Genomic DNA, 69754 nt, shown 5'->3' on the forward strand with positions numbered 1-69754 from the left:
AACTCTTATCTGAAGTCTGTGCTATTAGCCAGGCTACCATAGCTCAAGGCTGAACGCCCAGGCCCTGGAAGTGGACAGACATGAGTCTGAATCCCAATCCTATCACCTATTTGGCATACAGCCTTTTCTTGGTGTCTCCATCTGGAACAGAAAACCATACTTCCTATCTCTTAGGATTGTAGGAAAAGATGACACAATGTACAACATAGCTGTTAGCATGATTTATGATGACAAGGCATTTGTTAAGTGTTTATTGAATGCCTAATATGTGCCAGACAATATCCTAGAAGCTAAGGTTACAGGAGAAACAAAACAGACACCATTGTCTTTAAGTCTATGAAGATGACAATGGTGATGGTGGCAATGACAACGAGGATGAAGATGATGCTGATGGTGATGGTGATAATGGTGATGGTGACAGTGATGATGATGATGATAGTGATGATGGTGATGGTGATGATGACGATGATGGTGATGATGGTGATGATGGTGATGACGGTGATGGTGATGGTGGTGATGGTGATTATGGTGAATGGTGATGACAATGAGGATGATGATGGTGACTATGGTGATGGTGATGATGATGGTGAAGGTGATTATGGTGATGGTGATAATGGTGATGGTGATGATGGCAATGATAATGATGATGGTGATGGTGACGATAAAGGTGAAATCAAGACTTCTCTCTAGACCACAAGATCCTCCTGAACAGGAACCGTATCTCACATTTTCTGTCCCCTTCAGCATCTAGCACGGTGCTAGGACATGGGAGGTACTCAAGAAATATGTGTTGATGGACTTATTCTTCTCCAGGTTGCTTTAAGCAAAGGAGAACCCCCTCCCAAGAGTAGCTCAAGCTGGCCTGCAATGCAAATTTCTTTGAATTTGTGTATTTTAAGATTGACTTGAGCTTTTTATTTCATTCCACTGTATATCCATGTTTGCTTTACTTATAAACAACAAGAACTTTTTTCCAAAACTTTGAGAGAAAATGATACCCCAGGAAAACATGGCTTGTTTATATCCGTGGCTTTTGAGACACTAACCACCCCCAGACACTCACTGACCCTCCCACCCCAAACCCCTCGGGCTACCACCGCATATGTCTGGAGGTCCATAGAGCCCGGGGTCGGATGCACAGAGCCAGGCTGCTAAGCCGCTCTGGAAAAAACACTTCTGTCTCCCAGTGGTGTTGGGGTGGGCGAGCCTTTGAAGACAGGGGTCTCTTCTGCCAACTCGAGTGTCTCTGTGATCTGAATAGACAAGGAGACTAGGCCTGCATGCAACCACTGTATTCTTAGAGCCAAAAGGATATCAAAATAAGAAGGCCCTGAAAAGGTCTCTGGAAACTTTGTTTTCCCTTTAAAACCGGGTATTTCCAGCATAGGGGCCACATAATGGGGCTGCACAGCCCCTGGATGACTTGGATGCAGCAGTGTGGGTTCCAGTATCCCCTCTGCCGGACAGTCCACGAGAAGCCAGCGACTTAGTGAGCCAGCACTATATACAGCCAGCACAATGGGATCTGCTCTCAAATCCTCACGAGTCCCTGCTGCCAGGAGTTCTATGACTAGGCCCCTTCCCGATGGTAAAAGCAAGCAGGGAGCAGGCAGGGCCCTCACCCAGGATGCGGTGCAGCCCAGAGTTCCATCCAGAGCTGGGTCCCACCACGGCTCCCCCACCGCTTGCCCCACAGTACCTGGCCTCTCTGCCGCCTCCCCTGAGTTTCTATTTCCCGGTTCCTAAAGTGAGGCCTTTCCTCGGCTGCCCATATGTGTTCGGCTCTGTTACACAGGCTCATCTTCAGAAGAATGGGAGTGGAAAGTGCCACACAGATAATTTGATAACAACACGTGCTCAGAAGTAAATTGAAATGTATTGAGCAGATGAGAATGCCCTGGCTTGGCCCTGAGGATGGACGCCCTGTCTTCCCCTAGCAGAACTGTGGCAAAGAGGAGGAAACGGGTGTGGGGAGAGCCCACCCATCTCATTTTCTCCCTCTTAGGTCAGGAGGGAGACCTACACCCCAACCGCGGGGACTGCACTTCTCACACCAGGGAGGCTCCATTCGCCTCTGAGGGTGCGCAGGGCCAAGGAGCCCATAAAAGCAGGTGCATCTTTGGGAGATGTAACTTGTGGAATTTATGGAAATGCTTCTGTGTTAAACACAGCAGTGTACCATGGAGCAAAATGGGAAATTCCCATGGATTTGCGAGATCAAGCACAAGACTTTTAAAGGAACTCGACCTGCGTGGCACGACAATCGGGTCACTGCCCCGTAATCCAGAGGGCGCAGGCTCCCTCTCCAACTTCTCAGCAGATGGTTTCAGAAGAGCGATTAATCGGGGGAAGCGGAGCAGCCGCTGGGGCTCGAGGACAAGCACGGGGCCCTGGTGCCACCTGGTGTTCACGTGGGATATGACCGCCAGCTTCAAATGCCGGCAGGTGGGTACAGTCCTGGGGGAGGGGTTGCTGTGTGGAGGGCAACCTTGCATTGTGGACCTCCCCCCAACCCCCACCAGCCTTCTTCAGAAGAAGCTGGGTCCCCACCCCTTTGTGAACGGGTTCCTTTGGCCTCAAGATGCTCACCTGTAGGCCTGTTAAGCTCAGGTCTGTTCCCCCGGAGATTCTGATTCAGTAGCTCTGGGTTGGCGCCAAGAGATCTGTTTTCAACGAGTTTCCCAGGTGACTTTGATGATCAGGCAACGCGGGATGCATGCAGTGGCTTGAACCTGCATTAGAATCACCTGAGGGGAACTTGAAACTAGCTGCATCTGGGGTGGGCGCCTTGAAACAGTTGCCCAGGTGATTCTAATGTGCAGCCTTCACTGAGACACACTGCAATGAAGGCTTTGGGCCAACATGGTGTTTTGTTTTGTGACAAGGTCTCTCTCTGTTGCCCAGGCTGGAGTGCAGCGGTGTGATCTCGAATCACTGCAACGTCGCCTCTGGGGTTCAAACGATTCTCCTGCCTCAGCCTGTAACTGGGATTACAGGCGCTCACCACTATGCCTGGCTAATGTTTTTATTTTTATAGAGACGGGGTTTCACCACGTTGGCCAGGCTGGTCTCAAACTCCTGACCTTGTGATCCACCCGCCTCAGCCTCCTAAAGTGTGGGATTACAGGCATGAGCCACCACGCCCAGCCTGGGAATGGGGTTCTTAACATCCATCCCAAAACGAGGTGCTGCCCACAGCACAGGTCTCGGAGTGCCTTGGGGGGTAATTGGTTAGTTGGAGACCAGTGGACGTCTGAGTTACCTGCTTTCATTGTTGACCTTTGATTAGGTTTGGAGTGGTGGCAAAGGGACAAAAGGTGAGGACGTTTTTTGAAAAGACCCTTAGAGGTTGACCCATGCCGAGGGTTTGCACGTGTTCATTGATTCAGTAAACACCATGTGCTAGGTGCTCACAAGGTACTCCACCGGATTGGACTGACGGAATTCTGGGGTAAGCTGATACAAATTCAAATCCCAGCTCCAGCGTTATTGGCTGTCTGACCTTGTGAAAGTCACTTAACCTCTCTGTGCTTCTGACTCTTAACTTGTAAACTGGGGATTAAAAACTCCATGGGCTATAGTAAGGATATAATGCATGCGAGGCAGTGGGCCAGGGCTCACATCCAGGTCTGTGGAGCCAGCGACCCTGCGCTTACCCCTGTGCCAGGCTACTTCAAGAAGAAAGCCCTTGTGCACTGTGAGTTAGGGTAGAGCAATGCCAGATGCTGCGTGCAGCTGAAGCAGGGAAAAGGCACACTTTCCCAGCATCGTAAGCCTGCCGCAGACCCTTATAAACAGTGTGCTTGCTTTCAGGGGCTGTGCCAAGTCAGAGTCTGTGCAAAGAATTCTTGGTGGTGAAATTATGTTTCCAGCCTGCAGAGCTGTGACCTGCTGCAAGACGTTCGTGCTGGCAAGGACGCTGTAGAAGGCAAAGCCCAGCAGCTAGAGGAGACAGAATCACAGCAGCCGCCTGGTGAGTGATGGGTTTGGCCAGAGCCATCCTGCAAGTCCCCTGCCTGTGGGCAAAGTGCCACTGCAAGAAGAGATGTGGCCAGGCACGGTGGCTCACGCCTGTAATCCCAGCACTTTGGGAGGCCGAGGCATGAGAATCTCTTTAGGTCAGGAGTTTGAGACCGGCCTGGCCAACACGGTGAAACCCTGTCTCTACTAAAAATACATAAGTTAGCTGGGTGTGGTGGCGGGGACCTGTAATTTCAGCTACTTGGGAAGCTGAGGCAGGAGAATTGCTTGAACCTAGGAGGCAGAGGTTGCAGTGAGCCGAGATTGTGTCACTGCACTCCAGCCTGGGCAACAGAATGAGACTCTGTCTCAAAAAAAAAAAAAGAAAAGAAAGAGAGAGAGGGTGGGAGGGAGGGAGACAGAGAGAGAGAGAGAGATGCGTGAAGGGGAGGGTGTGTCCCTCCCTTGCCCTCTGAGCTGGAAGAAGCTCCAAAGAGAAAGAAGCTCACTGAGCCGTGGGACCAGTTTGTGGACGTCCCCGCTCTACAAACAGGATGGGTTGTGTCCCAGAGCGCCCTCTGCTGTCCAGAGCTGAGAATGCAGCCCACAGAAATGCAAGTCTAACTCCAAGATGCAGGTCCCCGTGCCTCCCATCGCTGCGGTGTGAGACGCCTGCAAGCTGGAAACAACACTTTAAAAGGCATCTGAGCCCCGGCTCTGGGGAAGGAACTGGGAATCACGGGTGATAAAGGTCACAAACACAAATGAACCTCCCGTGGTGACACTCCTTTTCAGAGAGCAGTGTGTGACTCTTCGTGAGGCCCAGGCATCTCTTAGGCTCAGAGCCCCACCTGACACCTGACAGCCACAAAACTGCACTCAAGGTCACCAGGACGCTCCTCAGCATCCTAGGCCTTGCTGCAGGCTGCTCTCCACCCGTGCTGGGACTTCTCAAAGAAACGGGAACCACACCAGCTTGATGGTGGGAACGTAAAATGGTGTAGAACACTTTGGTAAATAGTTCGGAAGTTTCTCCAAAAAAACAAATGACATATAAAGCTGCTATATGGGCTGGGCACAGTGGCTCACGCCTGTAATCCCAGCACTTTGAGAGGCTGAGGTGGGTGGATCACCTGAGGTCAGGAGTTCAAGACCAGCGGGGCCAACATAGTGAAACCCCGTCTCTACTAAAAATACAAAAAAACTAGCCCGGCATGATGGCAGTCACCTGTAATCCCAGCTACTTGGGAGGCTGAGGAAGGAGAATCGCTTGAACCCAAGAGGCAGAGGTTGCAGTAAGCCGAGATCGCGCCACTGCACTCCAGCCTGGGCGACAGAGCAAGACTCTGACTCAAAAAAAAAATGCAAAAAGATACACTATGAAAATAATAACCAAAATATTAGGCAAAATAGACTTTAAGACTAAAGTATTATTGGAAATAAAGATAATCACTTCATAATGTCAGAATTTCAACTTTCAGGACATTATAACCAATTTTAATTTGTAAATGCCTAATGATATAGTCTTAAGTATATGAGGCAAAAATTTACCAAAACTACAAGGAAATAGACAAAAATGTGTCTCAGAAATAGAACAAGCAAACAAAAACATCAGAAAGAAATAGAATGAGCAATAGAAAATATCAGTAAGAGATGACGTATGCAGTGATTCACGCCTGTAATCCCAGCACTTTGGGAGGCCGGGGCAGGCAGATCACATGAGGTTGGAAGTTCAAAACCAGCCTGGCCAACATGGCGAAACTCTGTCTCTGCTAAAAATACAAAAATTAGCCAGGCGTGATGGCACGCGCCTGTAGTCCCAGCTACTTGGGAGGCTGAGGCAGGAGAATCACTTGAACCTGGGAGGCAGAGGTTGTAGTGAGCCAAGATTATACCCCGCACTCCGGCCTAGGCAACAGAGTGAGACTGTCTCAAAAAAAAAAAAAAAAAAAGACGATATGAACAACACAGTTAACAAACATGGGCCCATCGGACACACAGAAAGGACACTGCCCAGGGCAGCTGAGGACCAAGTGTCATGTTCCAGCACACGTAGAATGGTAGCCAAAATGTCCAGGTGTAAAGCCTTAAAACAGGTATCAACAAAATCTAAAGGATTGAAATCACACAGAGCATATTCTCTGATCATAATGCAATTACACTTGAAGTTAACAGCAACAAGTTAACTGAAAATTCCTAGATGGTTGGAAATAACATGGGTCAGAAAAGAAATCCTAATGGAAATTAGAAAGTATTCATATATTTCGCTGAACAAGAATGAAAATTCTACAGATCATAACTTGTGGGCTGCAACTGAAGCAGTATCAAAATGTGTGGGAAAAGGCTGAAAATTAGTAAGGCTAATTGTAAAAATACAAATCAAGAAGTTAGAAAAATAACAAATTAGCCTGAAAAAAGAACAAATAAAGAGCACAAATTAATGAAACAGAAAGAAAACAACAGAGATTATCAGCAATGACAAAACTGTGAGAAAGACTAATAAAATTGAGAGCCACTGATGAGAGAAAGAAAGGGAGAGTGACACTGACTTCATGAAGTAAGCTTGTGAAAATGTGATGAGTAACCCCTAAACCAATAAAAAACCAGAATGCATAACGTCTCTGTCAGTTAGGATATAGTTGTGCAAAACCACTCCAGGAATTTTATGCTGAAAGGGACTGAATACAGATAACCGGGTGCTGAAAGGGACTGAATACAGATAACCGGGTGCTTACAAAACCACAGGCGAGGCTGGAAAACGGAGCCGTAGCCTGGGCCTTCAGAGGAATTTTAGGAAACAGAGCTGACTCACTGGAGGAGCTCTGTCTTCCACACAACTTGTAGGGTGGCAGACCCAGGCTGATGCTAGGACCACTTCAAGAACTGCCATCAGGCCAGGAGTGGTGGCTCACAAATATAATCCCAGCACTTTGGGAGGCCGAGGTAGGAAGATCACCTGAGGCCAAGAGTGTGAGACTGGCCTGGGTTACATAACAAGACCCCATCTCTACAAAAAATTAAAACATTAGCTGGGCATAGTGGTGCACATCTATAGTCATAGCTACTCGGGAGGCTGAGTCAGGGGGATTGCTTGAGCCCAAGAGGTCAAGACTTCAGTGAGACATGATCACACCACTGATTTTCCAGCCTGGGCAACAGAGTGAGTCTCTGCCTCAAATTAAAAAAAAAACAAAAAACAAAAAAAAACCTGCCATTGTTATCAGTGAGGGTCAGACTGACACCCACCAAGGTTAGCAACAGGTCCTCCGATGCTGCTGCAGAAAACTCAGTGTGACTATGTTTCCTGGCAGAAAATGCAATCTTCCTAGCAAGAGGGCCACTGCTTCACTCCTGCCTTTCCAGTCTCCTCCAAGTGCATCTAATTCATACAATTTGCATCCAAAACTTGAGCTGAAAAGGAGATTGGGAGATGTAGCCTGTCTCTGCATTACAGGAAAGCTGTATCAGTCAGGGTCCAGTTAGGAGACAGAAACCATAATGACTGTTTGAACAGAGAGAACTGAATATGCAGAATGTTTAACCAGGTTACTGTTAACTAGGTCATTCAAAGGGTAAAAAGAAAGTATCATGGAAGCAGCAGCTCAAGAAGTGACCACCATTCCTAAGACTAAAAGATAAAGGGAAGAGGTTGAAACTATTAAAAATCTAGAAATTTGGGGAGGGACCATGTAGAGCTGAAACTCAGATCTGGAAGAGGGGGTGCCATTTGATTGGTGCTAGTGTCTCTGAGAGGCATGATGGGCTGACACCTGCAAGTGTGGGAAAAACTGAAAACTGGACTCAGTTACTACTACAAAAGGAATTGCTACTGCCAGGGTGAAGCAGCATGCTGTGGGGACGCTCACAGGAAGTAAAAAGAAGCAGACAGAAAGCTCATAGGAAATAGGAAGCAGACAGGAAATAGAAAGGCAGTCAGGAAGCTCACAGGAAATAGGAAGCAGACAGGAAGAGCAAGTTTCTTCCTTCCTCCCTCAGCATTCCAGGCTCCCAAGTGCCCCTATTGGCAGAGGCCAAGCCAGCTGGCCAAGCAAAACTGCAGTTTGTAGCACCCCAGCCCCCGCATCCATCAGCCGAGTATAGAAGGTGGGTTTAGAGCTGTGAGACAATGACTTGCCTGGTGTGGTCATCTCTTTACCTACCATACATGTTCCTCCGCACATTATGAACTTCCATACGATATCAAAACAACTCTAAGTCCCCAGCAAACAGATGCAAATAGTCTTCATACAAAGGAAGATATTCGCATCCTCACCCCAAAATGAAGATTTGCTGAGTTCCAATAGTCATTGTACAGATCTCTCAGCTATGCAAATTACCACTCAGATTCAGTCACACTCCCATCTGAATATTCCGAATATTACCTAAAGGCTACGTTGTAAAATTAACCTCCAACAAACTTGTATGAAACAGTTAAGGAAAGGAAGATAGAGAAGAAAAAATAGTTAATAGACACATGTGCATGCACACTCAACCAGCAAGGAAAAATATATGCATAGGTGCTAGAGTCCTTATTTCTGAAACTGGTCATGAAACCGTCACTCGTATTCACAGCTTCCTTCTTCCACTCTCCATCCCATATTTCCTTTGCCCTTATCCAGGTGTCAGCTGGTTGGGGTTCTTCACATCATGGGTTAACCCAAATCTTCATTTATGTAGGATCCAAATCCTCAGTGGTTCTGCCTTACTGTGATTTTTATAAAACTTCTGTTTATGTAGCTTTACATTAACTTTTACGATTGGACTGCAAAGTTCTAAGAGGCACCCGAGAGAATCCCCTGGGTTCTAGACATAGACTTCCCTGTCCCCATTTGTGTAGCACAAACCCATTTTCCCCTTGATTAGCAGGATCCCTCACTCCAGACAGTAGGAGAGGAAGTCCCCCTTCTTTTCCTGATGGTTCAGTGGCAGGAAGAGCCCCAAACAGTTGTGGCAATCTCAATTCCTAGTTCGTTAGAGCTATTGTTCTGTCTCCTGGTAGAATTATTCATTCCCTTGGGAATCAAGACCTCCAAACCAGCAGATAAAATGTTTAGAAATGGTAAACAGAAACCCTGCAAACGTGAGCTACGATTGTGCCACTGCCATTCCAGCCTGGGCAACAGAGACTCTGTGTCTGAAAACACAATAGGTGGCCAGGCACAGTGGCTCACACCTGTAGTCCCAGCACTTTGGGGGGCCAGGGCAGGAGGATCACTTGAGGCCAGGAGTTCAAGACCAGCCTGGCCAACACAGTGAAATCCCATCTCTACTAAAAATATAAACATTAGCCAGCTGTGATGGTACATGCCTGTAATTCCAGCTACTTGGGAGGCTGCGACAGGAGAATCACTTGAACCAGGAGGCAGAGGTTGCAGTGAGCCAAGATGGTGCCATTGCACTCCAGCCTGAGTGACAGAGCAAGACTCCATCTCAAAAAAAAAAAAAAAAAAAAAAAATTCCTGCAAGTGTGAGCTACAATTGCACCACTGCTACTCCAGCCTGGGCAACAGAGACCCTGTCTCTAAAAAAATAATAGGCAGCCAGGCACAATGGCTCACATCTATCATCCCAGTACTTTGGGGAGCCAAGGCAAGAGGATCACTTGAGCCCAGGAGTTTGAGATCAGCCTGGGTAACATAGTGAAACCCTGTCTCTACTAAAAAATAGGCGGGGCACAGTGGCTCACAACTGTAATCCCAGCACTTTGGGAGGCCAAGGCAGGCGGATCACGAGGTCAGGAGATCGAGACCATCCTGGTTAACACGGTGAAACCCCGTCTCTACTAAAAATACAAAAAAAAATTAGCCAGGCGAGGTCGCGGGCACCTGTAGTCACAGCTACTCGGGAAGTTGAGGCAGGAGAATGGCATGAACCCGGGAGGTGGAACTGCAGTGAGGCAGAATCGCCACTGCACTCCAGCCTGGGTAACAGAGAACAAAGACTTCGTCTCAAAAAGAAATAAAACCCCGGTAGCAGTGGCTCCGCCTATAATCCTACTTGGGAGAGCCTTGAGGTGGGGCGGATCGCGAGTCAGGAGATCAGAACCATCCTGGCTAGCTGCAGTGAAACCCGATCTCTACTAAAACACAAAAAAAAAAAATTAGCCCGAGGCCCGGTGGCGGGCGCCCTGCTGATCCAGCTACTTGGGAGGCTGGGAGCAGGAGAATGGCCTTGAGACCGGGAGGCTGAGCTTGCGAGCGAGATCGCCCACTGCACTCCAGCCTGGGCTGACAGAGTGAAGACTCCGCCTCAAAAAAAAAAAAAAAAAAAAAAAAAGAAAACAAAAGGTTAAAATGGGAAATTCTATTTTATGTATATTCTGCCACAATTTTAAAAATTGGTATTTTTTTTTACAAAATAATGTACTGTCGGTAGGGATAAGCCCGTCTCAGTGGGTTAAGCAGCTCTCACACTGGCCTGTCGCGGAGTGTCGGGATGACCACTTCAACTGGGCGGCTGCTTCCGGTGAGGGCAACGGGGAGGCCAGTGGCGTCCTCACCACTGAAGCATGAGCCCTAACCCTTTACTCTCTGGCTGTGAAGTGAGTTTCTTGATTAGAGTGACGTGTGGGATGCCCAGGCAGCAAATGACGCATGCACGGTGCTGTGCAGGGAAGGCAACTCCATTTCCTGAATATGGGCTTATTCTTGGAGGACAAATCTCGGCCCCTCTCCTGGAGGAGGGGGTCTAGTGTCACCCACCTGCCACTGAGTGGCTGCCTGGTGCTCCCTCATGCAGCTGCCACCTCAGGGCATCTCAACAGCAGTGCCTGCAGGCAACCTGGGGGAGAGGAAGCGGTAGGGAGGCTCTGTTGCATGGCAAGAGTGATGCCATCTTGAAGCAAAACTGTCATGATGCCCAATTCTGGACTCCTGCGCACCAAGCTGTTCTGCAGGAAAGTCTTTAAACAGCACCTTTGGCGTTCATAACCCCTCCGAAAGATGCTTATCTAACCTCCCCAGTGGTAACGAGTTTTGGCAAGAAAGTCTGAGGTGTGATCAGCCGCCCATGTCTTTACCCTAAACGCTTGCTGTATAAAGATGGCTTTCTGGAAGGCAGGGATGGGGAGCCACTATCTGTTCGTAAGTCCCTGTTGCTGTTCCTAAGTTCCTATTATTTCTGGCCAGGTGCAGTGGCTCACACCTGTACTCTCAACACCTTGAGAGGCCCAGGTGGGAGGATCGCTTAAAGCCGGGAGCTCAAGACCAGCCTGAGCAACACAGCCAGATGCCATCTGCACATGTAAATTTTAGATTAGCTGAGTCTGGTGACATATGCCTGTAGTCCCAGCTACTCAGCTACCTGAGGCAGGAGCATCACCTGAGCCCAGGAGGTCGAGGCTGCAGTTAGCAATGATTGCACCACTGCACTCCAACCTGGGGGACAGACGGAGATCCTGTATCTTAAAAAAAAAAAAAATTAATTAACTAATTAATTATTTCAGAGAAACTGAATTTGTCAGCCTCTTTCTTCAGCCTCTGGGCTCCCTCAGCCTTTGGGGGTGGGGTCTGCACAGACCTGCTCACCGAGGAATAGAAACCCACGTGGCCCGGGCCATGCCATGTCTCCGTCCCTGTGCCATGGTTCCTTCTCCACAGCCCCAGCTCATGTCCCCTGCTCTCGTTCTGAGCCCTGCCCATGCTCTCCTGCTGCTTTGCCTGTCTCTCTACCCAGGGATTTCAATCCATTACAGCGCAGATTCTTCATTACAGCCCAAACTCACTTTCCTGCACTTGTGGAAGGAGGCGGGGCTGAGGAAAACTTTTCTACTCACAAGAGCTCCCTGCTGGGGTTGTTTGCTTTTGAGGTTCAAAAGCATGGACCTGGCCTCTGGGATTTCGGGCTCTACACTTTCCCCACGGGAATCTGGATCTTGCCTCTGCTTTCTTTGCCTGTCCTGGTGAGTCCCCTTCCACTCCCAGCAGTTTCTCTGCAGTGTGGGTCCCTGCCCGGGGACGGTAGCCTGGGAGGGTGGGTGTAGACAGCGCTCCAGCCCCTTTGGGACCCACTGAGAAGCCTCACAATCACCTGCTTCTGCAGGGGGGCGGCCTCTCAGCTTCACGGGAGGGTCGCCGTGCTTCCCAGCGAGTGTCCCGCTGCTGTGTCCCAGGTCCACCTGCTGTCCCCTTGCTTCCCTCCGCATCCTACCGCACCCAAGTTGATGCTGTGCCGGACTGTGGCGCAAGTGACTTGTCCCCACCCATTTGTATTCTGCAGATCATGAGGGGTTTGTGGGACTATCTCCTCACCTAGTATTGTCCACTGGGTTTATGGTTTTGCTATCTGGTTATTCTGTCTTTACATGGGGATTCAGGGAAATTCAAACACTCTACCACCATCTTCCTGGAACCCCCTCCCCTCTTTGCTTTTTTTGGTTTTTTGTTTGTTTGTTTGTTTTTTGAGATGGAGTCTTGCTCTGTCACCCAGGCTGGAGTGCAGTGGCACGATCTCGGCTCACTGCAAGCTGCGCCTCCCGGGTTCACGCCATTCTCCTGCCTCAGCCTCCTGAGTAGCTGGGACTACAGGCGCCCGCCACCACACCCAGCTAATTTTTTTTGTACTTTTTAGTAGAGACCGAGTTTCACCGTGTTAGCCAGGATGGTCTCGATCTCCTGACCTCGTGATCCGCCCACCTTGGCCTCCCAAAGTGCTGGGCTTACAGGCATGAGCCACCACGCCTGGCTTTTTCTTTTTTTTTTGTAAGAGACAGGTTCTTGCTATGTTGCCCAGGCTGGTCTCAAAACTGCAGCCCTCAGCTGGGCATGGTGGCTCACGCCTGTAATCCCAGCACTTTGGGAGGCTGAGGCAGGTGGATCACCTTAGGTCAGGAGTTCGAGACCAGCCTGGCCAACATGGCAAAACCCCACCTCTACTAAAAATACAAAAATTAGCCAGGTGTGGTGGTGTGCGCCTGTAATCCCAGCTACTCGGGAGGCTGAACCAGAAGAACTGCTTGAACCCAGGAGGCAGAGGCTGCAGTGAGCTGAGATCACACCACTGCACTCCAAACTGGGCAACAGAGTGAGACTCCGTCTCAAAAAACAAACAAACAAACAAAAAACAACAACAACAACAACAAAAAAAACTGCTGGCCTCAAGCAATCCTCCCACCTGAGCCTCACAAGTAGCTGGGATTGCAGGCTCAAGCCACCATGCCTGTCCGGGAATTTTTAAATTCTGGAGAGTAGAAAACTGCCAGCTGGGAGGAAGATGAGCACAGAAGGAAGAAGAGTAACACAGAGGGACGGAGTATCTTAAATTTCAAGGAGTTTCAAGGTTAGGCTGAAGGGCGAGGTCTCTGTGATGGCCCCACATGGAGATGCAGGCCCTGGATGGGTCAGGAGCCTCCTATCTGAGGCATCTTCCCTTGAGGCCCGGGCCTGGGGAGACAGGGCCCCCTCTTGCCTCCAGTGAGCTAAGCCGGGTTGTTCCAAGGGCTCACCTTGCTCAGAGTCCTCCTGCTCCAATTTCATGCCTCAATAAGGAGCCTCAATATTTTCCCTGAGCACCCTGGGAGGGACAGTCTAGGGGTGAAATGAGACCACACACACACTCAGAAAGAGCTCCGTCCTCCTCTTCCTGCGGGCTGCGGCCCACGTGCCCTGGCATCTGAGGACCCCTGCCGCGCCCCCACCCTGCCTCCTCCCACAGTGCTTCTGCCTGGCGGCCGTCTTGCTGTCCTTTGAACACACCAAGGCCCATTCTGCCTCCAGCGTCGTGCCTCTGTGCATGCTTGGTGCTGTGTCCACCTGCCAGTCCGACCTCCCCTCAGGCTTCGCATGAGTGGCTCATCTCATCTTCAAGTCTCAGCCAAAATGTCACCTCTTCAGTGACAGCTGCCCAACCAACCCCCACCCATAAGCTTTTCTCCCTGTGCCCCCTCCCTCCACCCTGCTGGATCCTCTCCTTCTCTGTGTATTTGTTTTGCTTGCTGTCTCCTGTGAGCCTGGGAAAGTGAGCACCTGGAGTCAGGTCAGCATCACGTCCCCATGGCCCGTGGGTGACCAATGAAGGATCGTGGGCTGAATCCAGCCATGAACCCCTGCGGCCTCCCAAATTCCCACTAAAATGGCAGTAAAGAGATTTTCATTTTTTTTGAGCGTGAGGACAAAATCAGGTTGGACAGCCATGTTTTGGAATCTGAATCTGATGGACAAGGCAATTCTCTTAGCAAGGTCAAGAGCACAGCTTCCTAAGCAGTAGGAGGGAAAGGCCAGGAAGAGCCTGACTATTCTCAAGAGGACTCACTCAGAGCTACTCCAGGTTAAAAGCAGAGGGCTTGTACAGCAGGCTCGATTCCACAGGCAGACATCTCTGCCTCCATCTGGGGTGACAGCTCCTTCCTCCTGGCCTCTCCTGAGGGAGATGCGGGTGGTGATGAGCCTGACCTGCTGCCTGGCCCTGGGCAGGTGACTCCACCAGAGCCAGGCAGGGACCAGGATCAGGGACCAGTGGGGCCAGGGTCAACCACTTCAGCTTCCCCCACCACCCCCAGGAGCCCACCCTTGGACAAGGAACTGAAAATGGCATCCCCCACAGGGCGGTGTGGGCTTTTGTAGTTAAGCCATCAAGGGGTCCGCACTAGTTCTCATGGCAAGACTCCACAAGGCCCTGTAGCCCCCCACATCCCACTCTCCCAGGGGGCTCAGCTGGTCCTTGGAGAACAAGGGATCAAGGGCGTTTCTACAGCACTGGAAGACACTCGATTGGGGTGTATTTGACCTGCTCTTGATTTTGAACTTAGCCCAAACCTTCCAGCCAGCCAAGGTCCTTGTCCCATGCACTTCCTCTGGGCAAGCTCTAAGGGGCCCCTTTCCCTTCCTGGCTACAGCTGTGCTTCTCTGGGGCCACTCTCTCCCCTTGCCTCATTCCTACCCACCAGTGCTGGCAGGAGACCCCTCTCTGCCAGCCATCTCTGCTACTCTCAGCACACAGGCTGCATTTAAAGATGTGTTCTCTTCTCCAGACAGGGTCTGCAGTTTGGGAACTGGTCTTGGGTGGGACAGGTAACAGGGTAAGTCCTGGAGACAGCTTGCCAGGGGCCAGGATGATGCTCTAAGACCACCGCTTTGACATTGGCCTTGTGACTACTTTTTAGATAAAAGAGCTGTGAGTAGCCAGGGAGCTCAGCAGGCCACAAGCAGTCCAAGGGAGACGGGGCCAGCACCCACACCTCAGTCAGAGCTCAGAGTGGGGCTGTCCTCCCTGAGCTGGTGGCCCTCACCCTAGCCAATGTGACAACTGCAGGGAGGGAGGTACAGCCCCAGAAGAAAAGTGGTTCATAGGCCGGGCGCGGTGGCTGACACCTGTAATCCCAGCACTTTGGGAGACCAAGGCGGGCAGATCATCTGAGGTCAGGCATTCAAGACCAGCCTGGCCAACATGGTGATACCCCGTCTCTACTAAAAAATACTAAAATTAGCCGGTCATGGTGGTGGGCACCTGTAATCCCAGCTACTCGGGAGGCTGAGGCAGGAGAATCGCTTAAACCGGGGAAGTGGAGGTTGCAGTGAGCCAAGATCGCGCTGTTGCACTCCAACCTGGGCGACAAGAGCAAGACTCTGTCTCCCAAAAAAAAAAAAAAAAAAGGGTTGTGGTAACTCCTGCCGGTGTGCCTACAGGAGTGTGAGATTTTACTTACATAACGATCTCTTGCCAAAAACCTCAAATTTCCTACATCAAGGGATTCTACATTTTCAGTCTTTATATAATGTCCCCTTACACAATTTAAGATACTAGATTTTTGCCATTTCATTTGCACCCAAAATATATTAACTCCAGACCCTTGGGAGAAACCTATTGTTTTAATTAGCTTTCATTTAGGTATCATTAAAGAACTGATCACAAAGGGTTTCAGGTAAACTGGTCATTTTATTAGCAGTAGTACTGTTTGGCATAACAGGTTTCCAGTAAATAGGCATGGAGTTGCATGGAGGTGACAGAGGCAGGCGCAGGCCAGCTTCACTCACTTCTTCCACTCGTTCTTTTCGTAGTCCCACTTGGAGGCTAAGCCCTGGATGGGGTTCACCTTCATGTCCAGCATCCTCTTGGTCTGCATGGCCACCCACTCTTTGTCAAAGGTTTGCGGGAGGGGGCCGTACACTACGGTGGGAGACAGGTTATGGGCAAGGTGTCAACAGGTTGTTTCTACGCCAAACCCTTACACACATTAAATCCTCCCAACATACCAGCCACTAGATCAGCAGAGCCACCTACCACTCAACACCCGCTCAAACACACGGTTTCTGACAACTGGCAACCATTGACATTTTTAAATTATCCCTTTGTTTGTAAAAAGGTAGCAACAAAACAAGCTAAAAGCAGAAGGTCCTCTCTAAAGGCGATGGATAACAAGATCTAACAAACAGAGCCCGAGGTGACCTGGAAGATCAAATCGATTCGGGTCTGTTATTAACCCACATCCACATTCAAACCAAAAGTACGAGAATATACCTATTCAGAATGCAAAAATGCCTGTTCTGCCTGGACAGAGAGAACCTCGGGGAAGAGCTGCTACCACGAGCAAGCAACTCAGCAATGTCCACACCCCAGCGGTCAGGTCGGGACCCCCAGATGCCGGCTGCTGAGATGCGGTCCTCACAGCAGTCGAGACAGTCATTAAAGGAGTCCCCTTCTCCGTGCTCGAACCTTCACGAGGTCATCTTTTGCTAAGTGACTGGTGAGCACATAAACCGCTACTGAAAACATGGTGCGCTGTCCAAAGTAGTCAAGGTATTTCACCACCCAACACGCATAGTCAACTCTGAATAATCAGATGCTGGCTTATAAACTAACCTCCCACCACTTCAGTTCTCCAGGTCACCAAGGCCTGGAGAACAATCCTGAGATGCACTCTGGAATGGAGTCCCTATCTCATGGCCTCAAGGTGTGGAGGTCCCCCACAGCCCACCACTGGGCACTGCAGGCTGGAGCCCCAGTCCAGGCGCCCATGCCTTCCTCCCTCTCTACTCACCATAGCGCTTCTCCCACATGATAATGAGCGCGGTGATGCCGAAGAAGAACATGGCAGTGCCCACAACCGTCTTCCACTCATTCGAGCGCCTGTTCATCTCAGCAAAGCTCTCCTTGAACTTAATGCGATACACTGGGGGCAGAGAGGACAGCCGTTTACAGGCACAAAGGTCAGCAGCTCCCTCCTCTGCAATGTTCAACCACTTCTCCCCAAAACCACACTTGTGAGGGAGGAAACACAGAGCTGAAGGATACACCAACCCGGGCCACATCTTGGGCATGCACATACGTGCGCACACGTGCCCAGGCAGGCATGTGACGGGGAAAGGAAGGAAGAAAATATATGGAGTTTGCTTTAGGTGGAAATTAAAACTGCAAAATTGTTTCTTACTTGAATTACAGTGTTAGGGTCTATTTAATCTCATTATTTTAATGCCCCTTTCACACCAAACAGTATGCATTTTGCTGAGTTTCTTTCAATAATTTACAGTAAACAATGTCTTACCCAGCAGATATGCTGAGAGGCTACCTCCACTCAGCACAGAGAAGGGGGCCTAGCAAAAGATCCCATCAGCTGGCAGAGCACAAAAACTGGGGCCCTGGGACAGTGACCCCGAAACCGAGCAGAGCAGCCCTCCTGTGCAAGACTGTTCTCTAGACAGTAGGCCCAGAAGTGAGCAGAGGCTCTCACACACACACTTCCCAGAGCTGCTGGGCGCGCCTGTGAGTTCCCTCAATACCCACACTCGACTTTCTCATCCATGGAGAGGCTGCTCCAGGACGCCTTCTCCTTCTCCTTCAAGGCCTTCTGGCTGGCAGACAGGTGCTTGACATGGGCCACGTCCGGCAAGGGATAGTCACGCCGATCCACATAAGCTGGGAGCGTAAAGTCTTCGCTCTTCACAACACTTTCTGAAAAACACATTGAATACATCTTTGAAAATCCATGTAGGTTGAGAGTCACGCACAAGGTGATACTTCTAAAAACCGAAACACACACACGTGTGCACACCTTGAAACCCTGGGTCATCTCAGGGGGTCACAGCCACTGTTTAAACAGCTGCAGGAGTGTGGTGGAGGCAGAACAGAAGCACTTTTCATCACAGCCAACAAAAACCCACCGGGGCAACTACTAATGAATCCTGGGACCAAGGTGCCCAGAGGCAGCACTTCCTATATTAACAGTTACCTACAGGGCCAGGCGCGGTGGCTCATGCCTGTAATCCTAGCACTTTGGGAGGCCGAGGCTGGCGGATCATGAGGTCAGGAGATCAAGACCATCCTGGCTAATATGGTGAAACCCTGTCTCTACTAAAAATACAAAAAATTAGCCGGGCGTGGTGGCACACACCTATAGTCCCAGCTACTCGGAAGGCTGAGGCAGAAGAATTGCTTGAACCCAGGAGGCAGAGGTTGCAGTGAGCTGAGATCGCACCGCTGCACTCCAGCCTGGCGACAGAGCGAGACTTCATTTCAAAATAAAAAATAAAAAATAATAATAAAAACAAAAAACAGCTACCTGCAGACGTGGGCCAAGGCCTTCAGGGCTCCCTGAACAGGAGACTGGACAAAATGAAAGCCTATCTGCAAGGGACTCAAACTAATGAGGAAGAACAAAAACAATAAAACACTGAAAGCGTTTCAAGTTCAAAAACAAAGACACGTGAAATGATAACCACGACAGCACCGTTCCAGGGAACCTGTGTCCAACCAGGACTGAGTGAGAAATCGTGCTAGCTCTTAGGAATGAGAATCATGCAGCCATTCATTCAAAACATATTTACCAAGCACCCTCTACAGGCAAGGCAGGGTTCTAGAGATGTGGGATCATCAGTGAACAAATCATTCCTGCCTAGTGGCACTTACAGTTCTAAAAGTGGAGAACAAACAATAAACATAACAAATGTGCAAATCACATGTTTGGAAAAAGTACTCTGGAGAAAGAGTAGAGCAGGAGGTCATCAGGAATGTGTGGATGGCAGGAAACAAGGGGCAACGTCCACAGGATGAGGCCGACCTAGGAGCCCGAATGCAGAGGGAGCGTGCACTCAGGAGTCACAGAGCACGGGCAATATCGTGCGCTTCTCCTTTCTGGAAATCATGTGCACATACTCACATACACGCAATGAAACACACAAAACTAACAAGGCAAGCCACAAACTATTACACGTAGGAGGCAGGAAGATCTGAGTGAGGATTTCTGCTCTATCTGCTTCTGATATTTTAGTGCCTTCAAAGCAACAGGTATCATGAGGGAAAAAGTTCAGAAATCAGAAAGGTAAGGAATAGCTTGGTTGTATTGAGAGTCATCCCACTGTTAGAAGCTGTTTCTCCAATTCTGTCCTACATCTGCAAGAACTCTTTGTGTTACACACTAGTCTGGAGGTACAATGCCCACAACAATGCTTTAACTCCATTAGCTCAGTCCCAGGGACTAAAATCTCCCAAATCATGTGAACAGTAAATCAACATTCAGCTTTAAGCAAAGTCATATATAGAGTTCTCTACACGTTTATCTTAGCCATGCAAATGACTAGTGTACTTACAAACTTATACTTGACACCTCATCCCAAAACTGAGGTGGGATTTGAGGGACATGAGGTGGAAATGGCCTGAATTACTTTCTAATTTTAAAACCCTAATTCTATGAAAATGATGAGTGAACTATAAAGAACAGTTGTATACTGAATATTTTTATCAAGTTCAGCACCCCCTAGAGGTTTCTAAAGTTTAAAACAGCTTACACGAGAGTTATTAAAAATAAATGTAAATATGGGTGAGGAGAATGTTCTAGAATCGACTGTGCTGCTAATGACAAAACTCATATGAATATACTAAAAACCACTGGAGCATACACTTTAAATGGGTGACTGTTATATGAATTACATCTTGTAAAGCTGTTGTAAATACCATGACAAGGAGACTGGGGGGTAGGAAAGCTATTATAAGGATGTAAACCTTCAAAACCTTGGTGCATGCAAACCTTAAAATTGCATCTTCCAGAATAATGACCAATTCATGGTTTCAGGGCTTCTTCAGAGCTTCAGGCCTGGTCCCCCAGCAATTAAGGGAAAAGCAATGGTTAATATACCAACCATTCTTCTAAAGAGAGAGAAAAACAGACTCCAGATTCTAATGAATGTTTGTCACTGCTTCAACATGGACGGATTTCTGCTGAGCCTCTCCTGGGGAGATGTGGTATATCTGGGCGCCCCTCACTCAGGTGCATCACCACGCAAATATCCCAACTGACTTCAGTGACAGCTGATGGTATTCTAGACTGCTTTAACATCTTAGGTTGAGAACAGTTTCATGTATTATTCATGTGTGACTTACATAAGTTAAAAGTTAACAGACGCCAGGCGCGGTGGCTCAAGCCTGTAATCCCAGCACTTTGGGAGGCCGAGACGGGCGGATCACGAGGTCAGGAGATCAAGGCCATTCTGGCTAACACAGTGAAACCCCGTCTCTACTAAAAAATACAAAAAACTAGACGGGCGAGTTGGCGGGCACCTGTAGTCCCAGCTACTCGGGAGGCTGAGGCAGGAGAATGGCGTGAACCCGGGAGGCGGGGCTTGCAGTGAGCTGAGATCGCGCCACTGCACTCCAGCCTGGGCGACAGAGCGAGACTCTGTCTCAAAAAAAAAAAAAAAGAAAAGAAGAAAAAAAAAAAGTTAACAGTCAAGACTTGTCTAAGAGCCTGCAGTTCGTCTTCATCTGCCTCCTGTGTGCTGGAGATACGGCAACGAGTAAGATAGGCAGGGTCCCCGGCCTCAAAAGGCTTACACTCTAACAGGCTGAGACAGCGATACTCAAATAGACATGCATTCATGAGGCATCCAGTGTTATAAGGAAAAGCACAGCAAGGTGAAGTGACAGGGAGCTTCCTGACAAAGGGTGGTCAGGAGAGGCTGTTCTAAAAGCACATTTGTATTGAGGGTGAATGATTAGACAGAAGTGGCCATCCACAACTCAGGGCTCTACGGGAGGAATGGAGTAAGGCCAGGGGGCTGGGGCAGTGAGCAAGTGGGGAGGGGTGGTTCTGATGGTGGTTTTTGGTTTTCGAGCACAATAGTCAGTAATGAGATCAGAAAGGCAGGCAAGACCAGCTCTAACCAGGCAGGGTGCACACTCTACAGAGTCTACATGGAGAGTTTCTTCCAAAGCCTTCCCTGAACCCCACATCGGGCTAAATGTTTCTACCCAGGAGCCATCTCTTAATAAAACACTGTCTTCATCCATCTGTCCCTCTTCAGATTGCAAACAGCCTCCTGGAAAGAGTGTGTATTTCATCTTCTTTTTCTTCTCGGTGTCTAACAGTGTCTGGTATAAAGTAGATAGATGCCAGATACATGTAAAACTAAATGTGCTGTATGCCAGACACAGAACTAAGCTCTGTCCATACACTTCAGGTGAGCAAAGAGATTCCTAAGCTTCAGTAGCTAGTCCTTGACAGAAATGAGATGAAAACCCAGCTCAGGCTATGAAGTCCAGGCTCCTTCGTTTCCATTGTTTCTATAATGTAAACAGACGTGATGCAAATGGTTGGGAGTTGTGGGGGCAAGGTGGGGAGGAAGGTCATTAAGGTTAGTTTTGGTGCAGAAGATCTTTTGAAAGGGGTAGATCTTGAAGCTTAAAAAAGGGGAAAGGAAGGGAAGGGTAAGGGGGGAAATATCGGTATCACCAAAGATCCAGAAAAGATTCAATTTGATTCCTAAACACTTCTTAATCTAAAACCGGGCCCTGTGAGAATATTTGTATCTCCCCTAAAGACCCTCAAGAGCCAAACCAAGGTCTTTAAAACTCCAGCACAAGGCCTTATACACAGCAGGAGCAAAATGAAATTAGCTCAGCCTATTCAAAAGTAAGAAAAGTCACACTTACCATGTGCTCGTACACACACAGAGGTGGAAATTGCTCGCTTGCCAACTAGGCTAAATACCCTGGTAGCCAACATTCTGAAAGATAAAAATGTACACCTTCTCTATGAATAAGGGCAAACAGCAAGGAATGAGTCTTCTTTTTGCCCCAGAGCATTCTGGAATTAAATTATTTTAGTTGCTTCTCCCCAACGCAAATGATCCATTCTTTATTACTGTCTTTGAATTCACAAAATAACCTAGGATGAGGTTTTTCTTAGTAGTTCGCATGCTTTTAAGGAGCATTTTATAATGAATTATAAAACTGCCATAATGTATACGAGCTTCAGGTAATTAACAGAACATTGGTCTTTTTAAAAAAAACAAGGAAAGGCCAGGCGCAGTGGCTCACGCTGGTAATCCCAGCACTTTGGGAGGCCGAGGAGGGCGGATCACCTGAGGTCAGGGGTTCGAGACCAACCTGGCCAACATGGTGAAATCCTGTCTCTACTAAAAATACAAAAATTAGCCAAGCATGGTAGTGGACGCCTGTAATGCCAGCTACTTGGGAGGCTGAGGTAGGAGAATCGCTTGAACCCGGGAGGTAGAGATTACAGTGAGCCGAGATCGCGCCACTGCATCCCAGCCTGGGCAACGACAGCAAGACTTCGTCTCAAACAAACAAAAAAAGGCAAGAAGAAAAAACGTTAACAAGGCGACAGTGAGAAAGTTAGAGATCATTAAAGCACTGTGCTGCCGTTACAGGCTCCATTCTTCAGGGGGCGGTGGGGGGAGGTAACAGCTCACAGGGATGGTGGCACGCATCACATTCAACTGAGTATTTGCTTAAAACCTAATACCGCATATACACAGACTAGAAGGGGAAATTGGAGAAGGCTGCCAACACAGCCCCGGTCAATTTCCAATCCCTGAGGAGAGCGGAAAACCTGGTAGACCCCCGCCTCACCCCGGTCCTCCACGATTCAGGTCCATCTACTCTACACCGCCCCCTTTAAATCGACCCTTCGGAGGAATGGTGAGGGTGATGTGGGAAAATATCCTCCTCGGGGCAGAATAAACAAGCATGACGTCAGGGCTGAACGCCCGCGTCTAACTTCTCTCCTTGGGCCTAGCCTATGCGTGAGCAAACAACTGGAAACAACTGGCGCCCTCCGGGCTAGGAAGCCGAGCGCCGCCCGGGAGCCCCGCAAAACCCGGGAGGGGTTGCAGGGACCTTTGAAGGAGCAAGGGCGGAGGATGCAGGTACAGAGCGCGGGCCCGCCTCCCCACAGCCCGCGCCCTCGGCCAGCGGGCGCTCCCAAGGTCAGTGCCCGAGGCCGGCCCGCAGCCGCCGCGCGACTGGCGAAGACGGACCGGGCGCTTCGGGACGGCCCTCCGAGCCTGGAGCCACGGAGGCCGGAGTCCCCGCGGGCCGGCCTCAATGTCACCTGGCTCCGAGGCCCATTCAGTGCTTCCTGCGGAAGCCGGGCGGCCACGTTGCGGGCGTGCAGACTCGACGGCTCCCGGCCCCCCGACACGGCCCGGCCTTGCGGCCCCGCACCGGCCACCTCCTGCCTCACCTGCCGCCACTGCCCGCCGCGACCGCCCTCTACGCCCGGTGTCCTGCGACCGGAAGAGAGCAAGGCCGCGCCGCGGAGCACCACGGGATCGAGGAAGACTCCGCCTGCACCCGGCCGCGCGGAGGTCACCGTGGAGCGGAAAAGGGTAGCGCTGAGAACGTCGTAAAATGCCGGGCCGGGCTGCTTTCCGGCAGGCGTTGGAGAGGCCGCTTTCCGGCGGCGCCGGGCGAGAAGCGCGAGTGGGATCTGGGGCTGCGGCTTCCCAGAGGCGCGAGTCGCTTTTCGAGGAGCCGAGGCACGAACGGGGCCGGGCCTGAGGGGCCCCCCACCAGCCCGCGGCCGTGCCATCAATCACCGCCGACTCGTCCCGCTTCTCGGCTGAGGCGCCGTGCGGCCGGGCAGCGGGTCCAGGCCTCAGCCGCGCGCCCAGGGGCCTCGGGGCCCTCCCGGGTCAGCATGCCCGGGGTGAAGCTGACCACCCAGGCCTACTGCAAGATGGTGCTGCACGGCGCCAAGTACCCGCACTGCGCCGTCAACGGGCTCCTGGTGGCCGAGAAGCAGAAGCCGCGTAAGGAGCACCTCCCCCTGGGCGGCCCGGGCGCCCACCACACCCTCTTCGTGGACTGCATCCCCCTCTTCCACGGCACCCTGGCCCTCGCCCCCATGCTGGAGGTGGCCCTCACCCTGGTAAGCGCGGAAAGGGCCCCTTCCCCGCCCTTGCAGGCAGCCTGGCCTCCCCTCAGTCAGCAGAGAGGCAGCTGGCTCAGCTGGCTCAGCGGTCGCCCTCCAGCAGGCTCCTAGGACCCGCTCCCTAGGGTCGCCATGGCCAGGAATGGGGTGATCCACGATGGCGCTTGGGTCTTGGCGCTGAATAAATAGCGTCTCGTAGTAGCAGCGACTTTAACCGTCGTGGATGCTTTTAGAGGCGCTTTAAGGCGACGAGTTATACGTTAGTTTCCTGAAATCAGTAGCTTTTGTAGAAACAAGTCATCGTTAATTTGGTTTCGAGAAGGATTCGACAAGAGTTTCCATTGAGGATTTCGAGTTGCAGGAAGTTTTCACGTTGTTGGAACATTAATCGCTAGCATTTGGTTCTTCGCACCTTCACAGAGCCGATTCCTTATCTGGCAAAGTGTAAATGCTGTGGTTCTTTGGCTGTCGGTACTCGGGCACCCCGGAGCTCGGACGCTTGTAGAAAGGTAGAGTTGCCAGATCAGAGCTGTGTCTTCCCGTGATGCATGTCAGGCCTCGCTCCCCTTGAATGTGCCTGAGCTTGTGTAAGGAGAATTTGTTCCCGTTAGTGGTTAACAACTTACCTAGAATGCTTCCATGGCTTTTAAAAGCTAGAGAATTTCTGTGGGGCCGGGCGCGGTGGCTCACGCCTGTAATCCCAACACTTCAGTAGGCTGAGGCAGGCGGATCACCTGAGGTCGGGATTTGAGACCATTCTGACCAACATGGTGAAACCCCGTCTCTACCAAAAATACAAAAATTAGCCGGGCGTGGTGGCGGGCACCTGTAATCCCAGCTACTCGGGAGGCTGAGGCAATAGAATCGCTAGAACCCAGGAGGCAGAGGTTGCAGTGAGCCAAGATCCCGCCACTGCACTCCAGCCTGGGCAACAGAGCAAGACTCCGTCTCAAAGAGAAAAAAAAAAGAATTTCTGTGAAATTAAACAGCAGAGCAGACGATCTGTCCCATACACTTTTATGTTTTTGTTTGCAATGACAGTTTTATTGAAGTGCAGTGGGAAAAAGATGTAGCATGCAGGTAGACTAGTTGGTAATTGAATTTTAGACAGTAGCTTTTCAGTTACTGTGATGAATGAAGGGAAAAAGACCATCTATAAATTCTATCGAGTTGTTAAAACCTGAAGGAAAAGTAAACTGTAGCCTCAGACCTACATACTTGAACTGAGATGCTGTTTGTTTTTCATTTAAAAATATACTGTGATGCCAAAAAATAGTAGCTAATTCATGTAAGAAGTAGCTAAGCTTGAGAAGGTGTAAATAGAATTTCTTTATCTGTGTCCCCGCCACCAAGTAAAACGAAACCATTTCATAATCTGCCATTTCATAACTTACCTAATTATGACACCCAAGTCAGTTGTGGGCAAGCAAGAAGTATCTTTGGGCAAACAGTCCTGGTGTAAGGTTACTGGGCACATCTTTGAGTGCTGTTGAAGTTAAACTTCATATCATTTCCGGGTAGGATTCAGATGATTATAATACTTGGGTGATATTTATAAAACCAAGTATTTTAGCTCTTGAAGAAATGTGCTGTCAGTACTGAAACACCACTGGGGGGTGTGTGTGTATGTTTTAATCCAGGTCTTTCCAACCATCTTTTTGTTTTTTTGAGATGGAGTTTCGCTCTTGTCACTCAGCCTGGAGTGCAGTGGCATGATCTCGGCTCACTGCAACCTTCACCTCCCAGGTTCAGGTGATTCTCCTGCCTCAGCCTCCCGGGTAGCTGGGAATACGGGCACCCACCACCACACCCAGCTAATTTTTGTATTTTTAGTAGAGATGGTGTTTCACCATGTTGACCAGGCTGGTCTTGAACTCCTTACCTCAGGTAATACATCCGCCTCCACATCCCAAAGTGCTGGGATTCCAGGCATGAGCCACTGCGCCCAGCCTTTCTAACATCTTAATTGTTCTGTTATCAAGAGAATTATTGGATCTGTGAAATGCGTTGACTTGCAGGGAGCTAGATTCATCAGTAGCATTTATGCAGGATTATTCACTTTTCTAATAAATGTTTTTGAGTGTCTGCTTTGCGCCAGGCCTGTGCTGAGGAGGGATATGGCTGTGGGTGAAACACAGCACCTGCTTAGCACTTGAAGGTGCAGCAAGCCAACAGGCACAGTACCTGAACCTCACAGGCGGAACTTAGTAAAAAAGCAGCAAGGGATTTGAGAGAAGTCAGCCAGCCTAGGCTTGGGCAATCAGGGCAGTCAGGTTGCCCAGAGAAAGGGTCATGCAAGTAGTGGGCCAGCCCTTGACCCTCAGGAGATGGGGGATGGAGGGAGAGTATTCAGGGTACCAGCATGTGCGAAGAGCAGGAGAAAATAGCGGGCGGAAGAGGAGAGCGGGTAGGGGAGTTTGGAGAGAGCAATAGGATGGAGTGTAAAGGGGCAGTGGGCAGAGAGAGTTGAGTGGTGGACAGGTTGCTTTGTAGTGACCTTGTAGATCATGCAGAGGCATTTGGGCACCATCCTGAGGACAGATGGAAGCCACTGGAGGAGAGTTGCATGATCAGATCTGTGCCTTCAAGTGATGGCCCCAGCCTTTAGCAGAGAGGATGCTGGAGACAGGAGTACACCCTACACCCAAGACTAGAGGCAGGGAAGCGGCAGAACTGAGTGCGGCTTGGGAACGGAGAAGGGGACAGAAGAAAGGGCAAGCGGGAGAATCCACAGGTCTTGGTGACTAATCGTGCATGGACCTAGGGGAAAAAGAAGTGAGGGTGATACCTAGGTTTCTAGCTTGTGCGCTGGGACAATGGTGCGGTGGTGCCATTTGTTGAAGGAAGAGGCAGAGAAACAGGTCTGGGAGGGGGTGATTACTTCTGATTGGGGTATGTTAAGTTTGAGATGTTCAAATGAAGAAGTCCTAGGTTGAAAGGTGAAGAATGGGTCTGGGTTCAGAGACCAGAGATGTAGATTGAGAACCAGCGGTGTGCCAATGACTTCTGAGGCCATGAGAGCAGGTCATAGCGCTTGGGGACTGCATAGGGAGAAGCTCTCCAACTTCATGTTTCCTCTGCTCTCACCGCCAACAGTCAACACAGAAGAAGACTTTCCCACACACCAAGCAGCGGGCACCAGCTAGGTGTCCCCGCATTCTGTTCTGACACTACCTACCTGGAGATAGTGTCAGAGCCCACAGGTTGAGGGCTCAGCAGCAAGTCTGGGCTCTGGAACTTCTGACCCACCAGCTTCAAGGTGGGATTTCCTTGGCCTTCTGTTTGGATTTGATTAATTTGCTGGAGCAACTCACAGAGCTCAGGGAAACCCTTATGTTTATCGGTTTATTATACAGGACGCTGCAAAGGATACAGATGAAGAGACACGTAGGGCAAGGTATGGGGAAGGGGCAAGGAAGCTCCCCGCCCTCTTGGGTTTTTATGGGAGCTTCATGACATCAGCATTCCTTCCCCCTGGGTCTAGCGGGGGACACTTTCCTGGAGGGTCTTAAGACCCACCGTCAGCAAGACTGAGAGGGGAGGAATGGAGTGGAAGGAGGGCAGGAGAAGGTGGGGTCCTAGTACCCCTGAGGCTCACACCCCTGGCATTCTAACAAGACTAACCAGGGCCGTGAGGAGCCAGGAACGGGCAGGAAAACCAGTATCTCTCATCACACCCCAGGAACGTGGTGTGGGGACACTCTGGCTTTTATGGGTTGAGTGGAGGAGGAGTCACAGAGCAAATAAGGACCAGCCCAGGGGTGGGAGAAGAAGGTGTGGCTGCTAGCCATGTAAAATCCTGTCAGAAACTTCTAGGAGCTTCTTGAAGACAAACTTGAACCTCACTTGGAATGTCAGATACCGCTTATTCTTCTCATTCTTAAGTAACCTTGACAGAGTTGAACACTTCTGTTCCGACTATGGGATATGAATGCAGTACTTGACAGAGTTAAACCCAGGACCTGTAAACAACTGCATTCAAGTCACCTGTACATGAATTTTCCCCGGGGAGCAGGGCTGCCTCCCATACCACTTACCAGGGAGGGAAGATGCCCAGAGGGGACCTTGACTGCCTGCTGCCTGAGCGTGAGAGGGCACCGGGCACCGCAGGGGCCCGCTCTGACCTTGTTCCCGCACCTTGTTCCTAAACTCTGCACTGTAGACATCCAGCCTCCAGCACCTCCGCCCACCACATGAGTCCCCGTCCAGCAAGTTAGGGCCACACTAGACTCCCTGCAGTAACTACTCTTCAGCAGTGAAAACAAGCAGTAAGTTTGGCTAGGCAGTAGTTATTTGTACTGACTCTTCCGAGATGGAGTCTCGCTCTGTCGCCCAGGCTGGAGTGCAGCGGGGTGATCTCGGCTCACTGCAACCTCCGCCTCCCAGGTTCAAGCAATGCTCCTGCCTCAGCCTGCGGAGTAGCTGGGACTGCCAGCGCACACTGCCCTCCCGGCTAATTCCTTTGTATTTTAGTAGGGACGGTTTCACCGTGTCGCCCAGGCTGATCTCGATCTCCTGAGCTCAAGCAATCTGCTCGCCTCACCCCCGCAAAGTGCTAGGATTACAGACGTGAGCCACCATCTTCGGCCCTAACGAGAATTTTCTCATTCACGAAAACTCATTCCCTCAGCAGTTGACAAATATGAAAAAGACAGCAATCCAGTGCCCATGAAATAACTTTCAGAGGAAAGTTACAGAGGAAAATTTGCAGCTGGAGTCCATCCACGAATTTTGTACTTCAGTTAAGCTAATTTTATTATTCCCCTTTTGACTTAGTGACTTTCTAACCTGAAGGCAATGAAAACTCTCAGTGTTTAGAGCCGTAGTTTATGAGGTTATCAGCCATAGAAGATGCGGTTTTAACAAAGCATCTAAATCCATGCAGCTGTGTAAATGAGGCCTTATTCTCATGGCTCTGTTCTATGCAGAGAGCTTCCTGTTGGAATTGTTTTTGATAAGGGAGAAAGACCATAGACCGTCCATCAAAGGGCAACATTAGATTCCTTTGAAAGGCTTTTCGTTATTTTCCATTAAAAAAATCCTTGCATTTGTGCATGCTTTTTATTTTTTTAAGTACTTACGCCTATTAACTTATTTATCCTTATAACCCTTTGACGTAGGTAGTGAAGGAATTATTTCTAATAGCAGAAACCCATAAAATGTTAGTAGGAAAATTAGCTTGAACCTGTTTCTCTAATCCCTTTTTGCCCTTTTCCCCTCGTTGATTTCTAGTGCGGTGGAGCAGCTTTCCGTTACGTTCTACTCAGATGACTTGCTTGCTCACTGGCCTCGTCACCATGATTTCAGGCTAGAATTCTTGCTGTGGCCTCCATGTGGGCCTGCCCTCTGCTCCTCTACACAGCAGCTGCCCTGGAGCTCTCCCATGCCCCTCCCCCCTCCTGCCCTTTGTTCATCTCCAGAACATTCACGTGCCGCCTTGAGAATGGGGAGAGGGCTGCTGTGGTTCCCCCTTTGAGTTCTTCCCCCTGAACTTCACCCTCCGTCTCGGTCCCATTGACTTCCCAAGCTCTTCCTTCATGGTTCCCGCTCCTTCTCATTCCATAGAAAAATCGGCAGCTGACTGGAGGAAGCTTTCCTTCTCAGTGAAAATAACAGTTCCTCTACTTCTGAACTCCAAGGCCTACTTTTTGCTACAGATAGGAAGGCTCAGCCAGTTACCCTCAGCTTGTTGGTAAATGGCAAGTTGCGGGCCCTTCCTCGCCTTCTATATGGTTATTGTACAGTCCCTTGTACACAAGGGGCGTGGGGGTCCGGTGCAGATGTTTGCAAGGCTGCTGCGAGGAGCTACTGCCTCTGTGCAGAGTCTAGTTGGGAATGAATGGGGTGGCCCCAGCCCTTTTCATAGTTCTCTTCCATGTCTGGAACAGAGGCAGCCAAAAAGGGCATTGAGCCAAAAAGGGGTGGTAAGTAGACTCGTGCTGGGGTGAAAATGCCCTGTCTCCCCAAAAGTAAATGAAATTGCATGAGTAAGTGCAGGATGTGGAAGGTGTCTGTATTCAGAGTCAGTTTGACTACATTGACAACAGTCTCCACAGAGTTTTCTCCTGAGCTTTTATTCTCATCTTGATTTTTCACAAGATGTGCATCAGGGTATGGGGTGTCATACCGCGAAGCAGGGACGTGGAAATGGATTCGTTGGGAACAGAGGTTGGGTGGCTTCTCAGCCCTGCCTTGTCTTGCCTCGCTTCGGAGGAAGCTAGTTGCCTGGACTGTAGCTGCCACTTAGATCCACCGCAGCTTTTCAGCAGGAGCCATTTGGGCTGAGGGCAGGATCCTGCAGCCACTGGAGACCTGGCTGCCACACCCACACCCATACCACCAGCATGCCCCATCCCCTTCCCCTAGCCCACTCTACTCCAGGGCGCTCTCACCTGATGCCTAGTTTCAGATTCTGGCCTGTCAGAGGAAACTGCCCTTCTTATTAGAACTCGTCCGCCTTGCCACTGTGAGTGCTGAGGCGTGGCGGAGTCTCCGTTCCTCCCTTTGAGTTCTCCATTCCTCAGTTGGTGACCAGGCTGTGTGTGCCCCTCATAGCCATCCATACAGCTAACTTGGTTATTCTTGTGTGTGTCATTCAAAAGTTCTAAATTCTTTTTTTTTTTTTTTTTTTGAGATGGAGTCTCACTCTGTTGCCCAGGCTGGAGTGCAGTGGCCGAATCTCAGCTCACTGCAAGCTCCACCTCCCAGGTTCACGCCATTCTCCTGCCTCAGCCTCCTGAGTAGCTGGGACTACAGGTGCCCGCCACCTCGCCTGGCTAGTTTTTTGTAATTTTTAGTAGAGACGGGATTTCACCGCTTTAGCCGGGTGGTCTCGATCTCCTGACCTCGTGATCCGCCCGTCTCGGCCTCCCAAAGTGCTGGGATTACAGGCTTGAGCCACCACGCCTGGCCAAAAGTTCTAAATTCTAAAGCCAGGCCAGAGCTTTTGTGACCTGATTCACTTGAAGGGCAACCTCTTCAAAGCAGTCTACTGGAAGTTCCAGGTCATGACATTTTTCTGCTGGAATTTGGTTGGGCCCTTGGAGTTTTCTTACAGGAATTCCCTCGGCAGGCAAAATGTAAGTTGAGATATACATGGTGTTTGTCATAGGAATCATCTTTTGTACCAGGTGCTTTCTGTGCTCTGAGAGCGGGTACAAGGTGATACCATATGTGTTCACTCGGCTACGAGTCCTGACCAGGTGGCTTCAGCCCCGGAAAGAAATGGAGGAGCCAACTGAGACTGATGCTGGGTGTCTTCGGGAAGTTGCCTGTAGCTAAATAAAAAATACATCCTATGCTTTTCCTAGAAAATGTTGTATGGTGTGGTCAGCTGAGTAATAACCCCCCAAATATGTCCACGTCCTAATCCCCAGGCCTTACGTAGCAAAAGGGATTTTGCAGATGTGATTAAGGACTTGAGGTTGGAGAGATTATCCTGGATTACCTGGGTGTGCCTCATGTAATCACAAAGGCCTTTGTCAAAGGGAGGCAGGAAGGTCAGAGAGAAAGGAAGAGATGGATGATGGAAGCAGAGGTCAGAGTGAGGTGGCCATGAGCCAAGGAATGCAGGCAGCCTCTAGGTGCTGGAAAAGACAAGGAAAAGGATTCTCCCCTAGAGCATCCTGAAGAAGCACAGCTCTGCTGACCCATTATAGACTTCTGACCAGTAAGATAAAAATTCTGGCTGGCATCATCCTCAACTCAGATGACTTGCTTGCTCATTGGCTTCGTCACCATGATTTCAGGCTAGAATGTTGTCATAAGTGGGAGTTGAACAATGAGAACACACAGACACAGGGAGGGGAACAACACACACCAGTGCCTGTCAAAGCAGGAGAGCGAGGGGAGGGGGAGCATCAGGACAAATAGGTAATGCATGCGGGGCTTAAAACCTAGGTGACAGATTGGTAGGTGCAGCAAACCACCGTGGCACATGGATTCCTATGTAACAAACCTGTATATTCTGTACATGTATCCCGGAACTTAGATAAAGATTAAAAAATAAGACATACACTTTAATCAAGTACAGTTTGTTTCGGAAATGGAAGAAATTAGGGAATTCGAAGTTAGACAATCTGAAAATATACAACACATTAAAAATTCTAAGAAAAACAATCATACAGTAATCTCTATGGATGGTGAAAAAGCCTTCAATAAAATTTATTAGTTTCCTTAATAATCCCAGCACTTTGGGAGGCCGAGACGGGCGGATCACGAGGTCAGGAGATCGAGACCATCCTGGCTAGCAGCGGTGAGGCCCGTCTCTACTAAAATACAAAAACTAGCCGGGGAGGCGGTGGCCCGGCCTGTAGTCCCAGCTACTCAGGAGGCTGAGGCAGGAGAATGGCGTAAACCGGGGCTGAGGAGCTTGCAGTGAGCTGAATCCGGCCACTGCACCTCCAGCCACAGGCGACAGAGACTCGATCTCAAAAAAATGGGCATCGTGGCTGGCCTGTAATCTCAGCACTTTGGGAAGCCAAGGCAGAAGGAGGATTGCTTGAACCAGGAGTCCAAAGATCCCAGCCTGGGCAACATGATGAAAACCTTGTCTCTACAAAATTTAAAGTGATGCTTGGCTGGTAGCGGTGGCTCAAGCTGTAATCCCAGCACTTTGGGAGGCGAGGCAGGGTGGATCCGCGAGGTCAGGAGATCGAGACCATCCTGGCTAACCAGTGAAACCCGTCTCTACTAAAAAAAATACAAAAAAACTAGCGAACTAAGGTGGCTGAGAACAGTCAAGCTACTCTGGGAGGCTGAGGCAGAGAATGGCCGGCATTAAACCGGAGATGAGGGCTGCAATGAGCTGAGATTGGGCCACTGCACTCCAGCCTGGGCAACAGAGCAAGACTCCGTCTCAAAAAAAAAAAAAATTAGCTGGACGGGGTGGCGCACACCTGTAGTCCCAGCTACTCAGGAGGCTGAGGTGGGAGGATCACTTGAGCCCAGGAGTTCAGGCCGCAGTTGAACTGTGATCTCACCACTGCACTCCAGCCTGGACAGCAGGAGTGAGACTGTCTCAAAAAAAAGAAAAAAGTGTTGTTTTTAAGCCACTAACTGTGTGTAACTTGTCACAAGGGCAATAGGAAACTAAGACAGTGGCCAATCTATGAAAATAAGGGTAGGCTACACTGGAGAGCCGGGATAGGGACACCCGGGTGGGGGGCAGAGACATGGGTCACCTCAGGGGAGAACACACTCAGGAGGCAGCCCGTGATGGCACATGGAGGCTGGGAGCACGGTGCTCAAGGATCAGCTCATCAAGGAGCTTGACTAAATGTAGAGCAAGGCCCTGTGATGGTACATAGAGATGTTTGTTCTAAGCAGCAATAGAAAGCTTCCGGAATCTATTCCATTAAGAGGTGAAAATGTGAGTTGTTTTGGAGTTGTTTTCAGCAAAGTCACAATGGTAGCACCATTATAGATATTTTAGGGACATAATCCTGATCTTTTGGGTGGATGACCAGAATGTCTAGTTGGTTCACCGAGCCCTGGTTTTGACCCAATATGGTAATTCGTGAACTCTTAGGAGGCCAGAAATATCCTAATCCTGTGCGAGCCAGGGACCCTTGGACTGTAACTGTCTTGTCTGCTTTTGATCATGAAGGAGACTCAGAGGCCCAAACCAGAATTCAGGAAAAAGAGCAATAGCATTGTGTTTAAAAAACACACACATGCATTTTTAACCAGTTTATTCCCTACAAAAAAATCAAGTACCAATTTTGTTTCCTCTTGTGCAGACTGAGAATAGACTTTATTACAGTGTATTCGAATTCCATTATGCCAAAACAGGATGACCTTTTGTTGTTTTGAATAATGGCCTTAGACCTGCAGGAAGCTGCATCTGATGAGAAACATGGTACCATAAAAGAAACCCAAAAACGCCGAAGGCCTGCCACCATGCTCCCATTTCAAAGCACACCATAGAGAACTAAGGACATGTGCACATGCCCCTTCCTAACTTGGGACCTCTTTACCCTCCACCCCAGCTGCGGGGTATTTCACGATGTGATGCTTAGAATGCTGAGATCAAGTATGAAAAGACCTTTTTTTTTTTTTTTTTTGAAGACAGAGTTTCGCTCTTGTTGCCCAGGCTGGAGTGCAGTGGCATGATCTTGGCTCACTGCAACCTCCCACTCTGGGGTTCGGGTGATTCTCCTGCCTCAGCCTCCCAAGTAGCTGGGATTACAAGCACCCACCACCATGCCCAGCTAATTTTTTTATTTTTAGTAGAGATGGGGGTTTCTCCATATTGTCTCGAACCCTTGACCTCAGGTGATCCGCCCACCTCAGCGTCCCAAGGTGCTGGTATTACAGGCGTGAGCCACTGCACTTGGCCTAAACGACTTGTTTTGAAAGAGACTGAGATTCCCCTTCTGGCTCTGTTCCTACCTGGTTGCGCAAACTTAGAACCTCTCTAAGCTTTGTTTCCTTAACTCTGAAGGATAATGATTTAAATCATTTTAAGGATTTCTAAAGCCCCGGTTCTTTATAAAAGAAGGTGGATAAAGATTATTTTCCTTCCGACTCTCTGCAGCGCTGTACCAAACCTGTGGACAAAGGGTCCTCTCACTGGGACTGAGGCAAGCGGTCATTCCTTACGGTCAAAGTCCTGCCCTTCCTGACCATGTTTTCCTGAGTCCTAGCCTTTCTTGTGGGGAGCAGGGTATGAGGATTAAGATCCTGTCATGTCTTGTCCCACCATGTGGGAGTGAGATCTGTGGTTTTTGCGACTTGATATTTAAGGGAGAATCATTCATGTTTTCCCAATTTTTGTTCCTCTTTCAGATTGATTCATGGTGCAAAGATCATAGCTACGTGATTGCTGGTTATTATCAAGCTAATGAGCGAGTGAAGGATGCCAGGTACGTGGATGCGGAACCGTCTGTAGGCGAGGAAGTGAGCACGTGACAGGCAGAGCCTGTCTCTCATGTGCTTTTCGACCAGATATGAAACCTGTGAGACCCATGCCCCTTCCCTCTGTGCTTATTTATAGTATCTGAGGCGAACTGTGGTGTGGATAATTCCAAACAACAGAAATTCCAAACATTTCTATTAACTTTGGGATTCTGTTCTGTGTCTTTTTTATTTTGCATGAAGGGAATTCATACAATGAAAGCGACAGTCAGGGTTCCGGTTTCTGTCCCTGCTCAGCTCTGCCTTGCTTCCTCTTCCCAGACTAGGGGTGGTGGTGGGCAGAGCACTGGGAAGGAATGCTGCTCTATTTGCCAGCAAATAGACCAGCCTGTAGGTTTGGGGTCAGTACTCTGATGAAAATGTGGTATTTGCTGCCCCATTTATGCTGGTTCTTTCTTCCTTTTATCCGGATCCTTGCCCCACTGGGGCTCTCACTAATAACAAAGCTGAGAATTTTTCTGTATGTCTGTGTCATCTTGGTCCCAACAGAAAAACAGAGGACGCGCTTGGGTTGGGATCATCTGAGAAGGGCTTAATAAGCAGGCTGTTCACAAGTCATGGGCCGTAGACAAGAGAACGCACAGGGGGTCGTGCAGTAACCAAGACTGGCGACAACAGTCCAGAGGGTGGGGAGGAAGGTGCTGGGTAAAGAAGTCCACCTTGAGAAGAGCAGTGCCCTTAGGCAGGTGGCCACAGCCAGCCTGACATGGCCTCCCATCTGGGGAGGGGTGGCCCAGAGCAGTCAGTACCTGATGTCCCTCTTTCATTTTCCTTTGGCTTAACCCAGCCAGAAGCCAGACGGGCAGCTGGAAAGTCCACACAGTATATAACAGGGGCATGCGTCATGCTGCCCTGACGTGGCTTCCTCATGTTGTCGGATAGAGCCGACCCTCCAGTGTCCAGGGAGATGGGGGTGCAGTGAAAGGCCCTGCCATTGGGTCTGCTTGCTCAGCACAGATGAGAAGGTGAGCTTGAGCACTTTGGAAATAATACTGTAAGCTGGTGACCGCATTGCTATCACTGATGAGGCACCAGTGTTTCTGATGAGAAACATGGTATTATAAAAGAAACCCAAATTTAGAAACATAATTATCTTACCCTTTTGGAGGGCTGGGTCCACGCACTGGATCCTGAGGGAGGCAGATGTCCTAGGAGATGCGGCGCTCAAAGTCAGTCCACTGAAGCGTCTGCTGGGGTGGTTGGGAGCGCATGGAAGCCTCATGCACGCTGGCTCTGCTGCTGCTTCCTCTGAGCCCATGAGCAGCACTGGCCTGTCCGGCTTCAGCACATCTCTTCTGACTCTCACTGGGATGTCCTCTGTTTGATATTGCCTGCCACCCTTTGTTGATGACTCCGTGTCTCCTGTCCTTCACTGAGCGAGAGCCTACCCACAGGGCCACATCCATCTTAGTCTTTGTTACATGAAAGACTAGGCGTGGGCTGGGGAAAGCGCAGTCCTCTGGCCCTTGCCCTCCTGTGGCTGAGTTAAACATGAAGGACAGTGCAAACGCAGGCTGCAGTGCAGGACAGCGGCCCCTGCAGGGGGCTTGGCGGCAGGGGCCGGGAGACTTAGACCTGGTAGAATGATCCCAGAAGCCACAGGGCACGATGTCCTGTAAACCAGGCCCTCGAGAGTGGGCAGGGCCTTGTCAAGTGCAGATGTAGAGACCAGAAGGTCAGCATTCCTGGTTGAGGGATAGAAGACACAGGTGAAGACGTGGCAGTGGCTGGGGCCATGCCCACATGGAGGGAGATGCTAGGAAGTAAGGCTGCACAGGTAGGTTGGGCCACACCTAAGGGCTCCTCCGTGCTCAGAAGCATTTTGAACTTCACCTTGCAAGCAGTGGGGAGCGCCCTTGGCAGGAACGTGTTCCTGGACCAAGCAGTGTCTCCCGCGGCTGTCCCTGCAGAAGGGAGAGGAGACTGGGCAAGTGGGAATGGCATCAGGTTGTCAAATGAGTGCAGGGGCCTCCCTTTCCTTAACCCCTCACGAGCAAATCCATGTCTGATGTGGTCACCCCACATGAACCCGTGCAGGCTGTCCTGTCCTCCTCTCTGCACACACCTCATCTGGCTCGCAGCCCTCACGTTCTTACCTCTGTGCTGACCTCGTTACAGCCCAACCTGGAATTATCCTACTCAGACACAGTTTTCCTGCTCTCCATACCTTCCTTCTAGAATGTCGTCCCTGTCCTCACCTAGTCCACGTCCTTCTGCATCCTCCAGGAGGTTTTGCAGTCCTTCATTAATAGACTTTTAAATGCATCCCGAGCAGCCATTTGTCAGATGTGTAGAGAGGATAAACCTTAGGTAGGGGTCTGCCACCCTGGAATAGGGAATCCACCCCCCGGTGTGCCCAGTTGTTTGAGGAGGAAACCTCAGGTAGTTAATGCTGTCCTATCCTTGGGCTCTGTTTGGGTCATTTTATTTCATCCTCACAGCAATGCACAAGTGAAGAAACTCCAGCCAGAGAAGGTGGCTTCTCAGAGGCCACATGGCTTGGGAGCTTAGGAGCTAGGATCTTGCCAACTTCTGACTTAAGTATGGTTTTGCTTTTGCTGGAAAACCTTCCCCTCTCTTCAGCCAGACCTAGCTGAAAATTTACTCTTATTCTAGAAATATTGCCTGATTCACAGTGTCTTGCAGCATGAATTGGAGCCAAGTAGACCTGGATTCAAATTCTAGGTGACTTACTGATTAGCCTCCTTGGGCCTCCGTGGCCCTATCTATAGAATGGAGCTGAGTTCGTGCCTCAGAGAGTAGTCGTGAGGACAGAATGAAATAGCGCAGCGTGTTTGGCCTTGTGCTTGGTTTACAGTAGTGGCTGGTGCTGTTACTAGTGCTGCGATGACTTTTTCTATTATTTTTCTAATGTAGTGTTTATAACTTTTATGAATTTCCTAAACCTTAGGTCATTCTATCAAGTTTTATTATATGATTCGTTGTTGACCAGTGTTTTGCTTCATAGTTAGCATTTGATATGGGCAGGTTTCAGTGCCCGGCAGAGAGCCCTGGCCTGAGGCAGACATTCAGGAAGAAGCTTTTAGATACACAGCGTAAGATGGCACCTACACGCTGGCCCAACATGGTGCTGTTGGGAGGGTGAGCAGAGGGGTCTGCCTTCAGGGTGCCTGCAGTTTCGGTTGGCAGCTGTGTCTTTCTAGGAACAAGGAGTTCCTGACAGCAGGAACGACAGCGGGGGCAGTCTTCATTCAGGATGAAGTGGATCAGTATTGGAGATTCAGTGCCTAAGACAGAGAAATGCAAAGTTGGCAGCTCTTTCAGATACTTTGACAGTTCATTAACTACAGATTTTTTGGGGGGTGGGTGGGGAGCAGACAGAGCCTCACTCTGTCACCCAGGCTGGAGTGCAGTGGCATGATCTTACCTCACTGCAACCTCCGCCTCCCGGGTTCAAACTATTCTCCTGTCTCAGCCTCCCGAGTAGCTGGAATTACAGGCACCCGCCACCACGCCTGGCTAGTTTTTGTATTTTTAATAGAGACGGGCTTTCACCATGTTGGCTAGGCTGGTCTCGAACTCCTGACCTCAAGTGAGCCACCCGCCTCGGCCTCCCAAAGTGCTAGGATTACAGGCATGAGCCACCACACCTGGCCAACTACAATTTTTATTTTATTTTATTGTATTGTATTGTATTGTATTGTATTGTATTGTATTGTATTTTACTTTACTTTACTTTACTTTTTACTTTACTTTTTACTTTACTTTACTTTACTTTACTTTACTTTAGTTTACTTTAGTTTACTTTAGTGTAGTTTATTTTTTTTTTTTTTTTTTGTGGATGGTGTTTCGCTCTTTCGCCCTGGCTGGATTTTTGTGGCGGGATTCCAGCCCACTGCAAGCTCCGCCTCCCGGGTTTACGCCATTCTCCTGGCTCAGCCTCCCGAGTAGCTGGGACTACAAGCGCCCGCCACCTCGCCCGGCTAGTTTTTTGTATTTTTTTTTTTTAGTAGAGACGGGGTTTCACCGGGTTAGCCAGGATGGTCTCGATCTCCTGACCTCGTGATCCACCCGTCTCGGCCTCCCAAAGTGCTGGGATTACAGGTTTGAGCCACCGCGCCCGGCCAGTTTAGTTTATTTTTTATTTTATTTTAGTTTAGTTTAGTTTATTTGGAGGTGGAGGCTTGCTCTGTCACCCAGGCTGGAGTGCAGTGGTGCGATCTCAGTTCACTGTAAGATCCGTCCCCTGGTTCACACCATTCTCCTGCCTCAGCCTCCGAAGTAGCTGGGACTACAGGCGCCCACCACCACGCTAGGCTAATTTTTTTATATTTTTTAGTGGAGACGGGGTTTCACTGTGTTATCCAGGATGATCTCCATCTCCTGACCTCGTGATCTGCCCACCTAAGCCTCCCAAAGTGCTGGGATTACAGGCGTGAGCCACCGCGCCCGGCCACAAAGTTTTAAACTTCTTTTAAAATAATAAATTTTAGGCCAGGCATGGTGGATCACACCTGTAATCCCAGCACTTTCAGAGGCCAAGGCGGGAGGGTCACTTGAGCCAGGAGTTCAAGACCAGTCTGGGCAACATAGCAAGACCTCATCTCTACAAAAAAATACAAAAATTAGCTGGACATGGTGGCCTACGCCTGTGGTCCCAGCTACAAGGGAGGGTGGGGTGGGAAGATGACTTGAGCCTGGGCAGTTGAGGCTGCAGTGAGCCATGATCTCGCCACTGTACTCCAGCCTGGGCAACGGAACAAGACCCCATCTAAAAATCAGTGAACAGAAAGATATATGCTTAGAATTCTTGAGCATCTAAAATGGTAGCTTTTCTTTTTAATAAGGTTTCTTTATCCTCTTCCCAATAAAAATCCCTGACCAGCATGATCATTGTTAAGTACGAGGGTAAGGGCTTTGCAAGCTCTTCATGGCAAGTGGCCCTGCCTTTTGCTTTCCAAGTTCCTCAGCAAATGCAGGAGCAGGCAGAGGTGGGTACACGGGCAGGCCTTCTGAGGGCTCTGTACTCGCTCCTCACCATTTACCATCAGTGCTGTAGGGACCTGGCGCCCACTGAGTCCTGGTCAGTGCAGTGAAGCACTGCCTTCCCTCTGCGCTAGGTGCAGCTATCACACTGCTTTCTTCAATACGATTGACTTCTACCTGGAAAATCTCACCTTCCCTCTTAAGTCATATTTTTCTTAACACAGTCACATTTTTAAGCCATATTTTTCTTAACACTGCAGCCCTATAATCAGTACATCACTTTGTCAATTTTGAAAATGAAAATAGAATAATCATATAAAGTAATTTTTTAAAACATTAATTTTTTTAGCCTAATCACAAGGAAAGGATTGTAATTGTATATTGTGTGCTTTGTTAAATAACTCACAATAATCCATGTATTTTTATGACTGTTAAAAGAAAGATGGGGCCGGGCGCGGTGGCTCACGCCTGTAATCCCAGCACTTTGGGAGGCCGAGGTGGGTGGATCACGAGGTCAGGAAATCGCTACCATTCTGGCTAACACGGTGAAACCCTGTCTCTACTAAAAATACAAAAAATTAGCTGGGCGTGGTGGTGAGCGCCTGTAGTCCCAACTCCTTGGGAGGCTGAGGCAGGAGAATGGCGTGAACCCAGAAGGCAGAGCTTGCAGTGAGCCGAGATCGTGCCACTGCACTCTGGCCTGGGCAACAGAGCTAGACTCCGCCTCAAAAAAAAAAAAAAGAAAGAAAGATGGATGGCTTGGTCCCTGCCACAAAAAGCTGAAACTCTTGATTGTGCGGGGCAGATAAGATGCACAGAAGGAAAGCAGCACGTGCCATGGCTCTGTGTTAGAGCCTCTTAGAAATAAATCCTCAGAGCTCCAACAGGGCAGGGAGCCTCGTCCAGGGCGGTTTAGCAGGGCTTTGTGGCGAGGGTGACATGTCTTCTGTGCCCTGAAAGAGGGGAAGCAATTCAATAAGGAGGGCTTGGTGTGGAGGGCCAGACAGGGGACAGTGTCAGGAAAAGATGGGCATGTGAGGGAGATGACATGTAGGCAGATTTCCTGACATGGAATACACAGCATTGCCCCTGTGGCTGAGCATGGTAGCTCAGTTCACCATGACGAAGGCCTGCCTCTGCCAGCCTGAGAATGGCAGCCTTCATCTTGCAGGCAGTGGTGAGCAGTAGTCTGTGGGGCCGTCAGCACCAGGGGATGCGATGGGAGTTCTGTTTTAGGAAAATTTAGTTCGGGAGAAACTTCAGGTTACATCGGAGAAGAAGAGCCTAAGCTGAGCTTCATAGCGCATGCCTGTGGTCTCAGCTGCTTGTGAGGCTGAGCAAGGAGGATTGATTGAGACCAGGAGTTGATGGCCATGATCGCACCTGTGAATAACCTCCATGCTCCAGCCTGGGCAACGAAGCGAGACTGTCTCTCTCTCTCTTTTTTTTTTTTTTTTTGACACGCACAGGTTGGAGTGCAGTGGCATGACCTTGGCTCGCTGCAACCCCCGCCTGCTGGGTTCAAGCGATTCTCCTGCCTCAGCCTACCAAGTAGCTGGGACTACAGACGTGCACCACCACACCCAGCTAATTTTTGTATTTTTAGTAGAGACGGGGTTTCACCATGTTGGCCAGGCTGGTCTCAAACTCCTGACCTCAGGTAATCCACCTGCCTCAGCCTCCAAAAGTGCTGGGATTACAAGCATGAGCCACTACACCCATCCGACCCTATCTCTTTAAAAAAGAGAGCAAGCGAGCCTAGAAATTATGAGACCAGTTAGGAAGCAGTTTTAGAAGCCCCTGCCTAAGGTGAGAGCCTGAAGGAAATAAATGGCAGGTAGAATGCAGGAAGGGAGGGCAGAGAAAGGACCTGTGACCTGCAGGGTGGGGAAGAGCAAAGGAAAAGGTGGCCTCAGGTTGGAGAGGCTGGAAATGGGCTGGCCTGCTTGAGTGTGGTGGGTTCCCGCAGGGAGGCTTTTGAGGGGGTAGCAGTCTTGGGGCCATCAGGCAGTGGTCAGGAGACTTCCAGGTGCTGCTCTGCAAGGGAATGGGGTAGATGGCAGATTGCACAGAGCTGTGGTGAGGACATGGCGCAAGACTAGCGGCTTGTTAAAGAAGTTGAAGAAACAGGCGTGGAAGGGAAGAGAGAGGCTGGACAGCAGCTAGAGAGAACCAGTTCAATGCTTTTGTTTTTCCCTGAAAATAAAGACTTACACAGATTTGAAGGCAGAACTGGGGCTCGGGCACAGAAAGAATATAAATAAGGCCCTGAGGAGAAGGCCCCTTCCCGACATAGGCTAGAAGAGTAACTTTGTGTTTGGAGACATGGAGCAGGAATGGTGTAGGAGCTGCTCTGTAATTAGTTCTATTAACTTAAGGTAGAAAGGTAGCATTTATCAGGGTTGGATGGCGGCAGGGCCAGAACCAGCAGGGAAGGCTCATGAGCATGGAGAAGATGTGGAAAGGCTGAGAATTTCTCAAAGGGTGATGGACCGCCAGCTGCCCTGAGGTTGCTCTTACTTGTTGCAGTGGACAGGTTGCTTTGCTAGCGTGCAGATGGAGAAGGCCAGCCCGGGAGACTTGGGGTTTGGCCCAGGGGCTGGCAGGTGCCCTGCAGTAGAGTTTATCTGCCTGCTTCAGGCTACTCTCCACTAGGTTCTTGGGAGCCTTCCGTTAGGAGATGCCTCTCAGGATCCCATCACCAGGGCTTTCTGGTTGGAGTGAGGCAAGGACCTGCTTTGCATGATGCGCCCCATTACCTAACAGCGTTCCCCGTCCTTGCTGGCCACACCCATCACAGTGGGGCTGTCATCACCAAGAGCCACTTTAAATGGGCAAAACATATTTACCTGGCAGGGGAAACACCAAGATCACAAAGGTGGTTTTCCCAGGGCAAGGTTCATCCGTTGCACTCCAGATGTGCTGACCCTGCGATTTCTTCATATGTGGGGAACTGCCCTTATACTCTCCCCAGCAATATAAATAAATAAGTAGGCTGGGCACAGTGGCCCATGCCTGTAAGCACTTTGGGAGGCCAAGGCAGTAAGATTGCTTGAGGCCAGGAGTTCAAGACCAGCCTGGGCAACATAGCAAGACGTCGTCTCTACCAAAAAAAAAAAACCATTAAAAAGTAACTGGGTGTGGTGGCCTGTGCCTATAGTCCCAGCTACTCAGGAGGCAGAGATGGTGGAATTGCTTGAATTTGAGGTTACATTGAGCTATGATTACATCACTGCACTCCAGCTTGGGCAACAGAGCAAGACCCTGTCTCTACCAAAAAATTAAATAAGTAAACTGGTGAAGCTAGCACGTGCAGCCTGTTGACTCCGCCAGTCTTTCTGTCATTGCTTGTTAAGTCTTGGTGGTGTTGACTGTACCTTTTGTAAACAGTGTTGGATGGCATTGACTGGAATGTGGTAGCCTGACTATTTCTTTGACAGTCCAAACCAGGTTGCAGAGAAGGTGGCCTCCAGAATCGCCGAGGGCTTCAGCGACACTGCACTCATCATGGTAAGTCGCTTCTGTACAGCATGCGGGAGGCCCTTACACCTCCCCTCACCAACATGGAGCTTGCTCTGCGGCGGTTTCCTTTCCGCTAACCCCTTCATTCATTTATCTGCTTGAGACCATTGCCGCCTCTTGCAGTTTTCTCCCAGCTGCAGACCAGTTGAATCCCAAACCGTGGCTTATGTGCTCCCACATCACTACACAAGTGGGAGTGGGGTCCCCTGCCAGCAGCAGCACCTGGGAACTTGTTAGAAATGCGAATTCCCAGGCACCCACCCCAGATCCCACTGAATCAGAAATATGGGGGGGTGGGGCCCAGCAGTTCATGTTAACACACCTTCTAGGTGATTCTGATCTGAACATGCCAAGTGCGAGAAGCACAGAATTAGAACAGCCAGCACGGCCTCTAGGGGCGCAGGGAAGGAAGGCACTTGTATGTGAGCAGATGACATTGGGGGCCTTGCTGAACAGCCTTGATTCAGACAGAATCCTAGGATGAGGGAAGAAGTTATATTTGGAAGCTTCGCTTTTGTGAAAAAACAATGAAGGACTTGACATTTTCCTGCCTAACACAACAGTTTTCCTCAGGCCAGACGCTCGCGCCACTCTGCATACCAGCTCTGTGGGAAGAGTCTCTGCCCCAGCCAGCATGGGCACTGCTGCAGGGAGAGCCCCGAGGAGGCGCCTGTTGCTGCTGTTTGGCTAGCATTCTGTTCATTCTATGTCCTTTGCCTTGTGCTCAGGTAGACAACACCAAGTTTACGATGGACTGCGTAGCGCCTACGATCCACGTGTACGAGCACCATGAGAACAGATGGCGGTGCAGAGACCCACACCAGTGAGTGCGCCCTATGCCGCCGCGCAGGCGGGGCTTCGTCAGCGCCTGGCCACGCGAGAGCTGCTCTCGCCCAGCCTGTGTTTTTCAGTTAGTGTTTTCTCCAGAGGCATGGTACCAAGCATATTCCCCAGCTCCTGTAGGCCCCAGTGCTCCAGCGCTTCCAGGCAGTGGAGGGAACCTCAGTGGTATTCACAGGTCTTCCCACCCCAGGCCCTAGGGCACAGACACTCTTCTTCCCAGGCCTTTGCTTTGGTGTATCTGTGGCCACTCAGAAAGCTTCAGTCATCTGCCACCAACTTTCTCAAAATTCCATGTGAAGGGAGTCCCTTCCACGTATTAACCATGTTTTCTATGCTGTGTACGTCTTCATGCGTTTGAAATGCCCATGTTTCTGAGTACTCTGCGCCATCTCTCCTCATACCACTGTGCATATGGCTGGCCTTCTCTCTTGATGCTGTTACAAGCTGCCCATTTTCACTGTTAGATGCTGACTTCTTCATGTTTGACCCGTAGTGACTACTGTGAAGACTGGCCGGAGGCACAGAGGATCTCAGCCTCACTCCTGGACAGCCGGTCCTACGAGACGCTTGTGGATTTCGATAACCACCTGGATGACATTCGGAATGACTGGACAAACCCAGAGATCAATAAAGCTGTCCTGCACCTGTGCTAGGCAGGCACCGCCATGACTGGGCTCCAGGCCTTTCCACTACGTTGAAGAAGAAAACCTATTTTTAAATGTAAATAAAATATCTTGTAGCCTGTGTGGAAAGCTGACCGTTTTAAGAAGTGGCATGTGCCTTGAAAGGGGGCAGAATGTTCAGTCGGTCGTGTTTTTAACAGAGTCTCTAGAAGAGGTGCAGACATCCCGTCTGACTGTCCCTGTGGACTCTCTCAGTTGTATGTTGCTATAATCCTCCAAATCAAAGCTCTTTCTGCTTGTGCAAGATTGTTCCTATTAAACAGTTTTAACTAACCTTTTATAATCTGGAGAGAATACTTTTTAAGGCTTTTGAACTATCTTTTTTTAAAAAAAAAAGCCCACATCTTATACTCCAATGAATGTGTTTGTGAGTTTTTATCCTGTTTGAATTTTGATGTCGTCCAGGCGTCCTGGGATCAGGGTAGGCACGTGGAGTGCCGGTGCTGAGCTGTTTGAGAAGCTCTGTGTGGGTGTTTCTGTCGTCAGGCTGGGCTGTGAACAGCACTGTTCCACGCGGTGTCGGCTCACAGAGGCGCTGCAGCTCTGCACAATGGGAGTGACACCACTGATGCCACAGAAGCCTTTCTCCTTAGGGGCAAAAGCAAACATCGCTGGTAACAGGAGCTCAGGGTGGTACTCTTCCGCCACCCAGAAAGCTCACATGGCCTGCAGGGCCAGGAAAGGGAAATGATCATTTCTTTTGTATTAGGAAAACAAGACTTAGACTTCCCAAGTTGTACAGAGTGACGTCTGTACTTTTTATACTTACAACATTTGGTCAAGTTTTCTAACCAAACCTTAGGAAACTTAGAGGGAAGCTTTATGGTACCTTTACCTTTTTTCCGTTTTATATGAATTATTTTGTACAAAGTTCAGAGAGCGGTACCTTTCCTACTGTCTTTTCTTCGACTCCATGGAGGAATTTGTAACAATCAGTGTGACCTACTGAAAGGGTTTGTGATACAGCAGTAACTATTTTCTCTTAACGCATAGGAAAAAAGTTCAGACATCGCTACAATAAATGTGCTTTATTGGATCCACCAAATTCTCTCTTCCCCTTTCTTCAAATACCTCTTACTCTTGATTTTTTAAGCTGGCGTTCTCTCACATGGGGGGCACAGGAAAGAGTGAGGTGCCTGTGCAGCCCTCTTCTCTCCCCTGCCCTCAGATGCCAATACATCACAGCTGGAGTGAGATCTTGTTCCAAATGGGCTTGGGTTTGTTTCATAAAGGGAGAAGAATCACCTCCAGCATTTGCGCGTAAGAAGCTGTTTTGTCCTGAGACTGAAACAGCAGCGTAGGCCACCTCCAGTTAGGAGTCCAGGGGAACTGGCAGAGCTACTTGGAATGAAGGTGTGGTGAGGGCTAGTTTGGGAGGCATTTTAACAATACAGCCTTCCTATAAACCTTTCAAAGTGGCTTTCCCGGCCGGGCGCGGTGGCTCAAGCCTGTAATCCCAGCACTTTGGGAGGCTGAGACGGGCGGATCACGAGGTCAGGAGATCGAGACCATGCTGGCTAACACGGTGAAACCCCGTCTCTACTAAAAAATACAAAAAATTAGCCGGGCGAGGTGGCGGGCGCCTGTGGTCCCAGCTACTCGGGAGGCTGAGGCGGGAGAATGGCGTGAACCCAGGAGGCGGAGCTTGCAGTGAGATGAGATCCGGCCACTGCACTCCAGCCTGGGCGACAGAGCGAGACTCCGTCTCAAAAAAAAAAAAAAAAAAAAAAAAACAAAGTGGCTTTCCCTCTGTCACCTCCCCGCGGAATTATTTTGCTTGGTTCTCCTCCTGCCTCCCAGGAGCATGTGCTGTCTTCTATTTTGGATTTAGGCCGAAGCTTAAGTCCCATAACCTGTTCCCTGTCTATGGCTGGGTCAGGCTTAAATTTTCCAAAGAAAGCATGTGAGATACCCTGAAGGGAAGGATGTATTTGTGAAAAGCGAAAACAGATTTCCAAAGTGCAGATAGCCGCTCCTATATTCCTTGTAAAAATAGCAGAAACCTCTGCTGAGCCCTTACACCCTGTGCTGGCCCCTCTCTCTTGGTCTGCACACACTGTGCTGTGTGGCCTGTGCTGCCTCCCTCTTACCACCTCCCCCAAAAAGTAGAGTCTGGCCCTGGGCTTAGTTAGGCTCTATCTTGCCCCACCCAGGATGAAAGAACAAGCCTGTTGCAGACCCACCGGAAACTTACTCACTCTGCCTTTTTGTGGAAAAGACTTAGAGGAGCAATGCGAAGTATGTTTATATGTTGAAAATCTGCCCTGCAATTGTTGAAGCCAGCTCCAGTGCTATGCACCTGTAGTTCCAGCTACTCAGGAGGCTGAGCAGAAGGATGGTTTGAGCCCAGGATTTCGAGGCCAGCCTAGACAACTAGCAAGACCCCATGTCTTAAAAAAAAAAAAAAAAAAAAAAAAAAACTAACTCTGAAAGGGGTTGCACCTATGTTGATGTACGTTTAGACACACCTGTGTTTAGAGCCAGCCGTCTGCTTACAGTCATTCTGGTCGCCATTTTCATCTTTCATAGCATCCATCCATTAAGAAGTAAGACACATACATTATTAGTTTATATGAAAATGTCATATTCTGTTTCTAGTCATGGTTACCTTTAAGATCCGAGGATAGTAAACGTGAAAGATAGTAACTTCATAAATACTCTAAAAAGCAGTGCACTTACTAAGGAAAGTCAACTTTGCTAATCTAATGAAATTGGATTGCTTTAGAGCAGAAAACTAAGAAATCTTTGTTAAATTTTCAAGCCAATTTTCCATGGATCTGGTATTTGTAAGCCTCCTAGATGTAAAAAGTCCTTGTATAATTAGCTTTGGTTTATTTTGTTTTTAGACAAGGTCTCGCTCTGTCACCCAGGCTGGAGTGCAGTGGCAGGATCATAGCTTGTTGCAGCCTTGAACTCCTGGGCTCAAGTGATCCTCTAGTCCGTCCTGATATTACTTTAATAGCGTATTTTTCTGGTAGTTGTGTTGAAAAACCTATTGTTTCTGCAAAGTGTGTTTCTCAGCTTTTCACACTTGCCTTTTTTGTTTTGTTTTGCATTGGCAAGACAGTGTTTCCAAAACCACCTTTTTAGCATTACACTTCTCTTGCCACAGTAGCTACTTTATGGCATCATGGTAAATGGAAGCAGAAAAATAGCCTTGAGCAGCAAACTCTATACCCTATGGACATTTTTAGCAATTTTAGTGAAGATAGCTGAACTTAAAAATAGACTTCCGCTTTAGTAATTGACATTTCTTGAGGCTTCCCATCAACTCTTAGTGCCTCTTATGCATTGGACTTTTTTTTTTTTTTTTCAGTTCAATCAAAAGCCTGGTAGGAATTGCTAGCGTTGCCCCTGCCAACTCTCAGGTATGTGGTGTCTTAATCTGACTTCATTTCCATACATCTCAGAATCTGGGAGATAATGTAAATATTTTCATCCTCATAAAGTTGACTTGTTACTCCTTAAAATGCTCACAATATCCTTGAATGGGACATAATATCTAATTGAGTTTGTTGTTTCTTAGAAGTGAATCACCGGCTGGGCGTGGTGGCTCATGACTGTAATCCCAGCACTTTGGGAGGCCGAGGGGGGTGGATCACCTGAGGTGAGGAGTTCGAGACCAGCCTGACCAATATGGTGAAACCCCGTCTCTACTAAAAACACAAAAAGCAGCCGGGTGTGGTGAAGTGCACCTGTAGTCCCAGCTACTTGGGAGACTGAGGCAGGAGAATTGCTTGAACCCAGGAGGCGAAGGTTGCAGTGAGCCGAGATCACACCACTGCACTCCAGCCTAGGCAGCAGAGTGAGACTCTGTCTCAAAAAAAAAAAAAAAAAAAAAAGTGAATCACTGTTCTTCTGAGGAGCCTTTTTTCCCTTTTAGGATTAACTTCTTAGAGAAGATGTTTCCTTGCAGGTTTCTGAAGTGCTGCCATTGGAGAAGCGATCTGAAGACTTCTGTGGAATAGGAGATCTAGCCCAGCTTTAGAACAGCTGAGAATCATGTTCTCCTTGGTCTTTTGCTTTCAGAGCCAAGTGACAGGCACCCCCACAGCGGCCACTTGAGTTTGACTAGAGGAGCCCTTTGGCTCCCACTTGCTGTGTTACCTTGTAAAGCAGAATAGCATCCTGTATTTAGTGCTGGCTGAAAAAATTCTAGATTCCATAAATACACCTAAAGAATTGCAGTTCAGAATACTCATGACGTTCTGTGGCCCAGGTGCCTGCCCTCTCGGCCCCTGAAGGCAGCACCCCCAAGTTCCACCAAGCACCCTGGGTGCTCACCCTCACTGAGGAGTTCAGTGAAACCTCTAAGGTCAGCCAGGATTCAGTAGCCTCCAGGTTCTTCTCTCTGCATTCCCTTCGTTACTAAGAATATGGATTCTTCTTCAAGGCTGGACTTTCTCAAAAAGAATCTTGTTCTTGCTTCCAGCAGTGCCTGTTTCCCATTCTCTATGTGTGTGTGTGTGTGTGACAGTCTCTCTCTGTCACCCAGGCTGGAGTGCAATAGTGCGATCTCAGCTCACTGCAACCTCCGCCTCCCAGGTTCAAGTGATCCTCCCACCTCAGCCTCCTGAGTAGCTGGAATTAGAGGCACCCACCACCACGCCCAGCTAATTTTTATATTTTTGGTAGAGACGGGGTTTCACCATGTTAGCCAGGCTTGTCTCAAACCCCTGACCACAAGTGAGCCACCCACCTCAGCCTCCCAAAGTGCTGGGATTCCAGGCATGAGCTGCCGCACCTGGCCCCCATTCTTAAGATAACCCGGCAGAGCTTCAACAGCCCCTGCCATTTCCACTAGCAGGGGGAGCTAGTGTTGTTGGGGGTTAGGGTGCTGCTCCCAAAGCCTCCTGGGGGCAAATCCCAGCCGTACCACTTTCTAGCTCTGTGGCCTTGGGCAACTTACCTCTTGGTGATAACACCTGCTTGCATGGGTATTATGGAGACCAGAACGCTTTTGCTAATACTTAGCAGAATATTAGAGCCATGATGAAAAAAGTTCTTAACTTGTTTTTTGTTGTTGTTGTTTGGTAAACATAGAACATTCTGTTGACCAGATTGACCTGAGAGGTACTTATTCATAGGAAACCTTCAGTGAACATTTATTGAATGAGTGAATCAAACCATTCATTCCCAAATTAGAGCAGTTTACATCTGCCTTCCCAGCAACCCTATGACAGTTCCATTTGACAGACAAGGAAACCAAGGCCCAGGCTGCAGAAGTGACTGCCTGAGGCTGCACACCCAGTAAGCAGCAGAGGGTGTGGCAGAGGACTGCACCAGGCGGCCCCGCTGCTGCCAGAGAGGAGCAAGGAAGCCATCTCTTCCTCTACTTTCCATCCTCCCCTTCCCCATTCTTGCTCACCCCCCACCCCAGTTTTAATACATTTTCTTCCTTCCTTTATACAAAATCGATGTATGTTCATGGTAGAAAATCAAAGAGAAAATAAAAATTCCATTCTCCCATGCCCCCTCCTTCACTAGACAAGCGTAAGAAAGACAGAAAGTAGTGAAACCGGCAGGGGTTTCGTGAACACCTTTATTGTCCCAGATCCTGAGATACAAAGAAATGGAAAGCATGGCGCCTGCATTTGAGGAGCTTACAATGTAATTTAAGAAGTAAAAGGTGGGCTGGGTGCAGTGGCTCATGCCTGAAATACCAGCACTTTGGGAGACCGAGGCGGGCGGATCACGAGGTCAGGAGATCGAGACCATCCTGGCTAACATGGTGAAACCCCGTCTCTACTAAAAATACAAAAAACTAGCCGGGCGTGGTGGCGGCGCCTGTAGTCCCAGCTACTCGGAGGCTGAGGCAGGAGAATGGCCTGAACCTGGGAGGCGGAGCTTGCAGTGAGCCGAGATCGCGCCACTGCACTCCAGCCTGGGTGACACAGCGCGAGACTCCGTCTCAAAAAAAAAAAAAAAAAAAAAAAAGAAGTAAAAGGTGGGCTGGGTGCAGTGGCTCATGCCTGAAATACCAGCACTTTGGGAGACCGAGGTGGAAGGATCACTTTAGGCCAGGAGTTCACGACCACCCTAGACAACATACTGAGACCCCATCTCTACAAAAAAAAGAAATAAAATTAGCCAGATGTGGTGGGGCACACTGTAGTCCCAGCTACTCAGAAGGCTGAAGCAGGAAGATTGCTTGAGCCCGAGAGTTTGCGGCTGCAGCGAGCCATGATTATGCCATGGCACTCCAGCCTGGGTGACAGAGCAAGACCCCATCTCTCTCTTTCTCTCTCTTTTTTTTTTTTTTTGGTAACAGGGTATTGATATGTTGCCCAGGGTAGCCTTTAACTCCTGGGCTTAAGCAGTCCTTCTGCTTCAGCCTCCCAAAGCGCTGGGTTTACCTGAGCGACCACACCCAGCACCCCATTTCTTTTAAAAAAAAAAAAAAAAAAAAGCTAAAGGCATAAATACAAGTAAAACACTACAAAGTTTGTGCAGATTCCTGGGCTCAGGTCCAGAGAATTCAGATTCATTGAGATTTGGGGCCCAAAGCCTGCATTTTTAGCAGGTAAATTCAGGCCATGCTATGAATAACCCTGATCTTTAACCAAAACCTGCATTTTACTATGAAGAATTTCTTCTTATTATTAGTATTATTATTATTATTGAGACAGAGTTAGTCTGTCACCCAGGCTGGAGTGCAGTGGCACAATCACGACTCACTACATACAGTCTTGACCTTCCAGGCTCAAGCCATTCTCCCACCTCCGCCTCCCAAGTAGCTGGGACCACCGGTGCGTACCACCACACCTGGCTAATTTTTTTTTTTATTTTTTATGGAGACGAAGTCTCACTATGTTGCTTAAGCTGGTCTGGAACTCTTGGCCTCAAGCAATCCTCCCACCTCAGCCTCCCAAAATGCAGATAGGAGCTACCGCACCCGGCCTAAGAATATCAGATATGCAGAAATAAAGCAATTTGGCCACTAGCACATGTTCAACCAGGGACTGCAGAATTGGGCCATAAGGTTGAACGCTATGAAATTGCTAATTTACTAGGTCAAAACCTCAAACATCAGCAATTTCATAGGAGTCGACCTCACAGAATTCAGGCCTCCTGAATGAACCCTGTTATCTGTCTCCACAGGAGGCCATCTGATTTTCTTCTCTTTCAAAATGCATTGCACAGAGAATGCGTGAACGTGATCTTGCTTAAGAACACTGGAGCAACACGGAGTAGACACCGTGAGCCATCTCCGCCTGGAGCCAGGACGGCAAGAAAGGACAGGGCTTTGCACTGCCTTCTGTCTCCCAAAGCATCCTACACATTGAAGACCTAGTTGTTTTTGGTGTGTTTTTGTTGTTGTTGTTGTTGTTTTGGGATGGAGTTTCACTCTTGTCACCCAGGCTGGAGTGCAATGGCACGATCTCAGCACACTGCAACCTCCATCTCCCGGGTTCAAGCGATTCTCCTGTCTTTGCCTCCTGAGTAGCTGGGATTACAGGCGCCCACCACTGCACCTGGCTAATTTTTGTATTATTAGTAGAGACGGGGGTTTCACCATATTGGCCAGGCTGGTCTCGAACTCCTGACCTTAGGTGATCCGCCCACCTTGGCCTCCCGAAGTGCTGGGATGACAGGCATGAGCCACCGTGCCCAGCCATAGTTGTTATTTTTACTTAATTTTTGAGAAGTTGAGTCTCTAGTCTGTCACATGCTCCCCACTTCCAGCAGGCAGCTCTGTAGCAAGGCCTCTCTGTCAGCTGCCTCTCTGGTCTCTGGGGCCCTGGCCCAGTCCCTGCGTATGCAGGACGTGCCCCCAGAGACTGGGTATTGATCCCTATTTCCTTCAAAATAGCTCTACCTTTGTCACCAGGATAATGGCTTGTTGGGTTTTGTTTTGTTTTTTAAATCCAAACACAAAAAGGTACAAACTAAAAAAGCAAAATCACCTAAAATCCCCCCGTTTGCTGAATATCCTTCTAATCATCTCTCTCCTAAATGTTGGGATTCTTTATTTTTGGCTTCTGAAGTCTTACATTTAAATTCGTTGATAGAGATGTATAGTGGAACACTTTTTTTTTTTGTTTTTTAGACGGAGTCTCGCACTGTTACCTGGCTGGAGTGCAGTGGCGCGATCTCGGCTCACTGCAACCTCCGCCTCCCAGGTTCAAGCGATTCTCCTGCCTCAGCCTCCCGAATAGCTGGGACTACAGGCGCCCGCCACCACGCCCAGCTAATTTTTTGTATTTTTAGTGGAGACGGGGTTTCACTATGTTGGCCAGGCTGGTCTCGAACTCCTGACCTTGTGATCCACCCACTTCAGCCTCCCAAAGTGCTGGGATTACAGGCATGAGCCACCGCACCTGGCCGGAACAGTTTTTTTTTTTTGAGATGGAGTCTCGCCCTTGTTACCCAGGCTGGAGTGCAATGGCGCCATAAGCAATTCTCCTGCCTCAGCCTTCCGATTAGCTGGGATGACAGGCATGTGCCACCATGCAGGCTAATTTTGTATTTTTAGTAGGATGAGGGTTCTCCGTGTTGGTCAGGCTGGTCTCGAACTCCCAACCTCAGGTGATCTGCCCACCTCAGCCTCCCAAAGTGCTGGGATTACAGGCGTGAGCCACCGTGCCCGGTGGTGGAACACTTTTATTGGCCAGATTGTACTTCAAGGCCAGGCGCGGTGGCTCACACCTGTAATCATAGCACTTTGGGAGGCCGAGGCAGGCGGATCACGAGGTCAGGAGATCGAGACCATCCTGGCTAACACGGTGAAACCCCATCTCTACTAAAAATACAAAAATTAGCTGGGCTTGGTGGCAGGTGCCTGTAGTCCCAGCTACTCGGGAGGCTGAGGCAGGAGAATGGCCTGAACCCGGAGGCGGAGCTTGCAGTGAGCAGAGATCACACCACTGCACTCCAGCCTGGGTGACAGAGCGAGATGCCTTAAAAAAAAAAAAAAAATTGTAATTCCTATTTTCAGGATTATGTAAACACTTCATTTCCAGAACCGCTGTTTCCCCACTATGTGAATACCCTACATTTTGTTGGTTTCCTCATCTTACATGTATTTGGCAGAGGGTGTTTTGAGAATAAAACTTATTTATTGACGTTTAAGAGGTGCCCAGAAAAGGACACAAATCACAAGTGTTTAGCTCAGTGAAGGTTCACAAGGTGAGCAAAAGGACAGGCTCCTGGAAGCACCACCAAGCACAAAAACCCAGGCTCTGAGACGCCCCAGCACCCAGGAGCCCTTGTGTCCACACGCTGGACTAGTTCTGTCTGGCTTTGAGCCTGTTAAGTGGGAGCAGACAGTAAGTATTCTTACTGTGTGTGTGAGATTCGCCTGTGACCTGATACGTAGCAATCTTTTCTTCATTTTCACCGCTGTGTGTTATTTTGTTGTATCAATGTACCCCAATTTATCCATTTCTATGTTGATGGATATTTTGGGTTATTTCCAGATTTGGACTGATACAGCTAATGCTGCAGTTAACGTTCCTGCACGTGCCTTGCCACACACCTATGTATGCTTTTCTTTCAGGATATGTAGCGTGGACTTGCTAGGGGTGTGTGTGTGTTCACTTTTCAAGATATGTTGCCAGTTTTACAAAGTGATTGTACGAGCTGAACCTCCCACCCACAGTGTCTGAGAGTTCCCATTTCCTCAGATCTTCAGGACTTTGCGCTGTTAGTCTTTTTTTTTTTTGGTTTTGTTTTTTGTTTTTTTTTTTGAGACGGGGTCTCACTCTGTCGCCCAGGCTGGAGTGCAGTGGTGCAATCGTGGCTCACCGCAGCCTTGACCTCCCAGCTCAAGCAATCCTCCCACCTCAGCCTCCTGAGTAGCTGGGACTACAGGTGTGTGCCACCACACCGAGCTCATTTTTTTGTAGAGACAGAGCTTTGCCCTGTTGCCCAGGCTGGTCTCAAACTCCTGGGCTCAAGTGATCTGCCTGCCATGGCCTCCCAAAGTGCTAGGATTACAGGCATGAACCACTGCACCCGGCCATCAGTCTTTTTGATTTTAGACATTTTGGTGGTATGTAGCAGTATCTCCTAGATTCTTGGTCTAAATATGAAAAGTAAAATGATACAACTTCTAGACAATAACAGGAGGATATATTCATGACCCTGGGCTTGGCGAAGATTTTTTAAGAGGACACATAAATGATAAGTTGTGCTACATTAAAATTCAGAACTTTTGTTCATTAAAACACAGGGTGGTGAAAGGGGAAATCCCACAGTGGGAGATGTCTAATACAATTACCCAGCAAAAGACTTCTTTGCAGAGCCAGGTGCCATGGCACACGCCTGTAGTCCCAGCTAGTTGGGAGGCTGAGATGGGAGGATCGCTAGAGCCCAGGAGTTTGAGGCTGCAGTGAGCTATGATCACACCACTGCACTCCAGCCTGCATGAAAGAGCGAGACCCCATCTCCAAAAAAAAAAAAAAAAAGGCTTCTTTCCAGATTAGGCACATCTCAAAAGAAGATATCCAAGTGGCTAGGAAACATATGAAAATTGCCTCACTAATGTCCTCAAAGAGAAGCCAAGTGAGAACATGAGTCTGTTTTTGTTTTTGTTTTTTTGAGACAGGGTCTCACTCTTTTGCCTGGCCTGGACTGCTCAAGTGATCCTCCCGCTTTGACCTCCCTGTGCTGGGATTACAGACTTGGACGATGGCACCCGGCCATGAGTCTTGTTTTCTTTCCTTTCTTTCCTTTTTTTTTTTTTTTTTTTTTTTTTTTGAATAATCTCAGCCGGGCGCAGTGGCTCACGCCTGTAATCCCAGCACTTTGGGAGGCCAAAGCGAGCAGATCACCTGAGGTCAGGAGTTCGAGACTAGCCTCATCAACATGGAGAAACCCCATTTCTACTAAAAATACAAAATTAGCCGGGTGTGGTGGTGCATGCTTGTAATCTCAGCTACTAGGGAGGCTAAGGCAGGAGAATCTCTTAAACCCAGGAGGTGGAGGTTGCAGTGAGCTGAGATTGCGCCACTGCACTCCAGCCTGAGCAACAAGAGGGAAACTCCATCTAAAAAGAAAGAATAAAAAAGAAATACTCTCCCTGTGTTGCTCGGGCTGGGGTGTAGTGGCACAATCTCGGCTGCAACCTCTGCCTCCCAGGTTCAGGCAATTCTTGTGCATCAGCCTCCCAAGTGGCTGGGATCACAGGCATCCACCACCACAGCCAGCTAGTTTTTGTATTTTTACTAGAGACGGGGTTTCGCCATGTTGGCCAGGCTAGTCTCGAACTCCTGACCTCAAATGATCTGCCCACCTTGGCCTCCTGAAGTGCTGCAATTACAGGTGTGGGCCACCGTGCCCACCCATGAGTCTGTTTTGTTTTGTTTGTTTGTCTGTTTGTTGGAGGTGGAGTGTCCCTCTGTCGCCCAAGCTGGAATGCAGTGGCACAATCTCAGCTCACTATAGCCTCTGCCTCCGGGGTTCAAGGAATTCTCCTGCCTCAGCCTCCCAAGTAGCTGGGATTACAGGTGTGCACCACCACGCCTGGCTAATTTTTTTTTGTATTTTTAGTAGAGACGGGGTTTCACCATGTTGGGCAGGCTGGTTTCAAACTCCTGAGCTCAAGTGATCCGCCCAACTCGGCCTCCTGAAGTGCTGGGATTACAGGCGTGGGCCACCGCACAGGGCCATGAGTCTGTTTCTTAATGGGAAGAAAATGTTTAGAAACAGACTCCTCTTTATGTGCACAGTCCAAGTGCCCTGGATCCCCCAGGACACTTTCACACGTGTGACTGAGTGTCAGAATGCCTTCAAACCAACAGCGGCCTCCACTGCCTCTTTCAGTCCCAGGCCCGAACATTGTTGAAACTCAGCCTCAGTACCTGGCCTGGGCACATAGGGAGTCTGAGGGTTTCAGCTGTGGATCTCCCCTGCACTGTTGAGTGGCTTTCCTCTGGGGGGCTTTTAAGAAAGGTACTGGAGTCCCACCCTGGCTGTCATCACCTACTGCCTCTACCAGCCTGGCCTCCCACCAGTCCTGCCCTGGAGCTCAGAGCAAGACCTCCCAGAATCTGATTGTTCTGTTAATCACCTATGATGCCTGGAATTCTCTCAGTGCCAGCTTTCTGAGGAGCTCAAAACCATTTGCAGACCCTGCTGGTAAAATGGCTGCCCTGAGGTCAGCTGAGCTCTGTGCTAAATTACTTCTGCAATGAGAGGCAGTTTTCCAAACTGTGCCTGAGAGTCCCAGAGACCCAGAGCTCCTCACCCACTGGAGGCCTTGGGAGGAAGGCAATGTTTAAACAGACATTCTCAGACTCTCCCGTCAGGGTGGTGGTCTCCATGGTTACTGAGATGTGGTTCGCACAGTAGGTAGAGCATCTGCACACACAGCCACTCCACCTTTACACCTGGGCAGAGGGAAGCAGGCAGGATTGCGTCTGGGCAGGCGCGTAGGCCGGAAGTAGAGAAAGGAGGGATGCGTTTTCACTGGGGGACCCCTGGAGCAAAGCAGGTGGGGAAAAGTCCAGGACCCAAAGGAAGTGTCAGCTTCCCTGGGTATCTCCCCATCTTCAGCAAGGGGTCCCTTGGCTCACTTCCCCTATGCATGTCCCAAGCAGCCCACCCTGGCACAGCCCTGGGTGTTCTGAATATCCCACATCATAGCTGCTCTGAGCTGCCCCACCCAGACTCGACCTTTGAAAGTCTTACCCAGGCTGACTCACTGTCCTTCTATTACTTAGCCTTTCTGGGTGCTGTGTTTGGGATAACGGAAGGCACGAAGGGTAGCCTGGGGATTGCGGGCAGTGTTGAGAGTGTAATGGGGTGCGGGGAAGGCTGCAGACAGGAAGGAACCTGAGTGCCTGGAGGGGCAGGGAGGTATCTGGGGAGGATGGAGCCCCAAGCAAGAAGGGTCTCAGGTGGGGCTCCCACTTGCATGTCCGGGTGGCACGGGGGTGACAGCCTGTGGGGGTTTGGGCAGAGGTCAAGAGAGATAGCTGAGACAGCACAGGAAGCCCTTCCCACCCCTAGCTGCCACCTCCTGCGCCGCGGGTCCACGCAGCATCACTCCCTCTGTGCCTTGTGGGGCAGCCCCTGGGGATGGACAGAGTCTGGCAGTGGGTACAGGAACCCTTGCCACAGTGGGTGACCTTGAACTCCTGAACTCAAGTGATCCACCTGCCTCAGCCTCCTAAAGTGCTAGGATTACAGGCATGAGCCCCGTGCCTGGCCGTGAACTTTATCTTAATTTTGAAATAAGGTAGGGTTCGGTAGTTCATGCCTGTAATCTCAGAAATTTTGGAGGCTGAGGCAGGTGGATTGCTTGAGGTCAGGAGTTTGAGACCAGCTCGGGCAACATAGCAAAACCCTGTCTCTTTTAAAAATACAAAAATTAGATGGGCGTGGTGACGTGCATCTATAGTCTCAACTACTCAGAGGCTGAGGTGGGAGAATCACTTGAGCCCGGGAGGTCGAGGGTGCCATGAGCCATGATTGCACCACTGCACACCGGCCTGTATGACAGAGCAAGGCCCTGTCTCAAAATAAATTAATTAATTAAATAAAACAATAGTGGAGCATCAGGAAAAGAGATCTGGAAAGGGGGCACAGGGAAGGGGGAACCCTCCTGGGCCACCTGAAACCCCACTATGGGGATCACCAGCAGCCACCACCTCTGTCCCACCGCCATGTTAACGGTCCCAGCTGGGTATGGGGGGACTGGATTCTGCTTTTCCTCCCTGAGGTCCCAGCCTTGAAGAGCTGAGTTCTCATGAGGAGACTGGAAACTCTCCTCCAAGCCTCTCAGGGTTGCAAGGAAACGAAGCCAGCATCAGATCCAACCTCTCCAATAAATCCAGTGCAGCGATCAGCCCGTGCCTAACGCCCAGCACGCGGGGAACTCACTGGGTCTTGAGCAGCCCACTGCCGATTGCCAGAAATTTCCCCCTGTGCTGTATGGGAACCATTTCCTGAATCTCCCATACTAACCCCAGTGTCACCCTTAGGGTCCCCCAAGATCCCCACACCTGCCTTCCCCAGGACAGACTTGCAGAAGTGCTCTCCGCTTCCCGGGAACATGCCCACCGTCAGTCTTCCTCCCTGGCCGTGGCTTGGTTCCCCCACCACGTGGGCTTCTGTCTTCGGCGTGGGCTCCGGTTGGTCCATTCCTCTAACACTGGGATATGGAACAAGGGATTAAAGCTTCCCACAGCCACGGGGGCAACAGCAAGGCCTGAGCTTAAGGATAATTTCCCTTCTCTGCAAAGGCCAGGCATTTAGTCCGAATGGGCAGAGTCTGCAAAGAGTGGGCCAGGAAGGGACCGGGAGCCGCCACAGCCCAGATGGCCCAGAAGAGCAAGCGATTGTCCCCAACCTGAGCGAGGTCCCTGAGACCCAAGGTGGCCGCTGATCTCTTATCCCCAGAGGTAGGAGGGAAGGTGGGTGGGAGCCTGGGAGGGGGCTCCAGGCAGAGATCGTGTGTGGCGGGGAGAGCAGCCTGGTCTCCTACCCTGCCCCAGGTCCCTGGGAGGTTCGGGGAAGAGCTTCCTCCTGTTTGCCTTCACTCTTCACCTCCTCTCAACACTTAATGCCACCTTCTGGGTGCCCACTGTGTGCCCAGCACTTTCCTGTACCCCTTCTCGGTGAATTTTGAAAGATATTATCTTTAGTTTCTTACAGCAGAAGTCATATGTACTCCAGTTTGTTTGCAATGTAAGGATTACAAAAAATCTACACAGAGAAAGCAGCGGCTGTGCTGCGGTTCCCTCCCACCCCCACCTCTGCCCCCACGCCCACCCAGGCACAGTGGAGTGTGAGTCATTCCAAGTGAAATTAAATGAGATATTGAAATTAAATGGCATGTAGAGAAGAGAGTTCATTTTCTTCTCACCATTGGCTGGCAGCGCCTGGAGGGAAGATCGCGTTCATTTGATGCACAATTCATTTGCTCGTGGAGGAGAACTCGCTGCCGGGAGAGAATTTCTGAGCATCTAGCTTTTTTCTGGGGAGTTGCAAGGGAGCCGTAACCACCCTCCATCCTCAGCTGAGGCAGCCAGGGGCTCCTGGGGAGGTGAGCTGGCTCTCCAGGCTCCCAGGACAACTTAAGGGCGGGCTCTGGGACTCAGGATTCCCCCTTCTGTGCAGACACCACTCTGTCAAATATTTTTACAGCTGGAAGATGGAAAGATGCGGTGATTGGTTGTGAAGTCCTCAGCAACCTTTGATACGCTGGTGTGTTGGACCTTGGTGTGCCGGGGGTGCCCTTCCAGAGAGACTGGGCCATGTTGGGAGAGAGCCCAGCCCTGAGGCTCAGCCGTGAGCCGTCAGCAGCCAGCACGGGTACCACCTGCCTCTCAAGGGGTTAGCCCGGCACCAAGTGCTAGTGGGTAACGTGGCACCTGCAGACTTTAAATATAATTTTCAATCTAATTTTCAATCTCTGAAAAAGGAAAGAAATGAGCGTTGATTAGAGGCAGTCTACAGAAGGGGGTAAAAATGCAAATTCTGAACCTGACTGAGTTCAAATCCTGGCTCCGCCACTTACCTAGCTGGTAACTCTGGGCAACTTACTTCACTGCGCCGTGCCTCAGCGTCCTAGCTGTAAAATGGGATCATAATGAGTGTCTGTCTTTTACGCGTGCTGTGCTTACGTGACTTTTTGGTGTCTAGCACATAGCAAGCTCTCACTAAATGTTCACGACTGCTAATGTTGAGGGGCTTCTGTTTCCAGATGCTGGTCATTAAAACATGGCTGCATTTTTGTCTCACATCAAAATAGTACCATTGACATAGGTACTGTCATCCCTGTTTTTCAGACGTGGGAACTGAAGCACAGCGAGGTTAGGTGGCTTTCTCAAGGTCAGTCATTCTTTTTTATTTTATTTATTTATTTATTTAAAGACGGAGTCTCGCTCTGTCGCCCAGGCTGGAGTGCAGTGGCGCGATCTTGGCTCACTGCAAGCTCCGCCTCCCGGGTTCACGCCATTCTCCTGCCTCAGCCTCCCGAGTAGCTGGGACTACAGGCGCCCGCCACCACGCCCGGCTAATTTTTTGTATCTTTAGTAGAGATGGGTTTTCACCATGTTAGCCAGGATGGTCTCGATCTCCTGACCTTGTGATCCACCCACCTCAGCCTCCCAAAGTGCTGGGATTACAGGCATGAGCACCATGCCCGGCCTAATTTTTGTATTTTTAGTAGAGATGGAGTTGCACCATGTTGGCCAGGTTGGTCTCAATCGCGACCTCGTGATCTGCCCTCCTTGGCCTCCCAAAGTGCTGGGATTACAGGTGTGAGCCACTGCACCCGGCCAAGCCTGGAATTATATCAGGGTCAGTTCCGCGACTAGGCAGAGATCCCCTCGGTAAAGGGTCTGGGTGTCCCTGTGTTTTGTATTCCTAGACCTGCACTGTCCTGACTGGCAGCCACCAGCCACAGGTGGCTCCAGAGCCCTTGACCCCTGGCTGGCTTGAGTCAAGGTGTGTTTTAATGTAAAATACACACCAGCTTTCCAAGACTTAAGGCAAAAAGAAGAGAAATGGAAACTATCTTATTTTAATATTTTAATATTAAATCAAATATTAACATTGATTTAATATTAAAATTAAAACAATTTTAAAATTGATGACATGCTGAAATAATTTTTGGATAAATTGGGTTAAATGAAAGACGTTATTACAATGAATTTCACCTGTTTCTTTTTACTTTTCTATTTTTAATGTGGCTACTGGGAAATTGTAAGTGGCACTTGTGGCTCGAGCTAGATCTCTATTGGCCTTAGGCCTTGCCGGCCTGGCACCCCACAGGAGGTGCCCAGGAGAGCCTTGTAAATGGATGCATGGATGAATGAATGAATAAGCGGGTAAGTGACTGAATGAAGGAGTATGGGAGTGACCAGACCCTTGAGAACAGGACCACAGTGCATCAGAGTCCCGGCTGGCCCCATCCCTGGTGTTCTCAGACTGTACAGAGAGGCAGGTCCCTTGGTGAGGGGTCTGGTGCCCCCAGGTGAAGTGAGTGAATGGGCTGAGGAGCCGTGCCCATGAAGGACTGCCCGAGCATCCTCCAACCAGCCTACTCCCTGGGCAGGGCCTCACAGAAAGCCCCATGCTGACCCGGGAAGCAGCATCCTGCAGAACAGCTCAGGCCCCTCTGGGGTCCGGTGTGCACCCCTGGCCTCTCCCAGCCCCTGGCCCATGCATGTGACACTCCCATGCTTCTAGTGTTGCCTCCATGTGTTCATCCAAAGCCCACAGGGGGCCCGGACCACACTGTAGCAGGCTTCGAGCCACCTGCTCTGCCTGCCCCAGAGGCCTCACAGAAGAAGAATGTCAAAGCTGTGCTCAGCCCCCAGATCGTGATGCCCAGGCCAGCCCAGGCAGGGGCCTGCACACCCCAGCACCCACTTTGACGCTCGAGAAAAATTAACTTTGAAGCTGCCAGTCTGAGCAGCTGAGCCAGGCAGGCTTTAGGAAGAGTGCTAAGGCTTCTAACTCTGCAGCCTCTGGTGCACCCATGTACAGATGGGGCACGTGGTCTGAATTTCGCGGGGAAGCCCGCTGGACTCAACAGCACTCCCCTCTCTTTTCAAAGATGTGCAGAAACGCTACTCATTTGGAACACTTGGGAACAAATATTTTACTTAAGGTCTCAGGTAACTGACTTTTAGCCCTTAAGCGCAATGCTTAGTTAAACATGGTAATGGTTTAGGGGAGAAGTGTCTAACAATGGCATTTATACTTTTCTTTATGACCAGTGGTGGTGTAGGGAGGTACGAGGCTGGACTCTGTTGGATCAAAATGCTCTTGGCACTACTGGGCGTGGAGTACTGGCCTGGGAGTCCCTCCATAGCTCTCCCAGCAGCCACCCTGTTTGGATGTTGGGTGTCCTTTTCACAGTTCTTCGCTCCCCTGCTCTGGTCATCAGCTCTCTCTCCTGTGCAGGGCAGGGCAGCGTGTTCAACCTCCTTCCCTGCAGCCCCTCCCCCACAGCCTACCTAAACCACCTTCAGACGGCTGCTGCTGCTACACTCAGCGGGAAAAGCCAAGCTTATCCAGCGTATATACAGTTAGGCCCAAAGTTTGGGCCAGCTCTTGCCTCTGATCACTGGGGGTCTTTGGTTCCAGGCTTTGGGTCTCCCTAGGCTCCTCTGCTGTCTCCTGGTTCTCTGTCGAGGTGTGGACAGGTGAGGTCGCCAGGTATGCCCTCAAATAAATGGCATTCCTGTCCTTCTCCGGATATAATTGGTCTATGAACAGAAATGCCTGTTGCTCGAAGGCAGCAGGTTCCCTACAGTTAGCAAAGCACCAATCTGTGTGTCTTCGAGATGGTTTCAACATCTGCTACTTCCTGAATTTGGCAGGAAATAATTAATTCAACAAAGCAAGTTCACCCATGGGCTGAGGGGGGCACAAGGCTGAAATCCGGGAGCTACGCTTAATCCCTATCCACCTGGCCACAGATCCTGTCCCTTCCCCTACCCCACCCACCCCACGTCTCAGGGACTCACTTTACCTCTCCACTCCCACACACCCATCCCACCTTTCCCTACCACGTCGTCAACCCCAAGCAAAGCTGGGACCTCCGACTCTCTTGTTTTGGGAGGTCCCACTCCTGAGCCCAGCAAGCTTATAAAAAAATTCCACCCATTTACACCATTAAATACCATTTGTTCTGGAACATTTAAAAAATAATTTTTGTAATTTTGCATTTGAAATTATTTGGCTATAGGTAACTTAAATGGTAGGTAACTTAAATTTGGCTATAGGTAACTTAAAACGGTGGACCAGGCATAGTGGCTCACACCTGTAATCCCAGCACTTTAGGAGACCAAGGCGACCTCACCTGAGGTCGGGAGTTGGAGACAATCCTGACCAACATGGAGAAACCCCCTATCTACTAAAAATACAAAATTAGCCGGGTGTGGTGGTATATGCCTATAATCCCAGCTACTCAGGAGGCTGAGGCAGGAGAATCGCTTGAACCTAGGAGGCAGAGATTGCAGTGAGCGGAGATTGCGCCATTGCACTCCAGCCTGGGCAACAAGAACGAAATTCTATCTCAAAAAAAAAAAAAAAAAAAGGCCGGGCGCGGTGGCTCAAGCCTGTAATCCCAGCACTTTGGGAGGCCGAGACGGGCGGATCATGAGGTCAGGAGATCGAGACCATCCTGGCTCATACGGTGAAACCCCGTCTCTACTAAAAAATACAAAAAACTAGCCGGGCGAAGTGGCGGGTGCCTGTAGTCCCAGCTACTCGGGAGGCTGAGGCAGGAGAATGGCGTGAACCCGAGAGGAGGAGCTTGCAGTGAGCTGAGATCCGGCCACTGCACTCCAGCCTGGGTGACAGAGCAAGACTCCGTCTCAAAAAAAAAAAAAAAAAGTAACGGAGGCCATGACTGCTTGGCAATTACGCATATTCAGGAAGATTGGCAAAGCTAAACTTCATTTTGCTTCTAAACATACTGAAATCATTGCGAAGACTACACTTAATGACAGAGTTTCTGTGTCTTAAGTAAACTTTTATTAGCTTGGATTTTGCAGTTTTCTCCATATTTTAGAACCCATAAGATTTTTGGTTTTTTGTTTTTGTTTTAACTTTTGGACTAGGTAATACATTTTCATGATCCAAGTTGCAAGAGGAACAAAGGACATAGAGAAAAGTCTCCCAGGACCTCTGCCCGCCCCATCCCCTTCCTCACAGGCAGCCAAAAACCCTGGTTTCCAGTGGAAACTTATGGAAACGTCTTATGCTTTAAAAAGTGCAGATCCAGATTCTCCTCCCTTTTTGTTTTATTTTTATATTTATTTATTTATTTATTTATTTTTTTTTTTTTTTTTTGAGATGGAGTCTGGCTCTGGCACCCAGGCTGGAGTGTAGTGACCAGATCTCAGCTCACTGCAAGCTCCGCCTCCCAGGTTTACGCCATTCTCCTGCCTCAGCCTCCCGAGTAGCTGGGACTACAGGCGCCACCACCTCGCCCGGCTAGTTTTTTGTATTCTTTAGTAGAGACGGTGTTTCACCATGTTAGCCAGGATGGTCTCGATCTTCTGACCTCGTGATCCGCCCACCTCGGCCTCCCAAAGTGCTGGGATTACAGGCTTGAGCCACCGCGCCCGGCCATATTTATTTTTATTTTGAGATGAAGTCTCGCTCTGTCACCCAGACTGGAGTGCAGTGGCATGATCTCAGCTCATTGCAACCTCCACCTCCCAGGTTCAAGTGATTCTCCTGCCTCAGCCTCCCCAGTAGCTGGGATTACAGGTGCCCACCACCACGCCCGGCTAATTTTTGTATTTTTAGTAGAGATGGGGTTTCACCATATTCATGCTGGTCTCGAACTCCTGACATGGTGATCTGCCCACCTTGGCCTCCCAAAGCGCTGGGATTACAGGCGTGAGCCACTGCGCCCAACCTCTCCTCCCTTTTTTATGCAATGATTGAACATTTGTATGGTCTTCTACACCTTGCATTTTTTCACTTGGAGATCTTTCCATAGCAGCACATAACAGCCCAGGCGCAGTGCCGTGCACGTGTAATCCCAGCACTTTGGGAGGCTAAAGCAGGAGGATCGCTTGAGGCCGGGAGATTGAGACCAGGTTGGGCAATATAGTAAGACCCCGTTTTTACAAAAAATGAAAACAATTAGCCGTGCATGGTGGCGTGCTCCTGTAGTCCCAGCTCCTTGGGAGGCTGACATGGGAGGATCGCTTGAGCCCAGAGGGTAGAGGTTGCAGAGGGTGATACACCACTGCACTCCAGCCTGGGCCTGGCCCATAGAGCAAGATCTCGTCTCAAAAAAAAATAAAGACGGGATATAAAAGCTTTGTCATTCTTTATTTCTTTATGGCTACAAAGCAATCTTTTGCTTTTGGGTTTGAGGGTTTTTTCCGCCCCGGAACATCTTTATAGGCTCCTGGAGAGCTCACCAACCCAGGCATTGTCCACCTCCTGGCACTGCCCCCATTCCCCTGAGCTCTCTGTGCCCCAGCAGCCCTGCCCTGCTCCCTCTCACCCCAGCAGCAGGTGGAGCCAGCTTCCCAGGCAGCCACTGATCTGGCTGCCCGTCCCTGCTGAAAATGCCTCCGTAGCCAGCTGCTAGCATCGGCACAGTCCCAGAACAGGACCCCAGCGCCTGCAGGTCTCCAAGGATCACACCACTCACTCCCTCAGGTCCAGCCCGTTGGCCACCTAACCAGCTGATCCTGCCCTCCCGGCCCTGCCCTCTCTAATCCCTGCCCCGCCATCTGCCCCTCCGGCCCCTCCACTTTGCTTCCACACCCACCTCACGCACACCATCAGTCAGGATCTCTGCCCATGGCCGCAGGCTCCATGAGGCGGGGGTCTCACTTGTCTGTTCCCCAAACTGCCAGCACGTGAGCGAGCATCCAGCACTTATGAGATGCCCAGGAAGTAATGTCAGGAATGAACGAGCGAGTGAGAGACTGCCGTAGTTCTTCCTGTCCCAAGCACGGGCTAGGAAATTTGAGACCTGACTCCTAATCCCAAATGCCCCCTCACTCATGGGGGACCTCCAGCAACTTGCTCCCCATGTGACAGCTTGACTCTCCTTACCCGCATCAGTGGGGCGCCCCCAAGGCCGGCGTACCTCCTCCGTCCTTTTCAGCGCCCCGCCCATCTCTTTTCCTCCCCCTCATCTCCTGCTGTCCTGTGGCTTCTGCTTTCTGGCTTCCTTCCTCTTTCCGTGTGAATCCTCTTGTTTTCTTAGCACCCACTTTGCCCTCGTACCTCCTCCCTGCAGGAGGGCTGCCCCCCACCACCAGAGGCCAGGCTGTTCCTCTGTGTGTGTTTTTGAGACAGATCCTCACTCGTTTATCTGGGCTGGAATGCAGTGGCGTGATCGTGGCTCACTGCAGCTTTGAACTCCCGGGCTCAAGTGATCCTCCCACCTCAGCCTCCCGAGTAGCTGGGACTACAGGCGTGCACCACCATGTCCAGCTACTTTTTAAATTTTTTGTAGAGACGAGGTCTTGCCATGTTGCCCAGGTGTGGAACTCCTAGCCTCAAGTCATCCTCCTGCCTAAGCCCTCCAAAGTGTTGGGGTTACAGGTGCACACTGCCATGCCTAGCTATGTTCCTCCCTCTCTGCTGCAGAGCCAGCCACTGGGACTGCGGGGCCCATGCACCCTCGGCTCTGCCACAGCAGTGGGGCTGCCTGGCATCTGTGGGTTATACAGTCATGTCAGGGCCTGGCTGCTGTGCTGGGTGAAACGATTCTTCCCTCCCTTGACCTTCCTTCCCTCCATTATTGTTTTATTACAGCCTCATTGAGGAGGTATTTTCTTTTTTTCTCTTTTTTTTTTTTTTTTTTTTTTTGGAGGTGGAGTCTCACTCTGTCACCCAGGCTGGAGTGCGATGGTGCGATCTCAGCTCACTGCAACCTCCACCTCCCAGGTTCAAGCAATTCTCCTGCTTCAGCCTCCTGAGTAGCTGGGATTATAGGTGTGTGCCACCACGCCCAGTTCACTTTTGTATTTTTAGTAGAGATGAGGTTTCACCACGTTGGCCAGGCTGGTCTCAAACTCCTGACCTCATGATCTGCCCACTTTGGCCTCCCAAAGTTCTGGGATTACAGGCGTGAACCACTGCATCCAGCAAGGAGGCATTTTCATGCCATAAAATTCACTTGTTTTAAGTATTCAATTCAATACTTTCAGTGAATTGACAGGTCTCTCTGCCCCTTTGCATGCCCTCCTCCTTCCCAGCCTCAGTCCCAGGTAACAACCCATGTGCTCTCTGTCACTGAGGACTTGCCTATTCTGGACATTCCATATAAATGGAGCCATACCGTATGTAGAGTTGTATGACTGGCTTCCTTAAGCGTGTTTTTGAGGTTTATCTACATTGTAGCATGTATCAGCACTTTATTTCTTTTTATGGCTGAATAATACTCATTCATAGTCCGGGCACGGGTGCCCACATCTGTAATCCCAGCACTTTGGGAGGCCAAGGCGGGCAGATCGCTTGAGCCCAGGAGTTCCAGACCAGCCTGGGCAACATGGTGAAACCTCATCTCTTCAAAAAAATACAAAATTTACTGTATTTTTGTATACAAAATGCCGTAGTGGTGCAGCATGCCTGCAGTCCCAGCTACTCAGGAGGCTGAGGTGGAAGGCTCACTTGACGTCAAAGCTGCAGTGAGCCGAGATCGTGCCACTGCACTCCAGCCTGGGTGACAGAGTGAGACCCTGTCTTCCCCAAAAAGCAAAAACAAAAAAACAAAACCAAAAACATCCGCCATCATCTGGCTGGACCACATTTGGTTTATCCGTGCATTCGTTGACCCACAACCCACAGTCGGCTTGTTTCCATCTGTGGCTACTGCGAGTCAAGCACTGTGAACACGTGTGTCTAAGTCTTTGTATGACCATGTGTTCTCTTGGGTAGTACCTAGAAGTGAAATTGATGGGTCGCATGGTAAATAAATGCTTAACTTTTTAAGATTCTGCCAAACTGTTTTCCAAAGTGGCTGTATTACTTTACCTTCCCAGCAGTAATTTAAGCATTCTTACCCACCCTTACCAATATTTGTTTTCTTTTTTTAAAAAAATCACAGCCATCCTAGTGTGTATGAAATGGGATCTCACTGTGGTTTTGATTTGCATTTCCCCGATGACTAATGATGCTGAGCATCTTTTCACGTGTGTTGACCATTTGTATATCTTTTTTGGTGAAATATCTACTGAAATCTTCTGCCCAATGGTGTTTTTGTTTTTGAGACAGGGTCTCGCTCTGTTGCCCAGGCTGGAGTGCAGCGGTGCGATCATAGCTCACTGCAGCCTCTACCTCCTGCGCGCCAATGATCCTCCTGCCTCAGTCTTCTGAGTAGCTGGGACCACAGGCACGCACCACCATGCCTGGCTAATTTTTTACTTCTTGTAGAGACGGGGTCTCCCAGTGTTGCCCAAGTTAGTCTGGAACTCCCAGGCTCAAGTTGTTCTCCCACCTTGACCTCCCAAATTACTGGCATTACAGGCGTGAGGTACTGCACCCAGCCCAGTCTTTTGGGGTTTTTTTGGGTTTTGTTTTTGTTTTTTTTGAGATGGAGTCTCACTCTGTCACCCAGGCTGGAGTGCAGTGGCACGATCTCGGCTCACTGCAACTTCCACCTCTCGGGTTCAAGCTATTCCCTGCCTCAGCCTCCTGAGTCTTTTTTTTTTTTTTTTTTTTTTAAAGATAGGGTGTTGCTATTTTGATGATGTGGCCGACTATCCCCTCTGTTGGGACATGCTTTTTGTGCTAGGTACAACGGCCTGGGCTTGCTTGAGGCTGTTTCCTGTCCCTTTAACACCTGGGCAGCCACTGTGTGTGACTCTGATCCATGTCCACTGAGGGACAGCACAGTGAGAATCCCCAATCAGACTGCCTGACGGGAACCCAGGCTCTGACCCCTACTTACCTCGGCAAAAGTGAGGACACCACTCCATGCATCAGTCACTTCATCTGCAAAAGGGGAACCAAAATAGTACTGACCTCAGAAGTCTATGCAAAGTTTGCATTTGAAGTAGTGCCTGGAACTTAGGCAGCTCACAACAAATACTAGTTATGATTTGTCTGGTTCCCTCGACTTCATGGTGAATTTATACTCACGCTCACTCCGTCTTCACAGCGGTCCTCTGAGTGGTTCTCCTCAGCCCATGCTGGGGTGAGACACTGACACTCAGAGAGGTCAAATGACATTGCTAAGGTCTCACATAGCCCAGGAGGGGCTGCTGAGGCTTCAACCCAGGTCAGGGAATTCCAGATCCCTGCCACCTCGCTCCCCCATGGCTGCTCCCAGGAAGACAAAGTGAGGTTCATTCCATCCATCTGAAAGTCAGGCAGAGGCTGTTCTGATATCCCT

At 49.7% G+C, this 69754-nt stretch overlaps 2 protein-coding genes, 1 long non-coding RNA gene and 1 pseudogene across 6 annotated transcripts; 2 read left to right on the plus strand and 2 right to left on the minus strand.

Moving 5' to 3' along the window:
- Positions 1–15811: 15811 nt before the first annotated feature.
- On the minus strand, positions 15812–23539 carry LOC101019045. 3 transcript variants are annotated; one of them, XM_009196987.3, is made up of 5 exons: positions 23372–23539; positions 21817–21890; positions 17677–17844; positions 16934–17065; positions 15812–16062 (listed from the first exon to the last, which is right to left on the minus strand). In XM_009196987.3, the coding sequence occupies exons 2-5, from the start codon at positions 21887–21889 to the stop codon at positions 15926–15928; spliced, it is 510 nt and encodes a 169-aa protein (XP_009195251.1). In that variant the 5' UTR covers position 21890; positions 23372–23539; the 3' UTR covers positions 15812–15925. The 3 variants fall into 3 exon arrangements, with proteins under 3 accessions (XP_009195251.1, XP_031513903.1, XP_017809123.1); XM_031658043.1 differs by lacking the exon at positions 23372–23539 and adding an exon at positions 23240–23359; XM_017953634.1 differs by lacking the exon at positions 23372–23539 and adding an exon at positions 22759–22777.
- On the plus strand, positions 23522–46006 carry EMC8 (ER membrane protein complex subunit 8). 2 transcript variants are annotated; one of them, XM_003917266.5, is made up of 5 exons: positions 23543–24058; positions 34850–34926; positions 43366–43435; positions 44176–44270; positions 44784–46006. In XM_003917266.5, exons 1-5 carry the CDS (start codon positions 23828–23830, stop codon positions 44941–44943), a joined length of 633 nt encoding a protein of 210 aa, XP_003917315.1. In that variant the 5' UTR covers positions 23543–23827; the 3' UTR covers positions 44944–46006. The 2 variants fall into 2 exon arrangements, with proteins under 2 accessions (XP_009195252.1, XP_003917315.1); XM_009196988.4 differs by lacking the exon at positions 44176–44270 and having other exon boundaries at positions 23522–24058; positions 44784–45329.
- LOC116271399 lies at positions 42767–42899 on the plus strand (annotated as a pseudogene).
- A 13700-nt stretch (positions 46007–59706) lies between the features above and the next one.
- On the minus strand, positions 59707–66762 carry LOC110742068. The gene is made up of 3 exons (XR_002519339.2): positions 66176–66762; positions 60440–60493; positions 59707–60334 (listed from the first exon to the last, which is right to left on the minus strand). It is a non-coding gene; the product is annotated as an uncharacterized LOC110742068 (long non-coding RNA).
- Positions 66763–69754: the final 2992 nt, after the last annotated feature.

The sequence above is a fragment of the Papio anubis genome, chromosome 18, assembly GCF_008728515.1.
Source record: "Papio anubis isolate 15944 chromosome 18, Panubis1.0, whole genome shotgun sequence".
In the NCBI taxonomy this organism is placed as follows: Eukaryota; Metazoa; Chordata; class Mammalia; order Primates; family Cercopithecidae; genus Papio; species Papio anubis.

Excerpts from the sequence above, each read along its gene's own strand:
- LOC101019045 (XM_031658043.1), bottom strand. Across the intron at positions 17,845-21,816 it reads TGTGTGTGTACGAGCACATG|AAAGTGTTGTGAAGAGCGAA; the intron begins GTAAGTGTGACT and ends TGTGTTTTTCAG. Across the intron at positions 17,066-17,676 it reads CATGGATGAGAAAGTCGAGT|TGTATCGCATTAAGTTCAAG; the intron begins GTGGGTATTGAG and ends CTCTGCCCCCAG.
- EMC8 (XM_003917266.5), top strand. The coding sequence starts at position 23,828 with ATGCCCGGGGTGAAGCTGACCACCCAGGCCTACTGCAAGATGGTGCTG. Across the intron at positions 24,059-34,849 it reads TGGAGGTGGCCCTCACCCTG|ATTGATTCATGGTGCAAAGA; the intron begins GTAAGCGCGGAA and ends TTCCTCTTTCAG. Across the intron at positions 34,927-43,365 it reads GAGCGAGTGAAGGATGCCAG|TCCAAACCAGGTTGCAGAGA; the intron begins GTACGTGGATGC and ends TTTCTTTGACAG.